This window comes from Heptranchias perlo, unplaced genomic scaffold (assembly GCF_035084215.1).
Source record: "Heptranchias perlo isolate sHepPer1 unplaced genomic scaffold, sHepPer1.hap1 HAP1_SCAFFOLD_180, whole genome shotgun sequence".
In the NCBI taxonomy this organism is placed as follows: domain Eukaryota; kingdom Metazoa; phylum Chordata; class Chondrichthyes; order Hexanchiformes; family Hexanchidae; genus Heptranchias; species Heptranchias perlo.
Genome location: NW_027139077.1, coordinates 308,836 through 361,217, shown reverse-complemented (window position 1 = coordinate 361,217; position 52,382 = coordinate 308,836). Strand labels below are relative to the sequence as shown.

The 52,382-nt window shown below is 50.4% G+C and overlaps 1 protein-coding gene across 2 annotated transcripts; it reads left to right on the top strand.

The window, feature by feature from the left end:
• Positions 1–5,491: 5,491 nt before the first annotated feature.
• LOC137309789 (E3 ubiquitin/ISG15 ligase TRIM25-like) lies at positions 5,492–37,539 on the top strand. Of its 2 annotated transcripts, none has more exons than XM_067977816.1 (6): positions 5,492–6,142; positions 7,675–7,770; positions 8,460–8,690; positions 11,959–11,981; positions 12,937–13,070; positions 34,233–37,539. In XM_067977816.1, the coding sequence occupies exons 1-6, from the start codon at positions 5,582–5,584 to the stop codon at positions 34,763–34,765; spliced, it is 1,578 nt and encodes a 525-aa protein (XP_067833917.1). In that variant the 5' UTR covers positions 5,492–5,581; the 3' UTR covers positions 34,766–37,539. The 2 variants fall into 2 exon arrangements, with proteins under 2 accessions (XP_067833917.1, XP_067833916.1); XM_067977815.1 differs by having other exon boundaries at positions 12,937–13,145.
• Positions 37,540–52,382: the final 14,843 nt, after the last annotated feature.

The window sequence follows — 52,382 nt, the reverse complement described above, 5'->3', positions numbered from 1 at the left end:
ACGAGGTGTGAAGGAGAAGGCCCGGGAATCCAGACAAAGCAGCACTCCCTCCGCACTGCCCTGGAGTGACAGCTTGGATCATGAGCTCAAACTCCCGAGCCCCAGCAAGTCGCACAACTCTCTAGTCCCAGAATAGAACATGTTACCAACTGAGCTCTGCACCGGTCAGGCAGCATCTGAGGGGCAACGTTTTGGGTGGGATCCCGAGTCAGTTCTGCTGTTTATTGCCAGCAATTTGTTTTATTCAAAGTACAGATGCCATTTTGTCGAAATGTCTTTAATCTAAAAACGGAGAAACAGTGTACACACGCTCACACTAAAGGAATTGAAGGTGAAATATTAGTGAGCATTCCTGGTTCCTTTCAGAGACCGAGCAATCAGTTATTGAAGCCCCCCTGCCCATGGTTTAGTGGGTAAAGTGTAACTGGTCTGATGTGTTGACCGTGGGCTCCACATGGTCTCGGTCTCATTAAACTGGGGCAGGACAAAGAATCAGTCAGGGTTAAATTTATATTTATCAGTGACTTGGATGAAGGAATAGAGAGCCGTGTATCTCAGTTTGCTGACGACACTAAGTTAGGTGACACAGTAAATAGTGTAGATGGGAGCAGAAAGTTGCAAAGGGACATTGGTCGATTCAGTGAGTGGGCAAAACTGGGGCAGATGGAGTTCAATGTGGGGAAGTGTGAGGTCATTCACTTTGGACCTAAGAAAGATCGATCAGAGTATTTTCTAAATGGTGAGAAGCCGGGAACTGTGGAGGAGCAGAGAGATTTAGGGGCCCAAGCACAGAAATCACTAAACGCCAGTGGACAGGTACAAAAAATAATTAAAAAGACGAATGGGATGTTCACCTTTATCTCGGGGGCTGGAATACAAAGGGGAGGAAGTGATGTTCCAGCTGTACAGAGCTCTGGTCAGACCACATCTGGAGACTGGGTTCAGTTCTGGGCACCGCACCTCAGGAAGGATATATTGGCCCTGGAGGGGGTGCAGCACAGATTCACCAGAATGTTCTTATTAGGGCGGGAAAGTGGAGTTGAGGTAAAAGATCAGCCATGATCTGATTGAATGGCGGAGCAGGCTCGAGGGGCCGTATGGCCGACTCCTGCTCCTAGTTCTTATGTTCTTATATCGGGGCTGGAATGGTTAAATTACGAGGCCAGGCTGCACACACTAGGCTCATATGCCCTGAGTCTCGAAAATTAAGGGGAGATCTAATTGAATATTTTAAATGATTAAAGGATTTGATAGGGTAGATAGAGAGAAACTATTTCCTCTGGTGGGAGAGTCCAGAACAAGGGGGAATAATCTTAAAATTCGAGCTCGGCCTTTCAGGGGTGATGTCAGGAAACATTTCTTCACACAAAGGGGAGTGGAAATCTGGAACTCTCTCCCCCAAAAAGCTGTTGAGGCTGGGGGTCAATTGAAAATTTGAAAATTGAGATTGATAGATTTTTGTTGGGTGAGGGGATGAAGGGTTACAGAACATTGGCGGGTAAATGGAGTTAAGATACAGATCTGCCATGATCTAATTGAATGGCGGAACAGGCTGGAGGGGATGAATGGCCTCCTCCCGCTCCTATGTTCCCATAACCAGAATTGGACACAGTGCTCGGGGTGGGTCTGACCAGAACTGGACACAGTACTCGGGGTGGGTCTGACCAGAACTGGACACAGTACTCGAGTGGGTCTGACCAGAACTGGACACAGTACTCGGGGTGGGTCTGACCAGAACTGGACACAGTGCTCGAGGTGGGTCTGACCAGAACTGGACACAGTACTCGAGTGGGTCTGACCAGAACTGGACACAGTACTCGGGGTGGGTCTGACCAGAACTGGACACAGTACTCGAGGTGGGTCTCAGTAAGGCCTTCGATAAAGTCCCCCACAGGAGACTGGTCAAGAAGGTACGAGCCCATGGAATCCAGGGTGCCTTGGCACTTTGGATACAAAACTGGCTTAGTGGCAGAAGGCAGAGGGTGATGGTCGAAGGTTGTTTTTGTGACTGGAAGCCTGTGGCCAGTGGGGTACCACAGGGATCGGTGCTGGGTCCCTTGCTGTTTGTGGTCCACATTAATGACTTGGATATGAATGTAAAAGGTATGATCAGTAAGTTCGCTGATGATACAAAAATTGGTAGGGTGGTAAATAGCGAGGAGGATAGCCTCAGTCTGCAGGACGATATAGATGGGTTGGTCAGATGGGCGGAACAGTGGCAAATGGAATTTAACCCGGAAAAGTGCGAGGTGATGCACTTTGGAGGGACTAACAAGGCAAGGGAATACACAATGAATGGGAGGACCCTAGGCAAGACAGAGGGTCAGAGGGATCTTGGTGTGCAAGTTCACAGATCCCTGAAGGCGGCGGAACAGGTAGATAAGGTGGTAAAGAAGGCATATGGGATACTTGCCTTTATTAGCCGAGGCATAGAATATAAGAGCAAGGAGGTTATGCTGGAGCTGTATAAAACACTGGTTAGGCCACAGCTGGAGTACTGTATGCAGTTCTGGTCGCCACACTACAGGAAGGATGTGATCGCTTTGGAGAGGGTGCAGAGGAGATTCACCAGGATGTTACCAGGGCTGGAGCGCTTCAGCTATGAAGAGAGACTGGGAAGATTGGGTTTGTTTTCCTTGGAGCAGAGGAGGCTGAGGGGGGACATGATTGAGGTGTACAAAATTATGAGGGGCACAGATAGGATGGATACTAAGGAGCTTTTTCCCTTCGTTGAGGGTACTATAACAAGGGGACATAGATTCAAGGTAAAAGGCGGGAGGTTTAGAGGGGATTTGAGAAAGAACTTTTTCACCCAGAGGGTGGTTGGAGTCTGGAACTCACTGCCTGAAAGGGTTGTGGAGGCAGGAACCCTCACAACATTCAAGAAGCATTTGGATGAGCACTTGAAATGCCATAGCATACAAGGCTACGGACCAAATGCTGGAATATGGGATTAGAGTAGACAGGGCTGATGGCCGGCGCGGACACGATGGGCCGAAGGGCCTCTATCCGTGCTGTATAACTCTATGACTCTATGACTCTATGACCAGAACTGGACACAGGTCTGACCAGAGCCATGTACAGTTTGACCATGACTTCCTCTGACTGTATTCTCCTGTTTTGGATTTGTTGTCCAACATTCTTTTGTCTTTGTTGGTTTGCAGCTCTGTGTTTTTTTTTATTCGTTCACGGGATGTGGGCGTCGCTGGCGAGGCCGGCATTTATTGCCCATCCCTAATTGACCTCGAGAAGGTGGTGGTGAGCCGCCTTCTTGAACCGCTGCAGTCCGTGTGGTGACGGTTCTCCCACAGTGCTGTTAGGAAGGGAGTTCCAGGATTTTGACCCAGCGACAATGAAGGAACGGCGATATATTTCCAAGTCGGGATGGTGTGTGACTTGGAGGGGAACGTGCAGGTGGTGTTGTTCCCATGTGCCTGCTGTTCTTGTCCTTCTAGGTGGTAGAGGTCGTGGGTTTGGGAGGTGCTGTCGAAGAAGCCTTGGCGAGTTGCTGCAGTGCATCCTGTGGATGGTGCACACTGCAGCCACAGTGCACCGGTGGTGAAGGGAGTGAATGTTTAGGGTGGTGGATGGGGTGCCAATCAAGCGGGCTGCTTTATCTTGGATGGTGTCGAGCTTCTTGAGTGTTGTTGGAGCTGCACTCATCCATGCAAGTGGAGAGTATTCCATCACACTCCTGACTTGTGCCTTGTAGATGGTGGAAAGGCTTTGGGGAGTCAGGAGGTGAGTCACTCGCCGCAGAATACCCAGCCTCTGACCTGCTCTCGTAGCCACAGTATTTATATGGCTGGTCCAGTTAAGTTTCTGGTCAATGGTGACCCCCAGGATGTTGATGGTGGGGGATTCGGCGATGGTAATGCCGTTGAATGTCAAGGGGAGGTGGTTAGACTCTCTCTTGTTGGAGATGGTCATTGCCTGGCACTTATCTGGCACGAATGTTACTTGCCACTTATGAGCCCAAGCCTGGATGTTGTCCAGGTCTTGCTGCATGCAGGCTCGGACTGCTTCATTATCTGAGGGGTTGCGAATGGAACTGAACACTGTGCAGTCATCAGCGAACATCCCCATTTCTGACCTTATGATGGAGGGAAGGTCATTGATGAAGCAGCTGAAGATGGTTGGGCCTCGGACACTGCCCTAAGGAACTCCTGCAGCAATGTTGGTCGGACATGTTTCGTGTCGAGTTTACTCAGACTTGTAGCCTCTGCTGCTTTGCTTTTCTTCATCGGTCTTTGCCCCACTGATAAGAATATAAGAAATAGGAGCAGGAGTAGGCCACAGGGCCCCTCGAGCCTGCTCCGCAATTCAATAAAATCACGGCTAATCTTCAACCTCAACTCCACTTTCCTGCCCAATCCCCAGATCTGTTGATTTCCCAAGAACCCAAAAATCTGTCCATCTCAGCCCTGAATATACTTAATGACTCAGCATCCACAGTCCTCTGGGGTAGGGAATTCCAAAGATTCACAACCCTCTGAGTGAAGAAATTCCTCCTCATCTCAGTCTTAAATGGCCGACCCCTTATCCTGAGACTATACCACCGAGTTCTAGACTCTCCAGCCAGGGGAAACAGCCTCTGAGCATCTACCCTCTCAAGCCCCCTCAGAATCTTATATGTTTCAATGAGATCACCTCTCATTCTTCTAAACTCCAGAGTGTATAGGCCCATTCTACTCAATCTCTCCTCAAAGGACAACCTTCTCATCCCAGGAATCAATCTAGTGAATCTTCGTTGCACTGCCTCTAAGGCAAGTATATCCTTCCTGAGATAAGGAGACCAAAACTGTGCGCAGTACTCCAGGTGAAGTCTCACCAAAGCCCTGTATAATTGCAGTAAGACTTCCTTACTCTTGTACTCCAACCTCTTGCAATAAAGGCCAACATTCCATTTGCCTTCCTAATTGCCTGCTGTACCTGTGTGCTAACTTTTGTGTTTCTTGTCCGAGGACACCCAGATCTCTCTGAACACCAACATTTAATAGTTTCTCACCATTTAAACAATATTCTGATTTTCTATTCTTCCCACAAAAGTGAATAACCTCACATTTCCCCACATTATACTCCATCTGCCACCTTCTCGCCCACTCTCTTAACCTGTCAATATCCCTTTGCAGAATTCCTGTGTCCTCCTCACAGCTTACTTTCCCACCGATGAACATTTTAACTTTTTCTGTATATTTTCTATTCCTCCCAGAGAGCTCCTTCCCTTTCCTCTCTGGGGGATTTGTGAAGGTTATTGTTCCTCTTTATATCAGTTTTAAATCATTTGTTAAACCGTTTAGGGTCTGGTCTGAGCTGATTACTTTTCGGTTTGTGTTTACTGAGTCCAGCTTGCTGTATTCTGACTCCAGATTGTAAAATTGCAATCTTGTTTTTCTGATTTTTGTTTCTGAGCTGCTACTGCAGGCCTGAAAGGGTTAATTTTCAGCCAAAGTGAGTCATGAAAGTGAAATGAACTTTGTCACTCCTCAAAGCGAGTGTTTATGAGAATTTCACTTCCTGCTCTGGTTGCTCTCTCTCTCTCTCTCTGTGCTGTGTGAAAACTCTTTCAGGTGCTGCAGGAATGGAGCCCGGAGCTTTCGAGGATGAATTAACCTGTGCTGTGTGTCTCCAGGTGTACCAGGACCCGGTGATATTACCCTGTCTGCACAGTTTCTGTTTGAAATGTATTGAGGGAGTTTGGGCCCAGACAGCAGGCCCAGAAGGGTTTGAGTGCCCTCAGTGTCGCCGGAAATTCAACCCCAGGCCCAGTCTGGAGAGAAACTTCACGCTGTGTAATATCGTGGAGAAATACAATCGCTCACAGCCTCCTGCTAATTCAGGCCGTGTCATGTGTGATTGCTGTGAAGAAAATCCAACCCCAGCTGTGAAGACGTGTCTGAAATGTGAAGCTTCCTTTTGCTCCCTTCATTTAAAACCACATTTACGGAAAGAGGCCTTGAAAGATCACACCCTAATCGAGCCTACGGCTGATCTTACAGAGAGACAGTGCCTTGACCATAAGAAGGTCCTTGAATACTACTGTAAAGATGATGCAGAGTGTGTGTGTGCTTCCTGTACAATAATAGGGAAACATAAATCCCACACACTGCTGAGCCTCGATCAGGCACAAGCTGCAATTAAGGTGAGTGACATAATTCCTGATATTAAATACAGTGAGGGAGAGTTTTCCTTTTAATAACGAACATTAATTCGAACTGATTGCAGACAGTGCTGATTTAGCCCAGTGTTTTCTTTCTGCCCTGGGTCTGGGTTTCGTGCTGTTAATTTTTTGTCAGTCAGATGCTCCCTCCCCTTTCTCTTACAGTCTGTCTGAGAGAACAGGGTGGGCACTGGGAGGGGTGTGAGAGTGAGCCAGGGTGACTGCCCCTCACCCACAATCATCCCCTCCTGGTGAGGGCATTGTGGAGCTCAGTAATTCACTGTGTGGGTGATGAACTCGATTCTTTCCCCTCAGTCTGGTTCAGCAAAAACTGAAATCGAATACGTCTTTAAATTCAACACAATTTTATTTACCGCGGGGCTTGGTCTCTAGCATCGATTTTGACTCCGGACAGAGCCGTGTCGATCCTAACAGAACAAGACAAGTTACATACAGGAGTTCACACTTTTATACATTTATCAGAGGAGGTGGGCACCTGTACAGCCAGGGTCCACACCAATCATCAGCGGGGCATCGGTAGGCCATGTAAGGTTACATAATTACCGGCCAATCACAGGTAGTACAGGGGCCTGAACATGCAACATTGACAGACACAGATGAATGTATTCTTATCTCCCAGTTTGGAATGCCTTCGTGGTCCTTCTCCACTCTTATCTACTAGCTTGGAATGTTTCCAGCCTTGATCAGCTTATTGCTTTTATTGATTAACCGGCTGTACCAAAACACTCACACCAGAGACTCCCGAGTCCTGTCAGGTCTCTTCCATGATGAGCATCAACAGACCTCTATATCTAACAAACTCAGCATATAACTATCAGCCTTGATGGGGCCCCTTGTCCTGACCCACAGTATGCTGGCTTCGAAGTAACTCCTGTTTCTACTTTGCCACATAAGCAATCCTAGCTTCTAGTATTACTGACTATGTAAGCATTTTCATTAAAGGGGCACTGCGTATGGATTCTCATGGGCACCTGTGAGAACTGGCACTCCATGGCATAGGGCTGTAGAGCAGAGCATGTTGGAGCCCTGTGTAACGCTGGGGTATTCTGCCATCTGACCAGCAGGGAGAGGACCATCACCGGTGGGGGGAGTGAGGGACACCCACGGGGGGTGACTCAGGGGCTGGGGGGGGAAACTGTTTCTCACAACAAGAGGGAATTGGTGTTTGAGAAATGCTGGTGTGACTGAGTCTGTCTCCCTTTCCCCTCGGCTGATTCCTGGAAATGGAGGAGCTGAGTCCGTGTGAAAATGCAGCACACGGTGTGTCAGTGTGAAAAGAAGCCGGTGTGTGTGGTCACTCAGTTTATACAGGGCAGGGAGCGCCTCTTTACTGAGAGCCACAGAAGGGAATATTTCTGCTCAGGGCCCAGACACTGAGAATCCCCCAAACCACTTTCTATCCACACCCAGTGGGGTCACTCCTGGAACGGAATCATTTCCCCTTTAAATCCCAGTTTGAATCCCTTTTGAAAACTTTCCAATTGCCTTTACAGGAAGAATTGGAGAGAGAAATCGAGAGGCTTCGGGGAGTCCAGCAGAATTGTTCCAGCAAACAGCGAGACTTGGAGAGATCAGAAGCTGAAATAAAGGTAGGGAAAAGTGGGACTGGATTTACTCTGGAATCTGCAGCCAATTCAGGACAAACTCTGGGAAATTCCTCCCCAGCTCCCTTTTAAAGGGTGGGAGTGACTCCAAACCCCCCACATGTTCAGGGAGTCTGTTCCAGAGATCAAGGACTCTGGTGTCTAACCTAACTCTGTGCCTATGGATTTTATACACAGACCCTCTGGTCCTACCATCCTGATCCATCTCAATACCTCACCCAACCAGTGAGTCCAATAATTCCTCGATCGTTTTAAAAACATCAATCCTGTCCCTCTCGGCCTTTCTCTAAATCGCCCTCCCTCTTGGAGCCGATCCTCAGAATTAAATCCATCAGACTACGTGTCATTCTGGCCACCGTCCTCTCCAGAGTCTTGATCTCCTTCACCAGGTGTGGGCACCAAAACTGGACCCATCACTCCAGGTGTGGATGGACCAGGTGGCAGTGCCATACACAGTCCAAATACAGTGCTCTTTCTTTTAAACTCAAGGCTCAAGGCAACACTTGTTAAACTCTGTTTTCTCTCCCAGTAGACACCCCCCACTGCTTGTCTATCTTTAACGGGTGATCGAGTAGTGATCGAAACAAACTGTCCCGTCCCTGGAAAGTGCCGTGTGCTCAGGGTAAGAGCTGTGTGGAAGGGCCGTTTGTAATGAGAGTTGGTTTGGGTTTCAGACACGAATCAATGAGCTGAAAGGAAAGCTATCGAAGAGCTACTCTGACTGGAGGAGACAGCTGGAAGAAGATGAAGAATACGCACTGAAACTGATCGATGAGGAGGGGCTCCGAGCTCTCTCACAGATTAGAAGCTGTTCTGAAGCATTAAACAAGAGGATGGAACAGATGACATTAATAGATGGAGAATACCAGAGTCTGGAACAGAGGGACCCTCTCTCCTTTATTCAGGTACATCTTCAATATAAACAGGGCCATGTCTGGGGAATGGGGCGTTTCTGTGAGGCTGGTGAGAGGACTGAATTGTTTGAAGATTGTTGGTGGGGCCCAGCAATGGTGCTGCCCCCTCAGCCCTGCCCCGGGAGTGTTGGTGCTGCCCCCTCAGCCCTGCCCCAGGAGTGTTGGTGCTGCCCCCTCAGCCCTGCCCCAGGAGTGTTGGTGCTGCCCCCTCAGCCCTGTCCCAGGAGTGTTGGTGCTGCCCCCTCAGCCCTGACCCGGGAGTGTTGGTGCTGCCCCCTCAGCCCTGTCCCAGGAGTGTTGGTGCTGCCCCCTCAGCCCTGCCCCAGGAGTGTTGGTGCTGCCCCCTCAGCCCTGCCCCAGGAGTGTTGGTGCTGCCCCCTCAGCCCTGCCCCGGGAGTGTTGGTGCTGCCCCCTCAGCCCTGCCCCGGGAGTGTTGGTGCTGCCCCCTCAGCCCTGCCCCGGGAGTGTTGGTGCTGCCCCCTCAGCCCTGTCCCAGGAGTGTTGGTGCTGCCCCCTCAGCCCTGCCCCAGGAGTGTTGGTGCTGCCCCCTCAGCCCTGCCCCAGGAGTGTTGGTGCTGCCCCCTCAGCCCTGCCCCAGGAGTGTTGGTGCTGCCCCAGGATGGAGTGCAGTGAAATGTTGGATTATTCCCCATTCCTGTGACTGGCCCCACCTACTGTTATACACTGAACTCTTTACTCTCAATCCCAAATTCACGGTTTGGTTTCATTGGGTGTTGATTGGTTTGTTGTATAAACAATCGAATAGTGATAATGGGGGAGTTCAATTATCCGAATATAGACTGGGGAAAAAACAGAGTAAAGGGCAAAGAGGGGGAGGAATTCCTCAAATGTGTTCAGGAGAACTTTCTTCAATATGTTTCCAGCCCAACGAGGAAGGAAGCAGTGCTGGATCTAGTTCTGGGGAATGAAGTGGGGCAAGTGGAGCACGTTTCAGTGGGGGAGCATTTGGGAAACAGTGATCACAATATCATCAGGTTTAGAAAAGTAATGGAAAAGGACAAGAAACAACCAAATGTAAAAATACTCAACTGGAGGAGGGATAATATCTGTGAGTTGAAAAGGGATCTGGCCCAGGTGGATTGGAAACAAAGATTGGCAGGTAAAACAGTAAATGAGCAATGGGAGGCCTTCAAAGAGGAGATAGTTCGGGTACAGACAGGACACATTCCCACGAGGGGGAAAGGAAGGGCATCCAAAGCTCGAGCTCCCTGGATGATTAAAGAAACAGATTAAAATGAAACAGAAAAAGGAGGCTTATGGTAAATGTCAGGTTCAAAATACAGTAGAGAATCAAACAGAATACAGAGAGTGCAGAGGAGAACCGAAAAAGGAAATAAGAGGGGTGAAGATAATGTATGAGAAAAGATTAGCGGGTAACATGAAGTCTTTTAGAAACTTACAAAGTGTAAAAGGGTAGTTCAAGGAAAGGTGGGGCCGACTAAGAACAAAAAGGAAACCTTCTTGTGGAGGCAGAGGGAATGACTGAGGTACTAAATGAATACTTTGCATCGGTCTTCACTAAAGAGGATGCTGCCAATCTTACAGTAAAGGAGGAGGGGGAGAGAAACTGGAGAGAATTAAAATAGATAAAGAGGAAGTACTAAAAGGGTTGGCAGCGCTCAAAGTGGAAAAGTCACCTGGTCCGGGTGGGATGCATCCGAGGTTGCTGAGGGAAGTAAGGGTGGAAATAGTGGAGGCTCTGGCAGAGGACTGGAGGATTGCAAATGTTACACCTCTGTTCAAAAAAGGGGAGAGGGATAAACCCGGCAACTACAGGCCAGTCAGCCTAACGTCGATGGTGGGGAAATTTCTGGAGACAATAATCCAAGACAAAATTAATTGTCACTTGGAAGAAAATGGGATAATGAACGACAGACAACACAGATTTATTAAAGGCAAATCGTGTCAGACTAACTTGATTGAATTCTTCGATGAAAACTTGTTAGCAAAATTGAAGCCCATGGGATTAAAGGGACAGTGGCAGCGTGGACACGAGATATGCTCAGAGACAGAAAGCAGAGAGTAGTGGTGAACGGTTGTTTTTCAGACTGGAGGGAAGTTTACAGTGGTGTCCCCCAGGGGTCAGTATTAGGACCGCTGCTCTTTTTGATATATATTAATGACCTCGACTTGGGTATACAGGGCATAATTTCAAAGTCTGCAGATGACACGAAACTCGGAAATGTAGTAAACGATGTGAAGGATAGTAACAGACTTCAGGAGGACAGAGACAGACTGGTGAAATGGGCAGAAACATGGCAGATTAAATTTAACACAGAGAAGTGTGAGGTGATGCATTTTGGTAGGAAGATTGAGGAGAGGCAAAATAAACTAAATGGTACAATTTTAAAGGAGGTGCAGGAACAGAGAGACCTGGGGGTGTACGTACACAAATCTTTGAAGGTGGCAGGACAAGGTGAGGAGGCTGTTAAAAAAGCACACGGGGTCCTGGGCTTTATAAACAGATGTGGAGATGCCGGTGATGGACTGGGGTTGACAATTGTAAACAATTTTACAACACCAAGTTATAGTCCAGCAATTTTATTTTAAATTCACAAGCTTTCGGAGACTTCCTCCTTACTCAGGTAAATGGAGACTTCCTCCTTCCTCATTTACCTGAGGAAGGAGGAAGTCTCCGAAAGCTTGTGAATTTAAAATAAAATTGCTGGACTATAACTTGGTGTTGTAAAATTGTTTACAATTTATAAACAGAGGCAGAGAACAAAAGCAAGGAAGTTATTCTAAACCTTTATAAAACACTGATGAGGTCACAACTGGAGTATTGTGTCCAATTCTCGGCACTGCACTTTAGGGAGGATGTTAAGGCCTCAGAGAGGGTGCAGAGGAGATTCACCCGAATGGTACCAGGGATGAGGGACTTCAGTTATGGGGAGAGACTGGAGAAGCTGGGATTATTCTCCTCAGAGCAGAGAAGGTTAAGGGAAGATTTAATAGAGGTGTTCAAATCATGAAGGGTTTTGATAGAGTAAATAAGGAGAAACTGTTTCCAGTGGCAGGAGGGTCGGTAACCAGAGGACACAGATTTAAGGTAATTGGGAAAAGAACCAGAGGGGAGATGTGGAGAAAATTTTTCGGAAGCGAATTGTTCTGATCTGGAATGCGCTGCCTGAAAGGGCGGTGGAAGCAGATTCAATAATAACTTTCAAAAGGGGAATTGGATAAATACTTGAAGGGAAAAATTTACAGGGCTGATTTGATCTCCTCTTTTTATTCACAGAACACGAAGCAGCTCCTTTCCAGGTAAGTTCCTCTCAGTCATACAGTACCTGCTGCTGATAGGGAACCTTCACCTGTATCTGGGAGAAGAGTGAAAGTAGAATCACCGCTTGGAAACCTCCCCAGATCAGGGGCTTTCAAATGGGGCGAATATTGAGTGATGTTTAACTGTGGTTTGAGGGGTTCTTGGTTCAGGCAGCCTGTGGGAAATGGGAGTGAGATGGGCTGTTCCATCAGTGTGCAGAGCTTCTCAGGAACCTGTTAGACAGGAATTGAGAGTGAGAGAAACCTGCAGTGACCTGTATCTAACCGAGGCTTCCTAAAGGCTCCATGTGTGTCAGTGACAGCTTTATTCCATTGGGTCAGTAAGTGATGTGTGATTGGCTTGTTCTATCAACCAGCCCATGGAGAAATGAGGAGAGGGGCAGGTCCCAGTGTCAGAGTGACAGTAAAATGTCTTGTGATTGGCTCATTCTATCCACTAACAGAGAAATGAGTGTGTGCTGAAATGTCCCAGTAATGTCAGTGTGACTGGACACTCTGTGAGGGAATCCCACCGATCCCAGGTCCCTGGGAGGCTGTTCCTTCTCCTCTCCTCACTTCACATGATCGTAGTGAGTGTGTTCCTGCAGAGAGTGGGGAGCACAGACTGGAGACCCTCGGGATAATAATAATTATTAATCATGGAAAGATAAGGGCTCCAGTACAGAGAAACTGGACTGAACACAGACGGCTTTGAAAATCACAAACTGAGCTGAAGTGGCAGCAAACCAGGATCCCACTGCTCGTGTGGAGATCAGTGTGAATGCAGGGAGACTGCAAATCCCGGGATTCTGCCATTCTCAGGATGGGTTGCTGCGGGGTGTTAGTACGAGCATTAGAAGGGGTGCAGGTTGTTGCACTGATCACTCGTTCCCCTTTGGGTTTCTGATCTGAAATGTCCCCACTGATAAAAACATTCTCTCCTCTTTCATTACAGAGTGACTGAGACTCAGAGAGACACAGACCCAGATGTTCCAGCGCTCACCCTGAACCTGTCCAAAATATCTCAACTTATCCAGAAGAGGCTGAATGGATCGGAAAAGTACCACTCAGACATATTGGGAATGATAAGTAAGAACGTGCAGCTTTTCTCCAATTCTGGGCACCACACTTTAGGAGAGATGTCAAGGTTAAGAATTTCAAGAGGTGAGGAGGCACTTAGATTAAAGCCCTCAGGTTAGAGATGATTGCCGTTGGCTGGGCTTGTCTGAGACATGAAGAAACTGTTATTGAATCATTAAAATAAGATTTCCAAGGGGATTACGATCAATATACTGATTGGACTGAAAGAGGAGGAAGGCCGTGTGTACTGAGGACATCTGAATGGAGAAGTGGGGAAGTTATGTTAAACTTGTATCAAACCTTGGTTAGACCTCATTTGGAGCACTGTACACAGTTCTGGTCTCCATATACCTTGGTTAGACCACACTTGGAGCACTGTGCACAGTTCTGGTCTCCATATACCTTGGTTAGACCACACTTGGAGCACTGTGCACAGTTCTGGCCTCCATATACCTTGGTTAGACCTCACTTGGAGCACTGTGCACAGTTCTGGCCTCCATATACCTTGGTTAGACCTCACTTGGAGTACTGTGCACAATTCTGGTCACCACACCACAGGGAGGATGTAATTGCACTGGAGAGGGTACAGAGGAGATTTACGAGGATGTTGCCAGGACTGGAGAATTTTAGCTATGAGGAAAGATTGGACAGGCTGGGGTTGTTCTCTTTGGAACAGAGGAGGCTGAGGTGTACAAAATTATGAGAAGGCTTGATAGAGTGGATAGGAAGGACCTGTTTCCATTAGCAGAGAGGTCAATAACCAGGGGACATAGATTAAACTGGTAGAAGGATTAGACAGGAGCTGAGGAAAAACATTTCACCCAATGGGCGGTGGGGGTCTGGAACTCACTGCCTGAGAGGGTGGTAGAGGCAGAAACCCTCAACTCATTTAAAAAGTACCAGGATGTGCACCTGAAGTGTCGTAACGACAAGTCTACGGGCCAAGTGCTGGAAAGTGGGATTAGGCTGGGTGGCTCATTTTCGGTCGGCGCGGACACGATGGGCCGAATGGCCTCCTTCTGTGCCATAACTTTTCTATGATTCTATACTGTGCACTGTTCTGGTCTCCACATACCTTGGATAGACCACACTTGGAGTACGGTGCACAGTTCTGGTCTCCATATTATAAAAAGGATCTAGAGGCACCGGATAATGTGCAAAAAAGATTCACAAGGATGATGACAGAACTGAGAGGTTATAAATATCAGGAAAGGTTGAACCGGCTGGGGCTCTTTTCTCTCAATCAGGAGGGCAAAAAGGGGGCATGAGATTGCTTTGGCAGATAAGGCAAAGGTGAATCCAAAGAGCTTCTACAAATACATAAAGGGCAAAAGAGTAACTCGGGAGAGAGTAGGGCCTCTTAAGGATCAACAAGGTCATCTATGTGCGGAACCACAAGAGATGGGTGAGATCCTAAATGAATATTTCGCATCGGTATTTACGGTTGAGAAAGGCATGGATGTTAGGGAACTTGGGGAAATAAATAGTGATGTCTTGAGGAGTGTACATATTACAGAGAGGGAGGTGCTGGAAGTCTTAACGCGCATCAAGGTAGATAAATCTCCGGGACCTGACGAAATGTATCCCAGGACGTTATGGGAGGTTAGGGAGGAAATTGCGGGTCCCCTAGCAGAGATATTTGAATCATCCACCGCTACAGGTGAGGTGCCTGAAGATTGGAGGGTAGCAAATGTTGTGCCTTTGTTTAAGAAGGGCGGCAGGGAAAAGCCTGGGAACTACAGACCGGTGAGCCTGACATCTGTAGTGGGTAAGTTGTTAGAGGGTATTCTGAGGGACAGGATCTACAGGCATTTGGAGAGGCAGGGACTGATTAGGAACAGTCAGCATGGTTTTGTGAGAGGAAAATCATGTCTCACAAATTTGATTGAGTTTTTTGAAGGGGTAACCAAGAAGCTAGATGAGGGCTGTGCAGTAGACGTGGTCTACATGGACTTTAGCAAAGCCTTTGACAAGGTACCGCATGGTAGGTTGTTACATAAGGTTAGATCTCACGGGATCCAAGGTGACGTAGTCAATTGGATACAAAATTGGATTGACGACAGAAGACAGAGGGTGGTTGTAGAGGGTTGTTTTTCAAATTGGAGGCCTGTGACCAGCGGTGTGCCTCAGGGATCGGTGCTGGGTCTGCTGTTATTTGTTATTTATATTAATGATTTGGATGAGAATTTAGGAGGCATGGTTAGTAAGTTTGCAGATGACACCAAGATTGGTGGCATTGTGGACAGTGAAGAAGGTTATCTAGGATTGCAACGGGATCTTGATAAATTGGGCCAGTGGGCCGATGAATGGCAGATGGAGTTTAATTTAGATAAATGTGAGGTGATGCATTTTGGTAGATCGAATCGGGCCAGGACCTACTCCGTTAATGGTAGGGCGTTGGGGAGAGTTATAGAACAAAGAGATCTGGGAGTACAGGTTCATAGCTCCTTGAAAGTGGAGTCACAGGTGGATAGGGTGGTGAAGAAGGCATTCAGCATGCTTGGTTTCATTGGTCAGAACATTGAATACAGGAGTTGGGATGTCTTGTTGAAGTTGTACAAGACATTAGTAAGGCCACACTTGGAATACTGTGTACAGTTCTGGTCACCCTATTATAGAAAGGATATTATTAAACTAGAAAGAGTGCAGAAAAGATTTACTAAGATGCTACCGGGACTTGATGGTTTGACTTATAGGGAGAGGTTGGATAGACTGAGACTTTTTTCCCTGGAGAGTAGGAGGTTAAGGGGTGATCTTATAGAAGTCTATAAAATAATGAGGGGCATAGATAAGGTAGATAGTCAAAATCTTTTCCCAAGGGTAGGGGAGTCTATAACGACGGGGCATAGATTTAAGGTGAGAGGGGAGAGATACAAAAGGGTCCAGAGGGGCAATTTTTTCACTCAAAGGATGGTGAGTGTCTGGAACGAGCTGCCAGAGGCAGTAGTAGAGGCGGGTACAATTTTGTCTTTTAAAAAGCATTTGGACAGTTACATGGGTAAGATGGGTATGGAGGGATATGGGCCAAGTGCAGGCAATTGGGACTAGCTTAGTGGTATAAACTGGGGGACATGGACATGTTGGGCCGAAGGGCCTGTTTCCATGTTGTAATCTTCTATGATTCTATGATTCTATAAGGCTGAGGGGTGACCTGATAGAGGTCTTTCAGATTATGAAAGGGTTTGATAGGGTAGACGTAGAGAAGATGTTTCCACTTGTGGGGGAGACCAAAACTAGGGTCATAAATATAAGATAGTCACTAATAAATCCAATAGGGAACTCAGGAGAATCTTCTTTACTGAGAGAGTGGTGAGAATGTGGAACTCGCTCCCACAAGGAGTAGTTGAGGCGAACACACAAATACATATAAGGGGAAGCTGGATAAAGACATGAGGGGGAAAGGAATAGAAGGATACACTGAAAGGGTTAAATCAAGTCGGAGGGAAGAGGCTCGTGTGGAGCATAACACCAGCATGGACCAGTTGGGCCGAATGGCCTGTTTCTGTGCTGTACATTCTATGTAATTCTATTTATGTCGAGGCCTTGGAGAGGGTGCAGAGGAGATGTACTAGAATGGTACAGGGATGAGGGACCTCAGTTATGTGGAGAGATTAGAGAAACTGGGATTGTTCTCTTTACATCGAGTCACATCAAGTCTACAGCACAGAAACAGGCCATTCGGCCCAACTGGTCCATGCCGGAGTTTATGCTCCACACGGGCCTCCCCTCTCCCTACTTCATCTCACCCAATCAGGATACCCTTCTATTCCTTTCTCCATCATGTGTTTATCGAGCTTCCCCTTCAATACATCTGTGCTATTTGCCTGAACTGCTCCTTGTGGTGGTGAGTTCCACATTCTCACCACTCTCTGGGTAAAGAGGTTTCTCCTGAATTCCCTATTGGATTTATTAGCGACTATTTTGTATTTATGACCTCTCGTTTTCGACTCCCCCACAAGTGGAAACATTTTCTCTACGTCTACCCTATCAAACCCCTTCATTATCTTAAAAACCTCTATCAGGTCACCCCTCAGCCTTCTCTTTTCTAGAGTAAAGAGTCCCAGCCTGTTCAGCCTTTCCTGATAAGTTTATCCTCTCAGTTCTGATATCATCCTTGTGAATCTTTTTTTGCACCCTCTCCAATGCCTCTATATTCTATTTATAATATGGAGACCAGAACTGTTCACAATACTCCAAGTGTGGTCTAAACAAGATTCTATATAAGTTTAACATAACTTCTTTGCTTTTCAATTCTACCCATCTAGAAATGAACCCAGTGCTTGATTTGCCTTTTTATGGCCTGATTAACCTGTGTCGCTGCTTTTAGTGATTTGTGTGTCTGTACCCCCAGATCCCTTTGCTCCTCTCCCCCATTTAGACTCTTATTGAACAAGCAGTTTGTGGCCTCTTTATTCTTCCTACTAAAATGCACCACCTCACACTTATCGATATTGCAATTCATTTGCCAATTACAGCCGACTCTGTAAGTTTATTAATGTCCTCTTGTATTTTGACACATTCTTTCTTTGTATTAACCACATCCCCCAGTTTGGTGTCGTCTGCAAATTTTGAAATTGTACTTCCGATTCCCGAATACAAATCATGAATGTAAATTGTGAACAACAGTGGTCCCAGCACCGATCCCTGGGGAACACCACTTCCCACCTTTTGCCAGTCTGAGTAACTACCCTTAACCCCGACTCTCTGTTTTCTGTTTTGTTGCCAACTTGCGATCCATTATCTGCTCATTGATCCTGAGTACAGAGAAGGTTAAGGGCAGATTTAACAGAGGAGTTCAAAATTTTGAGTGATTTTCATAGAGTAGAGAGGGAGAAACTGTTTCCAATGGCAGGAGGGTCGGTAACCAGAGGACACAGATTTAAGGTAAACAGCAAAAGAACCAGAGGGGAGATTTGTAGAATTTTTTTTACAGTGAGTTGTTCTGATCTGGAATGCGCTGCCTGAAAGGGCGGTGGAAGCAGATTCAATAATAACTTTCAAAAGGGAATCAGATAAATACTTGAAAAGGAAAAATTTGCAGGGCTATGGGGAAAGAGCGGGGAAGTGGGATTAATTGGATAGCTCTTTCAAAGAGCCGGCACAGGCACGATGGGCCGAATGGCCTCCTTCTGTGCTGTAAGATTCCATGATTCTATAGGGGACTGCAGCATAGAATCATCGAAAGGTTACAGCACAGAAGGAGGCCATTCGGCCCATCGAGTCCACGCCTGCTCTATGCAAAAGCAATCCTGCTAGTCCCGTTCCCCCACCCTTTCCCTGTATCACTGCTGATTTTTTCCTTTCAAGTAGTTATCCAGTTCCCTTTTGAAGACCATGATTGAATCTGCCTCCACCACCCCCTCGGGCAGTGCATTCCAGATCCTAACCACTCGCTGTGTAAAAAGGTTTTTCCTCATATCACCTTTGGTTCCTTTGCCAATCACCTTAAATCTATGTCCTCTCATTCTTGACCCTTCTGCCAATGGGAACAGTTTCTCTCTATCTACTCTGTCTGGACCCTTCATGATTTTGAATACCTCGATCAAATCTCCTCGCAACCATCTCTGTTCCAAGGAGAACAACCCCAGCTTCTCCAGTCTATCCACGGAACGAAAGTCCCTCATCCCTGGAATCATTCTCGTAAATCTTTTCTGCACCCTCTGTCAGGCCTTTACACCTTTCCTAAAGTGCGGTTCCCAGAACTGGACACAATACTCCAGTTGTGGCTGAACCAGTGAATTATAAAGGTTCATCATGACTTCCTTGCTTTTGTACACTCAGCCTCTATGTATAAAGCCCAGGATCTCTCTGTTCCTGTACCCCTTTTAGAGTTGTGTCCATTAGTTGATATTGCCTCTCCTCATTCTTCCTACTAAAATGTATCACTTTGCATTTTTCTGCGTTAAATTTCATGCCACGTGTCCGCCCAGGCCACCTGCCTGTCTATACCTCTTGAAGTCTATCACTATCCTCCTCACTGTTTACTACCCTTCCAAATTTTGTGTCATCTGCAAATTTTGAAATTGTCCCCTCTACACCCAAGTCATGAATATATATCAAGGAAAGTAGCTCTAAGCACTGGCACCTAATAGACCACATCATCGTCCGAGCGAGGGACCGCAAAGATGTCCGCATCACCCGCGCCATGCCTGGAGCCGACGACTGCTGGACTGACCACCGACTAATCCACTCCACCATCTCCATCAACCTGGCCCCAAACCGGCAGCGGCAGAAAAACCTCTGCCGCAGGAGACTGAATGTCGCTGGACTCAAAGACCCTGAGAAGAAAGACCGACTCAGCCGTCGCCTGACAACCAATCTGGTGACGACCAATGATCCAGAGTCCCAGAGTGCCCACAGCGTCTGGTCCGCCCTAAAAGCCACCATAGTCAGCACCTGCGAGGAGACGCTCGGTCTCTCGACCAGGAAACACCAAGACTGGTTCGACGAGAACGATCAGGAGATCCAGGATCTCTTAGACCGTAAACGCAAGGCGTTCCTGAATTGGCAGCTCCACCAAAACTCGAGTGAGAGGAAACAAGCCTCCAGGCAACTGAAGGCCGAGGTGCAACAAAGAACCCGTGACCTAAAGAACAGATGGTGGGTGGAAAGAGCGCAGGAGACTCAGCAACTCGCTGACAACCACGACGTGCGCGGCTTCTTCAGCGCAATTAAAGCCATCCACGGTCCGAGTACCCAGGGACCTACCCCACTGAGAGCCAAACATGGAGAGGCGCTCATCAAAGACAGAGAGGCAGTCAACGCCCGCTGGAGAGAGCACTTCGAGGACCTCCTCAACCAAGACCCAGTCCTCGACGCAAGTACCCTCGACACCGTCCCGCAACACGCGACCCGCCACCATCTCAGCACAACCCCAGCCCGCCACCGTCTCAGCACAACCCCAGCCCGCCACCATCTCAGCACAACCCCAGCCCGCCACCATCTCAGCACAACCCCAGCCCGCCACCATCTCAGCACAACCCCAGCCCGCCACCATCTCAGCACAACCCCAGCCCGCCACCATCTCAGCACAACCCCAGCCCGCCACCATCTCAGCACAACCCCAGCCCGCCACCATCTCAGCACAACCCCAGCCCGCCACCATCTCAGCACAACCCCAGCCCGCCACCATCTCAGCACAACCCCAGCCCGCCACCATCTCAGCACAACCCCAGCCCGTCACCATCTCAGCTCAACCCCAGCCCGCCACCATCTCAGCACAACCCCAGCCCGCCACCATCTCAGCACAACCCCAGCCCGCCGCCATCACAGCTCAACCCCAGCCCGCCGTGAGGTCGAAAAAGCCATTCGACAACTGAAAAACAACAAGGCCCCCGGTGCAGATGGAATCCCCGCTGAAGTACGAAAACACGGCGGAGAGGCACTCTTGACACGAATACACGGCCTTATCACCCTTGTCTGGAAGGAAGAGAGCATGCTGGGAGATCTCAGAGACACTGTAATTGTGACCATCTTCAAGAAAGGAGATAGGTCCGACTGCGGAAATTACAGAGGGATTTCCCTAATGTCCACCACGGGAAAGGTCATCGCGAGAATCCTCCTCAACCGCCTCCTTCCAGTGGCCGAAGAGCTCCTCCCTGAGTCTCAATGCGGCTTCCGCCCGTCAAGAGGCACAATGGACATGATCTTTAGCGCGCGACAAATCCAGGAAAAGTGCAGGGAGCAGCATCAACCTCTGTACATGGCCTTCTTCGATCTCGCAAAGGCCTTCGACTCTGTCAACCGTGAGGAATTGTGGAGCATCCTCCTCAAATTTGGCTGCCCCCAGAAATTCGTCACCATTCTCCACCTGCTCCACGATGACATGCGAGCCGTGATCCTCACCAACGGATCCACCACAGACCCAATACGAGTGCAAACTGGGGTCAAGCAGGGCTGTGTCATCGCACCAACGCTCTTCTCCATCTTCCTCGCTGCAACACTCCACCCCATCACCATGAAGCTCCCCGCCGGAGTGGAGCTAACCTACAGGACAAGCGGGAAACTGTTCAACCTTCGACACCTCCAGGCCAGAACCAAGACCACCCCAACTTCTGTCATCGAGCTGCAGTACGCAGACGATGCCAGCGTGTGCGCACACTCAGAGGCCGAGCTACAAACCATCGTCGATGCATTCACCGAGGTGGATGAGAGAATGGGACTCGGGCTAAACATCCCGAAAACAAAGGTTCTCTCCCAGCCCACTCCTGCCACACAACACTGTCCCCCGACCATCAAGATCCACGGTGAGCCTCTGGACAGTGTGGATCATTTCCCATACCTCGGGAGCCTCCTCTCGGTGCGAGCAGACATCGACGATGAAATTCAACATCGACTCCAATGTGCCAGTGACACCTGAGGAACAGAGTGTTCGAAGACCGAGACCTCAAATCCAGCACCAAGCTCATGGTCTACAGAGCAGCCGTGGTCCCCGCCCTCCTGTACACATCAGAAACATGGACAATGTACAGCAGACACCTCAAATCACTGGAGAGATATCACCAACGTTGTCTCCGCAAAATCCTGCAAATCCACTGGCGGGATAGACGCACCAACGTGAGCGTTCTCTCCCAGGCTAATATCCCCAGTATCGAGGCACTGGTCACGCTCAACCAGCTGCGATGGGCGGGGCCACATTGTCCGCATGCCCGACACAAGATTCCCTAAACAAGTGCTCTACTCCGAGCTCCGCAATGGCAGGCGATCACTAGGAGGGCAGAGGAAACGCGAGACGGACACTCTCAAAGCCTCCCTAAAAAAATGCAACATCCCCACTGACACGTGGGAATCGCTTGCCCTAAATCGCCCAAACTTGAGAAGAAGCATCCATGAAGGCGCCAATTACCTCGAGCGTCACCGAGTGGAGCACGCGGAGGCCAAGCGTAAGCAGCAAAAAGAGCGCACAGAATCCAGAGCGTCTCACCCACCCACCTTATCAAACACTACCTGCCCCACCTGTGGCAGAGTCTGCGGCTCCAGGATTGGACTATTCAGCCACCGCAGAACCCACCCTCCCGGAGTGGAAGCAAGTCATCCTCGACCCTGAGGGACTGCCAAAGAAGAAGATTTATCAAGAAAAGCAGTGGTCCCAGCACCAACCCCTGGGGAACACCACTGCACACCTCCCTCCAGTCCGAAAAACAACCGTTCACCACTACTCTCTGTTTCCTGTCACTTAGCCAATTCTGTATCCATGTTTCCACTGCCCCCTTTATTCCATGGGCCGCAATCTTGATGATAAACCTACCATGTGGCACTTTATCAAACGCCTTTTGGAAGTCCATGTACATCACATCAACTGCATTACCCTCATCTACCCTCTCTGTTACCTCATCAAAAAGCTCTATCAGGTCAGTTAAACACGATTTGCCTTTGACAAATCCGTGCTGGCTTTCCCTATTCAATCCACACTTGACCAAGTGACTGTTAATTCTGTCCCGGATTATCGGTTCTAAAAGTTTCCCCACCACTGAGGTTAAACTGACTGGCCTATAGTTGCTGGGTTTATCCTTACACCCTCTTTTGAACAAGGGTGTAACATTTGTGATTCTCCAGTCCTCTGGCACCACCCCCCGTATCTACGGATGTTTGGAAAGTTATGGCCAGTTAGCAGGTCGGGTTAGTTGTGTTCAGACAGCTGGAAATATCCCCGAACTTTAATCTCAGGTCCCTGTGTGTGTGGATCAGGAGCCTGAGATTAATCCTCAGTCGCCAGTGACACCTGCTTTAAACATTCCTCACTGGAATGGGCCAAAGCTTCACCCGCCATGGGTCAGGTAGGGGCGGGGTTACACACTGTCAATCAGAGTGTCTCTTAAAGGGACACTGTCCCTCACAGGGCTGTCAGCATCTGTGCTCCGGGGAGGGGGCTGAATCAGCACAACAGGGGCAGCCCCAGTCCCAGGGATCGTCATCGAGCAGTCGACAGGGATCAGGGGGAGAGCGGAATATTCCAAGGTGTGTTTATATCACAGGGGATCACAATGTTCATAATTTCTATTTAACCCTTTATGTTTCTATTTAACCCTTTCTGTTCCTAGTTAACCCTTTATTTCTCGGTGACGTTTCTTCAGTCAGGGTTCAGTGCGAGGGATTCGCGGGTCGAGTTCCTGCACCTGTTCCCTCCTCGCAGCTCGGAATTGGTCCAAGTCTCAGACCCAGGGCGAGAGGGAGTGTTGGTGAATTCAGAGTGAACAGGGAGCAACAGTTTAATGTACAGAAGGGACATCAGATTCATCTCAATTGACAACAGAATCCTCACTACTGTGTGGAAACTAATGGAGACTTTAATCAGAGCTGTGAGCAGGAGGGAGAGAGCCCAGGGCACACTCCTGTATTCAGGATGGAACAGTAACAGGAGGGGGAGAGCCCAGGGCACACTCCTGTATTCAGGATGGAACAGTAACAGGAGGGAGAGAGCCCAGGGCACACTCCTGTATTCAGGATGGAACAGTAACAGGAGGGAGAGAGCCCAGGGCACACTCCTGTATTCAGGATGGAACAGTAACAGGAGGGAGAGCCCAGGGCACACTCCTGTATTCAGGATGGAACAGTAACAGGAGGGAGAGGGCCCAGGGCACACTCCTGTATTCAGGATGGAACAGTAACAGGAGGGAGAGAGCCCAGGGCACACTCCTGTATTGAGGATGGAACAGTAACAGGAGGGAGAGGGCCCAGGGCACACTCCTGCATTCAGGATGGGACAGTAACAGGAGGGAGAGAGCCCAGGGCACACTCCTGTATTCAGGATGGAACAGTAACAGGAGGGAGAGGGCCCAGGGCACAATCCTGTATTCAGGATGGGACAGTAACAGGAGGGAGAGAGCCCAGGACACACTCCTGTATTCAGGATGGAACAGTAACAGGAGGGAGAGAGCCCAGGGCACACTCCTGTATTCAGGATGGAACAGTAACAGGAGGGAGAGAGCCCAGGGCACACTCCTGTATTCAGGATGGGACAGTAACTGGAGGGAGAGAGCCCAGGGCACACTCCTGTATTCAGGATGGAACAGTAACAGGAGGGAGAGAGCCCAGGGCACACTCCTGTATTCAGGATGGGACAGTAACAGGAGGGGGAGAGCCCAGGGCACACTCCTGTATTCACGATGGAACAGTAACAGGAGGGAGAGAGCCCAGGGCACACTCCTGTATTCAGGATGGAACAGTAACAGGAGGGAGAGAGCCCAGGGCACACTCCTGTCTTCAGGATGGGACAGTAACTGGAGGGAGAGAGCCCAGGGCACACTCCTGTATTCAGGATGGAACAGTAACAGGAGGGAGAGAGCCCAGGGCACACTCCTGTATTCAGGATGGAACAGTAACAGGAGGGAGAGAGCCCAGGGCACACTCCTGTATTCAGGATGGAACAGTAACAGGAGGGAGAGAGCCCAGGGCACACTCCTGTATTCAGGATGGAACAGTAACAGGAGGGAGAGAGCCCAGGGCACACTCCTGTATTCAGGATGGGACAGTAACTGGAGGGAGAGAGCCCAGGGCACACTCCTGTATTCAGGATGGAACAGTAACAGGAGGGAGAGAGCCCAGGGCACACTCCTGTATTCAGGATGGAACAGTAACAGGAGGGAGAGAGCCCAGGGCACACTCCTGTATTCAGGATGGAACAGTAACAGGAGGGAGAGAGCCCAGGGCACACTCCTGTATTCAGGATGGAACAGTACAGGAGGGAGAGAGCCCAGGGCACACTCCTGTATTCAGGATGGAACAGTAACAGGAGGGAGAGAGCCCAAGGCACACTCCTGTATTCAGGATGGGACAGTAACAGGAGGGAGAGGGCCCAGGGCACACTCCTGTATTCAGGATGGAACAGTAACAGGAGGGAGAGAGCCCAGGGCACACTCCTGTATTCAGGATGGAACAGTAACAGGAGGGAGAGAGCCCAGGACACACTCCTGTATTCAGGATGGAACAGTAACAGGAGGGAGAGAGCCCAGGGCACACTCCTGTATTCAGGATGGAACAGTAACAGGAGGGAGAGAGCCCAAGGCACACTCCTGTATTCAGGATGGAACAGTAACAGGAGGGAGAGAGCCCAGGGCACACTCCTGTATTCAGGATGGAACAGTAACAGGAGGGAGAGAGCCCAGGACACACTCCTGTATTCAGGATGGAACAGTAACAGGAGGGAGAGGGCCCAGGGCACACTCCTGTATTCAGGATGGAACAGTAACAGGAGGGAGAGGGCCCAGGGCACACTCCTGTATTCAGGATGGGACAGTAACAGGAGGGAGAGGGCCCAGGGCACACTCCTGTATTCAGGATGGAACAGTAACAGGAGGGAGAGAGCCCAAGGCACACTCCTGTATTCAGGATGGGACAGTAACAGGAGGGAGAGGGCCCAGGGCACACTCCTGTATTCAGGATGGAACAGTAACAGGAGGGAGAGAGCCCAGGGCACACTCCTGTATTCAGGATGGAACAGTAACAGGAGGGGGAGAGCCCAGGGCACACTCCTGTATTCAGGATGTAACAGTAACAGGAGGGAGAGAGCCCAGGGCACACTCCTGTATTCAGGATGGAACAGTAACAGGAGGGAGAGAGCCCAGGACACACTCCTGCATTCAGGATGGGACAGTAACAGGAGGGAGAGAGCCCAGGACACACTCCTGTATTCAGGATGGGACATTAACAGGAGGGAGAGAGCCCAGGGCACACTCCTGTATTCAGGATGGAACAGTAACAGGAGGGAGAGAGCCCAGGGCACACTCCTGTATTCAGGATGGGACAGTAACAGGAGGGAGAGGGCCCAGGGCACACTCCTGTATTCAGGATGGAACAGTAACAGGAGGGAGAGAGCCCAGGGCACACTCCTGTATTCAGGATGGAACAGTAACAGGAGGGAGAGAGCCCAGGGCACACTCCTGTATTCTGGATGGAACGGTAACAGGAGGGAGAGAGCCCAGGGCACACTCCTGTATTCAGGATGTAACAGTAACAGGAGGGAGAGAGCCCAGGGCACACTCCTGTATTCAGGATGGAACAGTAACAGGAGGGAGAGGGCCCAGGACACACTCCTGTATTCAGGATGGGACAGTAACAGGAGGGAGAGAGCCCAGGGCACACTCCTGTATTCAGGATGGAACAGTAACAGGAGGGAGAGAGCCCAGGGCACACTCCTGTATTCAGGATGGAACAGTAACAGGAGGGAGAGAGCCCAGGGCACACTCCTGTATTCAGGATGGGACAGTAACAGGAGGGAGAGAGCCCAGGGCACACTCCTGTATTCAGGATGGAACAGTAACAGGAGGGGGAGAGCCCAGGGCACACTCCTGTATTCAGGATGGAACAGTAACAGGAGGGAGAGGGCCCAGGGCACACTCCTGTATTCAGGATGGGACAGTAACAGGAGGGGGAGAGCCCAGGGCACACTCCTGTATTCAGGATGGAACAGTAACAGGAGGGGGAGAGCCCAGGGCACACTCCTGTATTCAGGATGGAACAGTAACAGGAGGGAGAGAGCCCAGGGCACACTCCTGTATTCAGGATGGGACAGTAACAGGAGGGAGAGAGCCCAGGGCACACTCCTGTATTCAGGATGGGACAGTAACTGGAGGGAGAGAGCCCAGGGCACACTCCTGTATTCAGGATGGAACAGTAACAGGAGGGAGAGGGCCCAGGGCACACTCCTGTATTGAGGATGGAACAGTAACAGGAGGGAGAGGGCCCAGGGCACACTCCTGTATTCTGGATGGAACAGTAACAGGAGGGAGAGAGCCCAGGGCACACTCCTGTATTCAGGATGGAACAGTAACAGGAGGGGGAGAGCCCAGGGCACACTCCTGTATTCAGGATGTAACAGTAACAGGAGGGAGAGAGCCCAGGGCACACTCCTGTATTCAGGATGGGACAGTAACAGGAGGGAGAGAGCCCAGGGCACACTCCTGTATTCAGGATGGAACAGTAACAGGAGGGAGAGAGCCCAGGGCACACTCCTGTATTCAGGATGGGACAGTAACAGGAGGGAGAGAGCCCAGGGCACACTCCTGTATTCAGGATGTAACAGTAACAGGAGGGAGAGAGCCCAGGGCACACTCCTGTATTCAGGATGGGACAGTAACAGGAGGGAGAGAGCCCAGGGCACACTCCTGTATTCAGGATGGAACAGTAACAGGAGGGAGAGGGCCCAGGACACACTCCTGTATTCAGGATGGGACAGTAACAGGAGGGAGAGAGCCCAGGGCACACTCCTGTATTCAGGATGGGACAGTAACAGGAGGGAGAGGGCCCAGGGCACACTCCTGTATTCAGGATGGAACAGTAACAGGAGGGAGAGAGCCCAGGACACACTCCTGTATTCTGGATGGAACAGTAACAGGAGGGAGAGAGCCCAGGGCACACTCCTGTCTTCAGGATCGAACAGTAACAGGAGGGAGAGAGCCCAGGGCACACTCTTGTATTCAGGATGGGACAGCAACAGGAGGGAGAGAGTCCAGGGCACACTCCTGTATTCAGGATGGGACAGTAACAGGAGGGAGAGAGCCCAGGACACACTCCTGTATTCAGGATGGGACAGTAACAGCAGGGAGATGGCCCAGGGCACACTCCTGTATTCAGGATGGGACAGTAACAGCAGGGAGAGGGCCCAGGGCACACTCCTGTATTCAGGATGGGACAGCAACAGGAGGGAGAGAGTCCAGGGCACACTCCTGTATTCAGGATGGGACAGTAACAGGAGGGAGAGAGCCCAGGGCACACTCCTGTATTCAGGATGGAACAGTAACAGGAGGGAGAGAGCCCAGGGCACACTCCTGTATTCAGGATGTAACAGTAACAGGAGGGAGAGAGCCCAGGGCACACTCCTGTATTCAGGATGGGACAGTAACTGGAGGGAGAGAGCCCAGGGCACATTCCTGTATTCAGGATGGAACAGTAACAGGAGGGAGAGAGCCCAGGGCACACTCCTGTATTCAGGATGGAACAGTAACAGGAGGGAGAGAGCCCAGGGCACACTCCTGTATTCAGGATGGGACAGTAACAGGAGGGAGAGAGCCCAGGGCACACTCCTGTATTCAGGATGGAACAGTAACAGGAGGGAGAGAGCCCAGGGCACACTCCTGTATTCAGGATGTAACAGTAACAGGAGGGAGAGAGCCCAGGGCACACTCCTGTATTCAGGATGGAACAGTAACAGGAGGGAGAGAGCCCAGGGCACACTCCTGTATTCTGGATGGGACAGTAAAAGGAGAGAGAGAGCCCAGGGCACACTCCTGTATTCAGGATGGAACAGTAACAGGAGGGAGAGAGCTCAGGGCACACTCCTGTATTCAGGATGGAACAGTAACAGGAGGGAGAGAGCCCAGGGCACACTCCTGTATTCAGGATGGAACAGTAACAGGAGGGAGAGAGCCCAGGGCACACTCCTGTATTCAGGATGGGACAGTAACAGGAGGGAGAGAGCCCAGGGCACACTCCTGTATTCAGGATGGAACAGTAACAGGAGGGAGAGAGCCCAGGGCACACTCCTGTATTCAGGATGTAACAGTAACAGGATGGAGAGAGCCCAGGGCACACTCCTGTATTCAGGATGGGACAGTAACAGGAGGGAGAGAGCCCAGGGCACACTCCTGTATTCAGGATGGGACAGTAACAGGAGGGAGAGAGCCCAGGGCACACTCCTGTATTCTGGATGGAACGGTAACAGGAGGGAGAGAGCCCAGGGCACACTCCTGTATTCAGGATGGAACACTAACAGGAGGGAGAGAGCCCAGGGCACACTCCTGTATTCAGGATGGGACAGTAACAGGAGGGAGAGAGCCCAGGGCACACTCCTGTATTCAGGATGGAACAGTAACAGGAGGGGGAGAGCCCAGGACGCACTCCTGTATTCAGGATGGAACAGTAACAGGAGGGAGAGAGCTCAGGGCACACTCCTGTATTCAGGATGGGACAGTAACAGGAGGGAGAGAGCTCAGGGCACACTCCTGTATTCAGGATGGGACAGTAACAGGAGGGAGAAAGCTCAGGGCACACTCCTGTATTCAGGATGGAACAGTAACAGGAGGGAGAGAGCCCAGGGCACACTCCTGTATTCAGGATGGAACAGTAACAGGAGGGAGAGAGCCCAGGGCTCACTCCTGTATTCAGGATGGGACAGTAACAGGAGGGAGAGAGCCCAGGGCACACTCCTGTATTCAGGATGGGACAGTAACAGGAGGGAGAGAGCCCAGGGCACACTCCTGTATTCAGGATGGAACAGTAACAGGAGGGAGAGAGCCCAGGGCTCACTCCTGTATTCAGGATGGGACAGTAACAGGAGGGAGAGAGCCCAGGGCACACTCCTGTATTCAGGATGGGACAGTAACAGGAGGGAGAGAGCCCAGGGCACACTCCTGTATTCAGGATGGAACAGTAACAGGAGGGAGAGAGCCCAGGGCACACTCCTGTATTCAGGATGGGACAGTAACAGGAGGACGAGAGCCCAGGACACACTCCTGTATTCAGGATGGGACAGTAACAGGAGGGAGAGAGCCCAGGGCACACTCCTGTATTCAGGATGGGACAGTCACAGGAGGGAGAGAGCCCAGGGCACACTCCTGTATTCAGGATGTAACAGTAACAGGAGGGAGAGAGCCCAGGGCACACTCCTGTATTCAGGATGGAACAGTAACAGGAGGGAGAGAGCCCAGGACACACTCCTGCATTCAGGATGGGACAGTAACAGGAGGGAGAGAGCCCAGGACACACTCCTGTATTCAGGATGGGACATTAACAGGAGGGAGAGAGCCCAGGGCACACTCCTGTATTCAGGATGGAACAGTAACAGGAGGGAGAGAGCCCAGGGCACACTCCTGTATTCAGGATGGGACAGTAACAGGAGGGAGAGGGCCCAGGGCACACTCCTGTATTCAGGATGGAACAGTAACAGGAGGGAGAGAGCCCAGGGCACACTCCTGTATTCAGGATGGAACAGTAACAGGAGGGAGAGAGCCCAGGGCACACTCCTGTATTCTGGATGGAACGGTAACAGGAGGGAGAGAGCCCAGGGCACACTCCTGTATTCAGGATGTAACAGTAACAGGAGGGAGAGAGCCCAGGGCACACTCCTGTATTCAGGATGGAACAGTAACAGGAGGGAGAGGGCCCAGGACACACTCCTGTATTCAGGATGGGACAGTAACAGGAGGGAGAGAGCCCAGGGCACACTCCTGTATTCAGGATGGAACAGTAACAGGAGGGAGAGAGCCCAGGGCACACTCCTGTATTCAGGATGGAACAGTAACAGGAGGGAGAGAGCCCAGGGCACACTCCTGTATTCAGGATGGGACAGTAACAGGAGGGAGAGAGCCCAGGGCACACTCCTGTATTCAGGATGGAACAGTAACAGGAGGGGGAGAGCCCAGGGCACACTCCTGTATTCAGGATGGAACAGTAACAGGAGGGAGAGGGCCCAGGGCACACTCCTGTATTCAGGATGGGACAGTAACAGGAGGGGGAGAGCCCAGGGCACACTCCTGTATTCAGGATGGAACAGTAACAGGAGGGGGAGAGCCCAGGGCACACTCCTGTATTCAGGATGGAACAGTAACAGGAGGGAGAGAGCCCAGGGCACACTCCTGTATTCAGGATGGGACAGTAACAGGAGGGAGAGAGCTCAGGGCACACTCCTGTATTCAGGATGGGACAGTAACAGGAGGGAGAGGGCCCAGGGCACACTCCTGTATTCAGGATGGGACAGTAACAGGAGGGGGAGAGCCCAGGGCACACTCCTGTATTCTGGATGGAACAGTAACAGGAGGGAGAGAGCCCAGGGCACACTCCTGTATTGAGGATGGAACAGTAACAGGAGGGAGAGGGCCCAGGGCACACTCCTGTATTCTGGATGGAACAGTAACAGGAGGGAGAGAGCCCAGGGCACACTCCTGTATTCAGGATGGAACAGTAACAGGAGGGGGAGAGCCCAGGGCACACTCCTGTATTCAGGATGTAACAGTAACAGGAGGGAGAGAGCCCAGGGCACACTCCTGTATTCAGGATGGGACAGTAACAGGAGGGAGAGAGCCCAGGGCACACTCCTGTATTCAGGATGGAACAGTAACAGGAGGGAGAGAGCCCAGGGCACACTCCTGTATTCAGGATGGGACAGTAACAGGAGGGAGAGAGCCCAGGGCACACTCCTGTATTCAGGATGTAACAGTAACAGGAGGGAGAGAGCCCAGGGCACACTCCTGTATTCAGGATGGGACAGTAACAGGAGGGAGAGAGCCCAGGGCACACTCCTGTATTCAGGATGGAACAGTAACAGGAGGGAGAGGGCCCAGGACACACTCCTGTATTCAGGATGGGACAGTAACAGGAGGGAGAGAGCCCAGGGCACACTCCTGTATTCAGGATGGGACAGTAACAGGAGGGAGAGGGCCCAGGGCACACTCCTGTATTCAGGATGGAACAGTAACAGGAGGGAGAGAGCCCAGGACACACTCCTGTATTCTGGATGGAACAGTAACAGGAGGGAGAGAGCCCAGGGCACACTCCTGTCTTCAGGATCGAACAGTAACAGGAGGGAGAGAGCCCAGGGCACACTCTTGTATTCAGGATGGGACAGCAACAGGAGGGAGAGAGTCCAGGGCACACTCCTGTATTCAGGATGGGACAGTAACAGGAGGGAGAGAGCCCAGGACACACTCCTGTATTCAGGATGGGACAGTAACAGCAGGGAGATGGCCCAGGGCACACTCCTGTATTCAGGATGGGACAGTAACAGCAGGGAGAGGGCCCAGGGCACACTCCTGTATTCAGGATGGGACAGCAACAGGAGGGAGAGAGTCCAGGGCACACTCCTGTATTCAGGATGGGACAGTAACAGGAGGGAGAGAGCCCAGGGCACACTCCTGTATTCAGGATGGAACAGTAACAGGAGGGAGAGAGCCCAGGGCACACTCCTGTATTCAGGATGTAACAGTAACAGGAGGGAGAGAGCCCAGGGCACACTCCTGTATTCAGGATGGGACAGTAACTGGAGGGAGAGAGCCCAGGGCACATTCCTGTATTCAGGATGGAACAGTAACAGGAGGGAGAGAGCCCAGGGCACACTCCTGTATTCAGGATGGAACAGTAACAGGAGGGAGAGAGCCCAGGGCACACTCCTGTATTCAGGATGGGACAGTAACAGGAGGGAGAGAGCCCAGGGCACACTCCTGTATTCAGGATGGAACAGTAACAGGAGGGAGAGAGCCCAGGGCACACTCCTGTATTCAGGATGTAACAGTAACAGGAGGGAGAGAGCCCAGGGCACACTCCTGTATTCAGGATGGAACAGTAACAGGAGGGAGAGAGCCCAGGGCACACTCCTGTATTCTGGATGGGACAGTAAAAGGAGAGAGAGAGCCCAGGGCACACTCCTGTATTCAGGATGGAACAGTAACAGGAGGGAGAGAGCTCAGGGCACACTCCTGTATTCAGGATGGAACAGTAACAGGAGGGAGAGAGCCCAGGGCACACTCCTGTATTCAGGATGGAACAGTAACAGGAGGGAGAGAGCCCAGGGCACACTCCTGTATTCAGGATGGGACAGTAACAGGAGGGAGAGAGCCCAGGGCACACTCCTGTATTCAGGATGGAACAGTAACAGGAGGGAGAGAGCCCAGGGCACACTCCTGTATTCAGGATGTAACAGTAACAGGATGGAGAGAGCCCAGGGCACACTCCTGTATTCAGGATGGGACAGTAACAGGAGGGAGAGAGCCCAGGGCACACTCCTGTATTCAGGATGGGACAGTAACAGGAGGGAGAGAGCCCAGGGCACACTCCTGTATTCTGGATGGAACGGTAACAGGAGGGAGAGAGCCCAGGGCACACTCCTGTATTCAGGATGGAACACTAACAGGAGGGAGAGAGCCCAGGGCACACTCCTGTATTCAGGATGGGACAGTAACAGGAGGGAGAGAGCCCAGGGCACACTCCTGTATTCAGGATGGAACAGTAACAGGAGGGGGAGAGCCCAGGACGCACTCCTGTATTCAGGATGGAACAGTAACAGGAGGGAGAGAGCTCAGGGCACACTCCTGTATTCAGGATGGGACAGTAACAGGAGGGAGAGAGCTCAGGGCACACTCCTGTATTCAGGATGGGACAGTAACAGGAGGGAGAAAGCTCAGGGCACACTCCTGTATTCAGGATGGAACAGTAACAGGAGGGAGAGAGCCCAGGGCACACTCCTGTATTCAGGATGGAACAGTAACAGGAGGGAGAGAGCCCAGGGCTCACTCCTGTATTCAGGATGGGACAGTAACAGGAGGGAGAGAGCCCAGGGCACACTCCTGTATTCAGGATGGGACAGTAACAGGAGGGAGAGAGCCCAGGGCACACTCCTGTATTCAGGATGGAACAGTAACAGGAGGGAGAGAGCCCAGGGCTCACTCCTGTATTCAGGATGGGACAGTAACAGGAGGGAGAGAGCCCAGGGCACACTCCTGTATTCAGGATGGGACAGTAACAGGAGGGAGAGAGCCCAGGGCACACTCCTGTATTCAGGATGGAACAGTAACAGGAGGGAGAGAGCCCAGGGCACACTCCTGTATTCAGGATGGGACAGTAACAGGAGGACGAGAGCCCAGGACACACTCCTGTATTCAGGATGGGACAGTAACAGGAGGGAGAGAGCCCAGGGCACACTCCTGTATTCAGGATGGGACAGTCACAGGAGGGAGAGAGCCCAGGGCACACTCCTGTATTCAGGATGGGACAGTAACAGGAGGGAGAGAGCCCAGGGCACACTCCTGTATTCAGGATGGGACAGTAACAGGAGGGAGAGAGCCCAGGACACACTCCTGTGAGCTGTGAGTTCCCAGTACAGCCAGTGCTGAGATTGTGGGGCTGTAACTGTGAGTCTGTGGGATGTGTTGTGTGCCGGTGAATCCCCTCCATTGTGTCTGGGAGAACGTGTGCACAGTGCCAGGGGCTTGTGTGATTAAACTGACTGCTAATGTGTGTCTCCACTGCAGTGTTTGCACTGAGTGTACAGCACTGGGACCCACACACTGCTATTTAACAGGGATTCTGATCAAAGGCCATTTATTTAACAGGGGATGAACACAGTCTCAGAGGTAATATGGGGCTGACAGTGTCTGGGAAATACTGACACTCCCACCCTGCAGCTGTCAATCATTGATGGGAGTGGAATAACCCTGTCTGACCAATCTCTTCTCTCCTCTCCAGGGCAAAGGTCAGCGATGAGCCTGGATCCAAAGACAGCAAACTGGAATTTGGTTCTGTCGGATGATCTGAGATCAGTAACACGGACTAAACAGAAACAGCCCTACCCACCTCACCCAGAGAGGTTTAAAGACGATCCCCAAGTCCTCTGCTCCCAGTGTTTCTCCTCAGGACCCCATTCCTGGGATGTGGAGACTGATGGGAAAGAGTGGAGAATAGGGATTGTGTGTGGGAGCGCAGAGAGAGAGGGGGAAGAGTCTGGTCTCGGGGTCAGCAGTAAATCCTGGTGTTTATGTTATGGTTTGTTTGGTGTTGATTCTCTCAGTGCCGGTCACAATTCCCGGTTCACTGACCTCCCACTGATCCCGTCTAAGAGCCGGATCCGAGTTCAGTTGGACTACGAGGCCGGGACTGTGTCATTTCACCGGGTCACTGACTCACTGACACATTTACACACATTTCAAACCACATTCACTGAACCCGTGTTTCCGGCATTTTATTGTTGGAAAAAAACATCCCTAAAACTGTTAAATTAATCCTGATAGTTCAGACTCAGTGATGTCACTTCCTCTTCAGGACTGATGTCACTTCCAGGTCTGCCCCTCGGATGATGTCACTTCCAGGACTGCTCTTCTGATGATGTCAGTTCCAGGTCTGCTCCATATGATGATGTCACTTCCAGGTCTGCCCCTCTGATGATGTCACTTCCGGGAGCGTGTCTCTGATGATGTCACTTCCAGGAGTGCCCCTCTGATGATGTCACTCCCCGCTCTGTCCCTCTGATGATGTCACTCCTGGCTCCGCCCCCTCTGATGATGTCACTTCCGGGAGCACCTCTCTGCTGACGGTATTTCCGGGTCCGCACCTCTAATTATGTCACTTCCAGCACTGCCCCTCTTTGTCAGGATCCGGGGTCTTTGTGATTTTCTTTGTGAGGATCGGTCACTAAAGCTAAAAATAGCTGCTTTTGGTTGAGTTTGCTTGTAATTCGTAGCGTTCCAATTAATTGTCTCCTTCAGTTGTAGAATTTTACCACTTTAGTTGCAGAATTGTAGTGGTATTAATCACAGTAGTGAATCAGAATAGTGGCAGGCACGACTGTATTAATCTCAGTAGTGAATGGTAGTGACAGGGCATGACTGTATTAATCTCAGTAGTGAATGGTAGTGACAGGGCACGACTGTATTAATCACAGTAGTGAATGGTCATGACAGGGCACGACTGTATGAATCACAGTTGTGAATGGTAGTGACAGGGCACGATCGTATGAATCTCAGTAGTGAATGGTAGTGACAGGGCACGACTGTATTAATGTCAGTAGTGAATGGTAGTGACAGGGCACGACTGTATTAATCTCAGTAGTGAATGGTAGTGACAGGGCACGACTGTGTTAATCTCAGTAGTGAATGGTAGTGACAGGGCACGGTCCCTTTAAAGTGCTGCTGTGAAAATCTGAGGCTGGGGTTTGAAATTGTTCTTTGACGGTCGCTCCAAACAGCGATGGTGAATCGACAGCCCGAGTTACACTGACTTCAGTGGGAAAGAAAATGGTGCGGGTGTAAAATGGGCTGTCCATTCACTATCGCCCGTGTTGCACTAACACCAGAGACTAATTTCACCCCCGGGGTCTCCTGGGCATCGCTGAGAGCTTCTGGGACTGCCCAGGGGGGGTAACACATCTGTCTGAAACTAAGCAAATGTATTGATTCATTGGACCAGACTGGGAACTTTTAATCTGTGTTTTATGGGGTGGTGATTTTTAGTTTATTGGACAGTAAGGTTCCTCCAGGGCTCACAACCAACATGAAATGGGAATATTATGGGATGTTTAACTTAATTCGACACGAGGAGGTGACTGAGTGTGTGAGACACAAACAGGAAAATTGCCCCACCAATTGGGGTCGACAATCAGCGTCCCAGGTGGTCATGGGTGATAATGGGACATTTTGTGATAACCAAAAACCAAAGGGTCAGGAAAACGATGTGTGAGTGACCGGTGAGAAACAAAGATCACCTGGGAACAACCCCCAAAGGGCATCAATCAGGAATCAATACACAATCCAGTGAAAGTCAGGAAAGGGGAGTTAACAATCGTTAATTGATCGCTTTCTCTTGGAGATGGTTGTGTCCTTGCTTATACTGAACAGTGAGAAGAATATTTTATAACCTGGGCTCCACCCGAGAGATCGGGACCATGCAGGGGGAGATAAGCAAAGACCTCCAGACACCCCCCGGTCTGTTGATCAGATAGCCTGAAAGCACAGGAATGGCTTGTATTTGATGTCACGTTCGGTGTGATTTTGGGAAACAGCTGTGTGTGTAAATGTGATATTTTGCACGTGAGGCAACCAGTCTGTGGAACGCATGATGGAGATGCCCTGAAGGACGGGTCTCAGACATGCTCAGTCACGTTGACAACACCACTACATGAAATGGTTAATGTGCTCAGGAGAGTGAGGACAGATACTGGATCACTACTGATTTACACTTGGTAATCAAGGCACTGACACATGCTCCATAGAGAAACCGACTAGTTAATGAAACAATCAGGACAGTGTTAAACACACTGGTCCCGATCAGAGGGATTGAAATTAAAGTAAAGATGGACATAGAATTTGGATTTCCAAAATTCAGGGTTGGATTCCTTCGAGTTAACAATGAAATTGGGACAACTGAGGGCCGGGGAGAAATAATACTGAGCCTGAATCATCCACAAGATGGATAATGGTAAAAAGGAGAGCTGGAGGATCTTTGAAGTCCAAGATTTCATGATGATATGGTAGTATTTGGGGGGAGCCTAGTTTCTGTAGTTTTCTGTGCAATGCATTATGATTTTCTTTGACTGTATCATGATGTGTGATATTAACCAAATGAAACTTAGATTAGAAGAGCAAATGGCTGGAGATCGGTCTGTGATGCTCACAGGATGAGGACCTTAGATAAGGCCCCAGGATCACACAAAGGAGGGTGGGGGGAGATTGTAGAAGATTAAGACTGAGAAGTAATGAGGGAAATCACTTTCTTAGATTACTTCTGTAGTTTAAAACCCCTAATATTAATAGACTGACAGTGCATTCGAAACAACGTAATGCTGAAATTGAAAAGGGGACCTCTACCCCTGGGGATCATGAATGGAGGGAGGTCGTCTATAATGTGGGACAGCATCCTTGGGTGAAAATCATGTCTCTGCTTTTTGTTATTATACAGCTTGTTATGATTGTAACACTTTTCTTTCTCATTTGTCGTATTTGAAATAACTTTTTTGTAAATGTGACGCTGATTAAACTTCTTGTAACAATGTTTAAACTTATCTGTGGTGAGTGCAATTCAGATTCAATGAATGGGTTAAAGTGAGTTGTTCGATCTCACACTCAATTGAGGGGCGACTGAAGGATTTTGGACTTTCAACACCAGTTATTAATTACCTGCTAAAGGAGCTGAGTTTGGTTAAAAATATTATTTCAACAAAGGAACGGTTAAACTGACTGTTCAAGACGACATGCTGGGAAGGTTGGCCAAATTGGAAAAGTTTCATTCAGCAGATTGTCTCGAAGGTTAAAGGTAAGACAGATGCAAGGCCTTGAAAGTCTGTGAGAAGCTGTTGTAAACATCAGATGCTGTCATATCAACTTGTTCAAACCATGGGAAAGAGAGAGAGGGAAAAGTAACAACAGTGAGTTTTGCCAGCAAGAGTGGGGAGAAGTGAGGAGGGAGTGGGGGAGAAGAGGGAAGAAGGGGAGGAGATTGGGGGTCGGGGAGGGAGGAAGAGAGGGGGAGGGGGGAGGGGGGGGATGCGGGGAGGGGGACGTGAGGCCTGGTTCCCACACTCCTCGTCGGCCAAGTTTTGTATCATCTGCAAATTTTGAAATTGTGCCCTCGACACCCAGGTCCAAATTGAAAAGAGAAGATTGTGAAGTTCAAATTAACCGATCGAAAACATTCCAAGTGAGCAAAGATTCATCAAAGAATTCACCACAATACATCTCTCAATAAATGCCCTGCTTCCCTCCACCTTTTACGAGTTGTTTTAATATATTTTCATTCTTTGTCACTGACACATAAATCAGAGGAGGAAATTTCAGCTGCAATGAGATTCCCGTGAGATGGGCCTTGTCCCATTAGCTGCAGTGTTACAAGAACAACAGAAACTTGTATTTATAAAGCACCTTTAACGTAGTAAAACATCACAATGTGCTTCACAGGAGCAATCAAACCAAAACTGACACCAAGGCAAAGAAAAAGACATTAGGTCAGGTGACCAAAAGCTTGGTCAAAGAGGTCGGTTTTAAGGAGAGTCTTAAAGGAGGAGAGAGAGGGGGAGAGGTTCAGGGAGGGAATTCCAGAGCTTAGGGCCGAGGCAGCTGAAGGCACGGCCGCCAATGGTGGAGCGATGAAAATCGGGGATGCACAACAGGCCAGAATTGAAGGAGCGCAGAGATCCCGGAGGATTGTAGGGCTGGAAGAGGTTACAGAGATAGGGAGGGGCGAGGCCAGGGAGGGATTTGAATACAACGATGAGAATTTTGAATTTACGGTGTTGCTGGACCGGGAACCAATGTAGGTCAGTGAGCACAGGGGTGATGGGTGAACGGGACTTGGTGCAAGTTAGGATACGGGCAGCAGAGTCTTGGATGGGCTGAAGTTTAAGGAGGGTGGAAATGGGAGGCCGGCCAGGAGAGCATTGGAATAGTCAAGTCTGGAGGTCACAAATGCATGGATGAGGGTTTCAGCAGCAGATGAGTTGAGGCAGGGGTGGAGACGGGTAATGTTGAGGTGGAAGTAGGCGGTCTTGGTGATGTTGAGAATATGGGTTCGGAAGCTCAGCTCAGGGTCCAATAGGACGCTAAGGTTGCAAACAGTCAGCATCAGACAGTGGTCAGGGAGAGGGATGGAGTCGGTGGCTCGGGAACGGAGTTTGTGGCGGGGACTGAAGACAATGGCTTCGGTCTTCCCAATATTTAGTTGGAGGGAATTTGTGCTCCTCCAGTACTGGATGTCGGACAAGCAGCGTGACAAATCAGAGAGAGTGGAGGGGTCGAGAGAGGTGGGGGTGAGGTCGAGCTGGGTGTCGTCAGAGTACATGTGGAACCCGACACTGTGTTTTCGGATGATGTCACCGAGAGGTAGCATGTAAATGAGAAATAGGAGGAGACCAAGCACAGATCCATGGGGAACTCCAGAGTTAACGGTACGGGAGATTTACTCTGTATCTAACCCGTGCTGTACCTGCCCTGGGAGTGTTTGATGAGTCAGGCTGAAGCATTTGCAACCATCTTCAGCCAGAAGTGCCGAGTGGATGATCCATCTCCGCCTCCTCCCGATATCCCCACCATCACAGAATCTAGTCTTCAGCCAATTCGATTCACTCCACGTGATATCAAGAAACAGCTGAGTGCACTGGATACAGCAAAGGCGATGGGCCCTGACAACATCCCAGCTGTAGTGCTGAAGACTTGTGCTCCAGAACTAGCTGCGCCTCGAGCCAAGCTGTTCCAGTACAGCTACAACACTGGCATCTACCCGACAATGTGGAAAATTGCCCAGGTATGTCCTGTCCACAAAAAGCAGGACAAATCCAATCCAGCCAATTACCGCCCCATCAGTCCACTCTCAATCATCAGTGAAGTGATGGAAGGTATCATCGACAGTGCTATCAAGCGGCACTTACTCACCAATAACCTGCTCACCGATGCTCAGTTTGGGTTCCGCCAGGACCACTCGGCTCCAGACCTCATTACAGCCTTGGTCCAAACATGGACAAAAGAGCTGAATTCCAGAGGTGAGGTGAGAGTGACTGCCCTTGACATCAAGGCAGCATTTGACCGAGTGTGGCACCAAGGAGCCCTCGTAAAATTGAAATCAATGGGAATCAGCGGGAAAACTCTCCAGTGGCTGGAGTCATACCTGGCACAAAGGAAGATGGTCGTGGTTGTTGGAGGCCAATCATCTCAGCCCCAGGGCATTGCTGCAGGAGTTCCTCAGGGCAGTGTCCTTGGCCCAACCATCTTCAGCTGCTTCATCAATGACCTTCCCTCCATAAGGTCAGAAATAGGGATGTTCGCTGATGATTGCACAGTGCTCAGTTCCATTTGCAACCCCTCAGATAATGAAGCAGTCTGTGCCCGCATGCAGCAAGACCTGGACAACATCCAGGCTTGTGCTGATAAGTGGCAAGTCTCATTCGAAAAACGACACTTCCTCAGTACTGCCCCTCCGATAGTGCAGCACTCCCTCAGTACTGCCCCTCCGATAGTGCAGCACTCCCTCAATACTGACCCTCCGATAGTGCAGCACTCCCTCAGTACTGCCCCTCCGATAGTGCAGCACTCCCTCAGTACTGCCCCTCCAAGAGTGCAACACTCCCTCAGCACTGTCCCACCGACAGTGCCGCACTCCCTCAGCACTGACCCTCCAACAGTGCCACACTCCCTCAGTACTGCCCCTCCCAAAGTGCGGCGCTCCCTCAGTACTGCCCCTCCGACAGTGCCGCGCTCCCTCAGTACTGCCCCTCCGACAGTGCGGCGCTCCCTCAGTACTGCCCCTCCGACAGTGCAGCACTCCCTCAGTACTGACCCTCCGACAGTGCAGCGCTCCCTCAGTACTGCCCCTCCGACAGTGCGGCACTCCCTCAGTACTGACCCTCCGACAGTGCAGCGCTCCCTCAGTACTGACCCTCCGACAGTGCAGCACTCCCTCAGTACTGACCCTCCGACAGTGCAGCGCTCCCTCAGTACTGACCCTCCGACAGTGCAGCACTCCCTCAGTACTGACCCTCCGACAGTGCAGCACTCCCTCAGTACTGACCCTCCGACAGTGCAGCGCTCCCTCAGTACTGACCCTCCGACAGTGCAGCGCTCCCTCAGTACTGACCCTCCGACAGTGCAGCACTCCCTCAGTACTGACCCTCCGACAGTGCAGCACTCCCTCAGTACTGACCCTCTGACAGTGCAGCACTCCCTCAGTACTGCCCCTCCGACAGTGCAGCACTCCCTCAGTACTGACCCTCCGACAGTGCAGCACTCCCTCAGTACTGACCCTCCGACAGTGCAGCACTCCCTCAGTACTGACCCTCCGACAGTGCCGCGCTCCCTCAGTACTGCATTGAAGTTTCAGTCTGGATTATGTGCTCACGTCTCTCGAGTGGAGATTGATCCCACGACCTTCTGATTCAGAGGCCATTCGGTCCATCGTGCCTGTGCCGGCTCTTTGAAAGAGCTATCCAATTCGTCCCACTCCCCTGCTCTTTCCCATAACTCTGTAAATTTTTCCCCTTCAAGTATTTATTCAATTCCCTTTTGAGATTTTCTATTGAATCTGCTTCCCCCGCCCTTTCAGGCAGCACATTCCAGATCAGAACAACTCGCTGCGTAAAAACATTCTCCTCATCTCCCCTCTGGTTCTTTTGCCAATTACCTTAAATCTGTGTCCTCTGGTTATCGACCCTCCTGCCACTGGAAACAGTTTCTCCTTATTTACTCTATCAAAACACTTCATGATTTGAACACCTCTGTTAAATCTCCCCTTAACCTTCTCTGCTCTGAGGAGAACAATCCCAGCTTCTCCAGTCTCTCCCCATAACTGAAGTCCCTCATCCCTGGTCCCATTCTAGTAAATCTCCTCTGCACCCTCTCCAAGGCCTTGAGATCATTCCTAAAGTGCGGTGCCCAGAATTGGACACAATCCTCCAGCTGAGGCCTAACCAGTGATTTATAAAGGTTTAGCATAACTTCCTTGCTCTTGTACTCTCTGCCTCTGTTTATAAAGCCAAGGTTCAACCAACTGACCATTAAACCCCTCACAGGAGGTCCACTAGTGATTGAAAGTTAAATCAGGATTTCCCAGCACAAATTCTCCCTGAGACAGATTCAACAGCCCGTCCCCTGAGCTCGGGGGAACTGACGAGGGCTGATTTAATTCCATCTTCGATTTCATTGTAATTCAACCGAATCATGCTGTACAAATAATCTCCTGTTGGGCTTTATCTGAATGGAGATGAGAGGCTTGTCATGGTTGACACCTGGAACAAACTCCATCACATTCACCGAGTCCTGCTGGGGATTGGTCGAATTGTAAAGGGTCCCTGGACCAGTGACTGATGGAGAACAGTCAGAAAACTCCCCATACAGACATTTCCAAACCTCAGGTCAGTGCTCTGTCACGGCCAGAATCGTGACTCGCCTCGGAGTCAGAAGGTCGTGGGTTCAAGTCCCACTCCAGAGACTCGAGCCCATAATCCAGGCCGACACTCCATATCACACGAAGGGCCCAAACCTCTCCACCATTCTCCAGCGTTCCCGGGAAGATCAAAGGTTTCTTCCTGTAATCTCTGCGGCTCAAAGATGGTCACAGACGAGTTTGGGAATCAATGTTTCTCTCAATGGGCTGATGGAATTCACAAAGGGGGAGTCAGAGCTCGGCTGTGAGAGTGAGCTCAGGAACATTAGAGATAAGTCCCAGAGAGTGACCTTCGGAAGGTCAGAGAATGGGTGACCTTTGGAGATGGTGTTTAGCCTCAGACCCTGGGCAGGTAATCTCTGTACCTTGTGTGTTAACCCAGAATGGGAGTCTGCGGGGAGCTGATTTGCCTGAACTGATGTGCCATCGAGTGCAGTTTGTAAACAAGGCTCTGGCTGTGAGTGAGGAAGTGTCGAAATGTCATTTCCAGTCCAGCTCTTTCACAGCACTTTGTGTTTCCATCAAACCCTCACAAGGACCTTCTCACCAGCTCCCTGAACAGTCAGTCAGGGCGTCTGAGAGACATTTAGGAGATTACAGAGATAGGGAGGGGTGAGGCCATGTGAAGATCAACTGTCTGTTAGGTTCTGTGGGCAGAGGAATGTTTCCTCCCTCAGGGACAGAAACTGTCAGTCAGACACGGTTTGGGTGAAAGTTTTGTCACTCTGAATATTTCTGTCCCCTCGGATGGAGCTGAGCTCTGGGCCTGAGTGAGGAACCTGTGGGAATGAGTTGATGTGAAGGGGCTGAGGTGGACAGTGTGTCTGCTGTCTCCCTTCTCTCCCACTCTGCTCTATAAGCTTCATATCATCGGGTACCTGAACTCTACTGATTGTTTCTGGATGTGGAACCTTCCCTGGTTAATGGAACCATTGAACTGTGAGTCCTGTTACTGGGAAAGTGCTCGATCTGCAGACAGGGTTGCAAGGTGTGTAATACGGGGAGAGAATCACTGGCCTTACACTGGGAGTTGCCTTTCCTTCACTCTCAGAACTTTCATCAAATATATTTTTACTGCACATTATATTTCAGCTGGAAAGTGATTCAAAGAGTAAAGTTTCTCTTATGATTTCTGTATTATTGGATTCCTCTGACACGTGATATTAATAAAAGCTGGGGGTGAGTTACAGTCTGACCCCAGGGTGACCCTGCAGGTTTTGTGATGTCCTTTGCCTGAACTGGGGCTGGTTGAATATTTAAGGCACTGAGTGAGCGGGGGAGGGGGGAGGTTTCTGTGGGCCCCACAGAGAGGAGTGAGACTGGTCGTCCATTGGAGGTTTGGGGTCTCCCCCCACTGCTCCCTCTGAGGATCAGGGTTCAGCCTCTCTCCGTCCAGTAACCCCGGGGCCCATTGGAATCTGGACATTGCTTCAGGATCCGACAACACACAGAGGAATCTCACTCCCACTATTTCCTTCTTTCACAAGAAACCCATCGCTCGTCTCTCCTGTGACCGGGGGAAACTCTTACAAAATACTTTTATTATCAATTCTTTGGGATGTGGTCATTGCTGGAAAGGCCGGCATTCATTGCCCATCCCCAGTTGCCCCTTGAGAAGGTGGTGATGGGCCTTCTTCTTGAACCGCTGCAGTCCGTGTGGTGAAGGTTCTCCCACAGTGCTGTTCGGTCGGGAGTTCCAGGATTTGGACCCAGTGACGATGAAGGAACGGCCGATACATGTCCAAGTCGGGATGGTGTGTGACTCGGAGGGGAACTTGGAGGTGACGGTGTTCCCATGCACCTGCTGCCCTTGTCCTTCCAGGTGGTGGAGGTGGTGGGTTTGGGAGGTGTTGTTGAAGAAGCCTTGGCGAGTTACTTGGTGTGATTATTGTGTTGGTGCTGAATGTGAGAGGAATCCATCTCCCCATCACAGCTCACATTATTCAGAAACACTTCACACAACTTTACACTTTGACCCCAGCTGATTGATGGCGGTGATATTAGGGCCAATAACAATTAATAACCTGGACCCTTTGTACAAGGGAAGGATGGAGTGAATATTATGGAGATTAACTACAGAATTAAGAGCTTGTTTTTGGTATTAATCCCTCGTCATGACATCAAACACCAACTTTCTCCGTTGATCTTTAACAGTTTCGATGTTGACGACTTGGACTCAAAGCTCGATCTCCATTCACTGGTTTAAAGGCCTCTCGTGAAGTGAGCTTTTCATATTTCAAACTGAAGCCTTTCCCTATCACTGAGGTCAGAGCCCGTTGGCAATATCTTCCTGTCATTTCACTCACTGAGCACTTTCTCCTTAAATGGCAGCTCACTGGGGACAGATCTCCAATCAGGGAAAAGATGACACCACCCTTCTCTTCACTCAAACTAAAGCAAAATACTGCGGACGCTGCAAATCAGAACTCAAACCCGAGAATGCTGGAAACACTCAGCAGGTCAGGCAGCATCTGTGGGGAGAGAAACAGAGTGAATGTTTCAGGTCGATGACCTTTCATCAGAACAATCTGTCTCTCTCCCCACAGACGCTGCCTGACCTGCTGAGTGTTTCCAGTATTCTCGGCTTTGATTTCTTTCTCTTCACTCTGAGGGGCTGCGGGAGTTTATTGACCGACGGCCGTTGTATGTTCAGTAATTTTACACGTCCCTTGGTCAGGACCAGGGGTGATTCTGGGATCAAAAAGCCCCTGTGACATCCTGGGATCCGTTTCCCAGTGAGCGTCGCTCCCTAAAGGGAATCTCCCGGATCAGAGAGTCTCCCCGAGAGATCCCGACATCGGGGAGTAAATGTGCAGTTACTCGATCTCACACTCCTGTGTCACACTCATTCTGTATCACACTCCTTCTGTCCCCTCCTCCTCCTCCACTTTGTGTTTGGGGCAAATCCCTTGGGGAATTCTGATGGAAGTGGTGACAGAATTAACCAGCGTTGAGTTACAGACTGAATCATCAGATTAAACTCAGGAGATTCATGAAATGAGGGAAAAATCTGCAAAAAAAAGAGAATTTTCTCGGCTGATTGTGAACAATCTGCACTTTTGTGTAAAAAAAAACCCCTAAAAATTCAGCGTAACTTTAAAAGGAAAGATGATAAAACTAAAAGCTGTGGAAAGGACGGAGGTTTGTGTTGTTTTGCCAGGATGTCACTGCACTAAATGGGAAATGGATTCACCGAATGGCAGAGTCGGAATATCAAATCAGGCCGGAGAAATCAATGGGAAGGTGCTGAGTGATGTGATCACATCTCAGCCCTGGGCACGGAGGGAATGGGAATCCATCTCAGGATCAATCTCTCACATCAATGGTGCCGAGTTGTGGAACTGCCCCCAGTGTTTCAGTGTCTCCACTCATTTCATGACCAGATTTGAAATCTCCCGCCTGTCTCTCTGGGCTTTCCTCACTCATCATTTCACAATTGGAGATCTCACTCGGTGCGATTTCTAACAGTTCGAGAATTCAGGAGTCAGTCGTGGCTCAGTGGGTGGCTCTCTCGCCCCTGAGTCAGAAGGTCATGGGTTCAAGTCCCACTCCAGAGACTTGAGCACAAAATCCAGGCTGACACTCCCAGTGCAGTACTGAGGGATTGCAGCACTGTCGGAGGGTCAGCACTGAGGGAGTGTTGCACTGTCGGAGGGTCAGTACTGAGGGAGTGCTGCACTGTCGGAGGGTCAGTACTGAGGGAGTGCTGCACTGTCGGAGGGTCAGTACTGAGGGAGTGCTGCACTGTCGGAGGGTCAGTACTGAGGGAGCGCTGCACTGTCGGAGGGTCAGTACTGAGGGAGTGCAGCACTGTCGGAGGGTCAGCACTGAGGGAGCGCTGCACTGTCGGAGGGTCAGTACTGAGGGAGTGCTGCACTGTCGGAGGGTCAGTACTGAGGGAGTGCTGCACTGTCGGTTGATCAGTACTGAGGGAATGCTGCACTGTCGGAGGGTCAGTACTGAGGGAGTGCAGCACTGTCGGAGGGTCAGTACTGAGGGAGTGCTGCACTGTCAGAGGGTCAGTACTGAGGGAGTGCTGCACTGTCGGAGGGTCAGCACTGAGGGAGCGCTGCACTGTCGGAGGGTCAGTACTGAGGGAGTGCTGCACTGTCGGAGGGTCAGTACTGAGGGAGTGCTGCACTGTCGGTTGATCAGTACTGAGGGAATGCTGCACTGTCGGAGGGTCAGTACTGAGGGAGTGCAGCACTGTCGGAGGGTCAGTACTGAGGGAGTGCTGCACTGTCAGAGGGTCAGTACTGAGGGAGTGCTGCACTGTCGGAGGGTCAGTACTGAGGGAGCGCTGCACTGTCGGAGGGTCAGTACTGAGGGAGTGCTGCACTGTCGGAGGGTCAGTACTGAGGGAGCGCTGCACTGTCGGAGGGTCAGGACTGAGGGAGCGCTGCACCGTCGGAGGGTCAGTACTGAGGGAGCGCTGCACCGTCGGAGGGTCAGTACTGAGGGAGTGCGGCACTGTCGGAGGGTCAGTACTGAGGGAGTGCGGCACTGTTGGAGGGTCAGTACTGAGGGAGTGCGGCACTGTCGGAGGGTCAGTACTGAGGGAGTGCGGCACTGTCGGAGGGTCAGTACTGAGGGAGTGGTGCACTGTCGGAGGGTCAGTACTGAGGGAGTGGTGCACTGTCGGAGGGTCAGTACTGAGGGAGCGCTGCACTGTCGGAGGGTCAGTACTGAGGGAGTGCGGCACTGTCGGAGGGTCAGTACTGAGGGAGTGCGGCACTGTCGGAGGGTCAGTACTGAGGGAGTGCGGCACTGTTGGAGGGTCAGTACTGAGGGAGTGCGGCACTGTCGGAGGGTCAGTACTGAGGGAGTGCGGCACTGTCGGAGGGTCAGTACTGAGGGAGTGCTGCACTGTCGGAGGGTCAGTACTGAGGGAGTGCGGCACTGTCGGAGGGTCAGTACTGAGGGAGTGCTGCACTGTGGGAGGGTCGATACTGCGGGAGTGCTGCACTGTCAGAGGGTCAGTACTGAGGGAGTGCTGCACTGTCAGAGGGTCAGTACAGAGGGAGTGCTGCACTGTCGGAGGGTCAGTATCGAGGGAGCGCTGCACTGTTGGAGGTGCTGTCTTAAGGGTGAGATGTTAAACTGAAGCCCTCTCTGCCTTCTCAGGTGGATGTAAACTTTTCAAAGATAAGCAGGAGAGTTCTCGCCAATATTTATCCCACAACCAACATCACTAAAACAGATTTTCTGATCATTATCTCATTGCTATTGTGGGATCTTGCTGTGCGCAAACAATCACATCAACAGACGTCACAAGGGAAATATTTACTGTCTCTGGTGACAAGATGTCCAGTGAGGGTTAAATCATATTGAAATAAATAGGTCGTAAAGATCAATAATTCAAAGATGTGTTACTTTATTCTGTCTGCAGTCAGTTAAAATATAAATCTTATCCCTGAGCCCAAGGGTCAGGGAGGGTCTGTGGGAAAGTATTTGTGTTTCTGTGTGTTAAGTTTCCAGTCACCTGTTTATCATTGTCGATGTTTCTTTGTAAACTTCTCCCTTCTTCCTCCTTCATTGTTACAACCATTTCATCTTCCCTTTCACTCCCTCTCACTGCCCACCATTCACTGGATGGGAGGGTGGTCATGTAACTCACTCCCAGACCTCTGTCACAGCTGCTGGAACATCAGGGGACAGGGACAGGGGAAGGGCCTTCGACTCAAACAAGGACATCCCTTTCAACAAAGGAACAACTTGCATTTTTATTGCTCTTTTCACAACCTCAGGACGTCCCAAAGTGTTTCTTTTCTCTCTTTGTTGGTTTGAAGTGGGGATTCATTGATTGGAGACTGAGCTTGTTATCGAGCATCATTCAGACACCAGTCCATTGAGACCAGACTCTGTTCTCAGCCTCCACTTCACTAATTGTCACCATTGGGTAGAATGGGCCCAAACTCTCTGGGGTTTAGGAGAATGAGAGGTGATCTCATTGAAACATATAAGATTCTGAGGGGGCTTGACAGGGTAGATGCTCAGAGGCTGTTTCCCCTGGCTGGAGAGTTTAGAACTAGGGGGCACAGTCTCAGGATAAAGGGGTCGGCCATTTAAGACTGAGATGAGGAGGAATTTCTTCACTCAGAGGGTTGTGAATCTTTGGAATTCTCTACCCCAGAGGGCTGTGGATGCTGAGTCGTTGAGTATATTCAAGACTGAGATCGATGGATATTTGGACTGTCGGGAAATCAAGGGATATGTGGATCGGGCGGGAAAGTGGAGTTGATGTGGAAGATCAGCCATGATCTGATTGAATGGCGGAGCAGGCTCGAGGGGCCGAATGGCCGACTCCTGCTCCTATTTCTTATGTTCTTATCTCCTGATCTTCAAAGTGCAACTGATGAGATTCGCCCTCTCACCACAAGCTCATTCCCTGATTGATGTCAATAATAAAACCAATCAGCTCCAAATAAAATGGAGCAATCAATGAGAAATGAGGGGAGGCGATGAGTTTGTGAATAAACAGACGCTTCAGTTATAGATTCAGGGCGGTGCTGGAAGACCCAATGAGCCCAGGAGCTGCCTCGTGTTCAGGGTCCAATAAGGTCACGGTTGGGAGTTAATTTGTGGATCAAATCCTCTGCACTGTGAAAAACACTTTCTATAAAACAATCACTGTCCCTCCCCCTCCCCAAGGGCACTGAGGCCAAATGTGCTGCCCGTACTGTGGTTCTAGCTGAGTGTGATGGGTCAGGGGTGACCAGGGGTCAGGCCTACAGGTTATGTGAGGCCAGGTGGAGGTTAGATGTCAGGAGGTGGTTCTTTCCCCGGGGAATCGTGGGCCTCTGGAACAGGCTGCCGGCTCGTGCGGTGGACACCGATTCACTGAATTCCTTCGAGCGAGAGCTGGACCTGTTTCTGTCTGGGGCGGAGATCTCCTGGTACAAAAGGTCGGTACCTGGTGACATTAATCAGGGTCAGAGTGACCTCCTGGACTAGTTTCAATCACCAAGGGGGGTCGGAGAGGAATTTCCCAGATTTTTCCCCTAATTGTCCTGGGTTTTTATCTGTTTTCTTGCCTCTCCCAGGAGATCCCATGGATTCCGGGTGGGTGGGGAGTGTCTGTATTGTGAAGCATTGGGCACCGTGACTATATGGGACAGGCTGGATGGACCAGAGGGTCTTCTCCTGTCCGTCCGTTTTGTAATATTTCTATGTTCAGAAAATCTTCAGAATAAAATCAGGGACCGACAGCAGCTTGGATTTATCTCTGGAATTTTTGGGAAATCCCGCTGTCATCGAAGGGTTAAAACTGCGGAGGAGGCAAAGCCCAAGAGAATCAACTCCGATCTGAGGGAGTTTTGGATTTCCTGCTGAAATATGTGAATATAAATCACACACTCGAGTTAATACCGGCCGCAGGTTCATCACTTTGTAATTTCTCCTGTTCCCAACATTATTCTTCATATTCCAGTAGAATCTTGTGGGGTAAAATCAGTCAAAGTCCAGGAACCAGTTCCAGATCTCCAGACTCACTGACCACAACCACCAATGTTAAACCCGGGCTGATTATTACGCTTCTCACTGAGGGTGAGGGGAGAATGTGATTCAAACACAATGCAGAGGAGATTTACCAGAATGGGAGCAGGGATGAGGGACTTCAGTTATGTGGAGAGACTGGAGAAGCTGGGATTGTTCTCCTAAGAGCAGAGAAGGTTAAGGGGAGATTTAATAGAGGTGTTCAAAATGATGAGTGGCTTTGATAGAGCAGAGAGGGAGAAACTGTTTCCAGTGGCAGGAGGGTCGGTAACCAGAGGACACAGATTTAAGGTAATTGGCAAAAGGTTTGGGGGGAAATGAGGAGAATTTTTTTGACGCAGCGAGTTGTTCTGATCTGGAATGTGCTGCCTGACAGAGTGGTGGAAGCAGATTCAATAATAACTTTCAAAAGGGAATTGGATCAATACTTGAAAAGGAGAAATTTGCAGTGTTATGGGGAAAGAGCGGGGGATTGGGACTAATTGGATAGCTCTTTCAAACAGCCAGCACAGACACAATGGGCTGAATGGCCTCCTTCTCCGATGGATGATTCTATCATTCTATGATTCTGTCCTTAATAATACGACAGGCACACTCCTGAACATAAGAAATAGGGACCACTGATGGGAGTGACCAGACCTGGTGAAGCCCTGAACCCTGAACCCATAAACCTTGAACCCAGAACCCTGGGGAATGTCTAAGGTGGATGTGAAATTTGTAACACTTGGTACAACACTCCTGCGTTTATAAAGCAACGTATCGAGTGATGCCATGGGAGATCTGCTGGAAATCTTAAACAATGTCCTCTGTAAAAATTAGAATAATGTACAAATGTTAATTGCTCTTTTTGTAGTGAGCAGAGGGGAGATTCATTGGATCAGTTGTCTGGTGGAGTCAGGATAAAATAATCTGATTAATATGAGAATTAGGACTTCAATTCCAATCAATTAAAATCTCATCAAATAATCTCCAGTAATGAGCGCGAGTGATTGGCATCGATCGTATCCAGCTGGTGAATTATTAATGGAGGAAATTATATTCACAGCTCTTCATTCACAATTAAAACCTGTCCTTATTAGTTGATTTTAGCTGCACTCATTACATTAGAACCGCTGTTACCACTGCCACTCCTCCCCGAACCACTGCCACTCCTCCCCGAACACTGCCACTCCTCCCCGGACCACCGCCACTCCTCCCCGGACCACCGCCACTCCTCCCCGGACCACCGCCACTCCTCCCCGGACCACCGCCACTCCTCCCCCAACCACCGCCACTCCTCCCCCAACCACCGCCACTCCTCCCCCAACCACCGCCACTCCTCCCCCAACCACCGCCACTCCTCCCCCAACCACCGCCACTCCTCCCCCAACCACCGCCACTCCTCCCCCAACCACCGCCACTCCTCCCCCAACCACCGCCACTCCTCCCCCAACCACCGCCACTCCTCCCCCAACCACCGCCACTCCTCCCCGAACCACCGCCACTCCTCCCCGAACCACCGCCACTCCTCCCCGAACCACCGCCACTCCTCCCCTAACCACCGCCACTCCTCCCCTAACCACCGCCACTCCTCCCCGAACCACCGCCACTCCTCCCCGAACCACCGCCACTCCTCCCCGAACACTGCCACTCCTCCCCGAACCACCGCCACTCCTCCCCGAACCACCGCCACTCCTCCCCGAACCACCGCCACTCCTCCCCTAACCACCGCCACTCCTCCCCGAACCACCGCCACTCCTCCCCGAACCACCGCCACTCCTCCCCGAACCACCGCCACTCCTCCCCTAACCACCGCCACTCCTCCCCTAACCACCGCCACTCCTCCCCTAACCACCGCCACTCCTCCCCTAACCACCGCCACTCCTCCCCTAACCACTGCCACTCCTCCCCTAACCAATGCCACTCCTCCCCTAACCAATGCCACTCCTCCCCTAACCACTGCCACTCCTCCCCTAACCACTGCCACTCCCAGTGTCACTCTGTGAATTCCTGCCCTCTTTTAATCCAATAACTGTAATGTAAACAAACCCAGCTCGAATATTCTTTATTAATGAATTGACACTAATTCTGGGCCAGGAATTACAGTAACTGTCGGGAGGTTGGTGTGTCGAGGGGAGAATGGTTTCTGTAACGATGGGATCCAAAGGTTGCAGCAATGAGGAAAGTGTATTTCAGAATAGTTATTCCTGGTGTTCCTGTTCACACTCACACTGTCAGACCAGAATCTGCCCTCCCCGACACTAACAGGGTCACTCCCTGTTCACACTCACACTGTCAGACCAGAATCTGCCCTCCCCGACACTAACAGGGTCACTCCCTGTTCACACTCACACTGTCAGACCAGAATCTGCCCTCCCCGACACTAACAGGGTCACTCCCTGTTCACACTCACACTGTCAGACCAGAATCTGCCCTCCCCGACACTAACAGGGTTTAATACTGTTCTCTCGATCTCCGTCAAGTGTCAAAAACAAATTAAAATCC

What these genes read in the sequence shown, in the direction of transcription:
- LOC137309789 (XM_067977815.1), top strand. Translation starts at nt 5,582, where the DNA reads ATGGAGCCCGGAGCTTTCGAGGATGAATTAACCTGTGCTGTGTGTCTC. An exon ending in GATCAGAAGCTGAAATAAAG is followed by an intron (nt 7,771 to 8,459) that starts GTAGGGAAAAGT and finishes TTTGGGTTTCAG; the next exon opens with ACACGAATCAATGAGCTGAA. An exon ending in AAGGTTAAGAATTTCAAGAG is followed by an intron (nt 13,146 to 34,232) that starts GTGAGGAGGCAC and finishes TCTCCTCTCCAG; the next exon opens with GGCAAAGGTCAGCGATGAGC.